A 72,089-nucleotide genomic window follows, 5' to 3' on the forward strand; every position below is an offset into this window, starting at 1 on the left:
CACAAACAAAATGCACCAGTTTGGGGCGATTTGGACGGCATGGGGTGGAGAGTGACGTCACTTTCCCGAATCCAAAGGGTTATTTCTAAGGAAGAGGACAATAAAATGGGGAAGTCGTGGCCTAATGGTTAGAGAGTTGGACTGGCAATTGAAGGGTTGTGAGTTCGATTCTCGAGCCGGCAGGAGTGCATGTACAGTTCTCTCTCCACCTTCAATACCATGACTTAGGTGCCCTTGAGCAAGGCATTGAACCCCCAACTGCTCCCCGGGCGCTGCAGCATAAATGGCTGCCCACTGCTCTGTGTGTGTGTGTGTGTGTGTGTGTGTGCGCGCGCGCACTTTGGATGGGTTAAATCCAGAGCACGAATTCTGAGTATGGGTCACCATACCCACTGACATTCACCACTGAATGTCACGTCACTCACTCACATATACAATGTTTATTGTAACAGCACAAACCTGCACAAATGAGCTGCACAGTTTTGCGACCATTTTGGGGAGGACAGTTATGTAAGTGAACTTAAAAAGTTTTTTTTTTTTATGTTTAAGAGGGGATCGTAGTTGCAGTGTTTCTTTCAACGGAACAAACTGGGACAAATCGAGCACAAACGAAAGACACCGGTTTGGTGCAATATAGATGAGGTTGGGTGGAGAGTGACGTCACAGCTCCTGAATTAAAAGCTTTGAGCAAATTGAACAACATGGGGTGGAGAGTGACATACCATGGCCAAAAAAATAAGGTTCAATATCTCAACAACAAAAACAGCACAAACGTAGCAAAAACGAATGGCATAGTTTTGGAGATTATTTCCTTTTATGGGGTGCCAACTTCACAGTGGTATATATTATGCCCCTGAACTGTCCACTTATTTTCTTGAATTTTTATGTGCTTATATTTTTGCTTTTGTCTTAAGTTTTAGTAGCATTTTTTGTGATGTTCAGAAATTAATTGTTCATTTATTTTGTGATTCATACACTGATTCTTGATGTGTCTGTCTAAATTACAACAAAGGTTTTTTTTTAGTTTTTTTTTAAGAGTGATATTGTCTTAACAGTCTTTCATAACGTATGGCTCAGCAGTGTTCCTCATTTTGCTCTAGTATCAATATTCAACAAGAGAAGGGACACAGGATTGGATAAGAAATAAGAGAAAGTTTGTTCTTAGCAGTCTATTAATAACAATACCAGATTTTTTTTCGGCTGACTTTTTTTTTTTGCTATAACAAGGTCCAAAGATGCATTGTTACAGTATGCAAAAAAATAAATAAAATAAAAACCTTTAGTGATGAAAAGTCACGGTTCAAGAGGCCAACTAAAGTAAAAAATGATCCCCATCATGGTAGTGAAAAAAAAAAAAACACCTAAACCTCTTTAACTCTGAATAAGATCATCTGTAGACATCTGACAGAAATAAAGTCAGTCTGGTTAGTAATTTGAATCTGTTGAAGCTGTTTTAGGAGTTGTTTATAATCAGATCTTGAGAGATTTGATTAATTATTTTATTTCAGTTGATTTAATCTAAGGCTGTGTCTGAAGTCAGTTGTAGTAGTTCTTGTGTTTCTCTTTCCTTCAGTGATTCTGTTTGTTAATAGCAGGTGTTCATCACTAATGCTCAATCAATTAATCAGAATTATAACATTAACTTCACTGATTCAGTGTTACTCTAACACTCTGTAGTGTGCACACATTATAAGTGTTCATTTAAAACAGTATTTTGTTGTGAAAGTGAAGAACAAACTGATCTCTGCTTCATTACAGTTTGAACATATTTTTTCATCGCGAATGTTGATATTCCTTCAAATCAGCCGACACGGCATTAGATCTGGCTTTTGTTCACACAGCGCTCATCCTGGGTTGAACCCGGCAATGTTACTAGGTCCCCGACCCGGGTTCAATGCCGGAATCAATCCCGGGACGTGTTTTCTTTCACACAGAAGGCGACCCAGCAATGGTCCGGCAAAATGCCGGATCCGACGTGCAGTGTGAAAGGGGCTTTAGACCAACATACAAAACTTGCCATTGAATGAAACCCACCGCCCCCCAGAACCACAAACAAACAAAAAAGAAATAAAATAATAATAATAATAATAATACAAATAAAACAATTTACTCTGTAAAGTTTGGCCAGAAATAAATTACTTTCTAGCTTGATTTTTAAAAAAAAGTTTTAAAGACAAAGATAGTTTTAACCGCAGTTATGTATATATAACTCCACATCTGTTCACACTCAATACACAATCCATATTTTCACTGCTAAAGACAGTTAATTGAAAACATAAATAAAACAGTTCAAGCTTTCAGTTTAGATCTGCATTCATTACATACTTAACTAATGTCTTAGTCACTGCGGTTCTCCTATGTTCTTATGAAAACCCAACAGAAGTTACAATATGCAGTGATAATGTAATTTTTACTTTTATGTTAGAGTTTACAAACAAACAATAATACAAATATTTACATTAAAGAAAGTTCTGAACTACTGTAGGTGTTTAATAAAAAACCACTATGCCTTTTGAAGTTAAACCTTAGAGTGAGTTATCTCCTCTTTAACACAAACACACAAAATATATGTGATGATAATGCATCTGAAGAAAGATGATAAAAGAAGCTCTTACCTGTTTCACCAAGTAATAGCATTACAAATGATCAGGATGAAAGCAGCACAGTGGTTTTCACACTCTCATGTGATGCGTGTACATTATCTTTTTACTATGTGGTTATGACACTTCACTTTCTGCAGATAGTGGCAATAATTGGCCATCATCACAGTGATGTCATTAGACTGAAGACATAAAACAGAAGTAAAATCTTACATCAGTCCTTAAAATGAAAAACCTTGCATCAGGCCAAATAATGTTTTCCAACCTATGAATATGTTCCCAATGAACCAAGAAAATTATTAATTGATTTTGCATTTGATCATTTTTCCCTAATAGCAATTTGGTAATTAAATAAAAAGGAACAGCTTTATAACATACTGATGGATCAGAAGCACTAAAACATTACAGCTCCTTCTTTATATATATATATTTATATTTCATATTTCATACGTATATTTACTTGCATGACATATTTCCTGTTTTTGGCCCAAGTATTCAAGTGGGTGTGAAGACCACAAGTGTGTGGGTGTGGGTGTAGGTGTGTGTGTGTGTGTGTGTCAGATATAATAGTCAGAGATGGAAGTACTTGGGTGGATGGAGAAAGAGGAAATGAAGCTTCAGAAAGAGGGCACGTTGTCACACGTTGCAAAGGTTGACATAAGGGACTTGTCCAAGACTGTGTCATTGCTGGAGACTGAAAGATGGATGTAACTGGAGATGAAGATATTTGAATAGCCATGGGCCAAGAGAGGGGAGGGTCCTGTGTAATGACATGAGAAGTCTGTACTGATATAGTAGAAAGTGGAGCAGTGGTTGCTGGGCTATGCAGGAATGGAGATTGAGCTTCCTGGCCAGGAATTATACTCACCATCATGATGTACTGCCAATTTTAGATGATTTTCTATATGGTTATCAATGCATAGTTCTGATGTGGTTTTGTATGTCTCACAAAAAGGGCAGTGGTACTGGTTACAGCACCTTTTGGACCTTGAAATAACTGGACAACTGCCCTTTTTAAAGACATTCATCTAATGAACAAAGCAAAAGCAAATAAGTATTCATTAGATTAAAATGAGAATTGCTGTGAGCATTATACAAGTCATGTCAATGACTTGATTCCTCCTCTGGTGAAATCAGCTGCTGAGTTCATGGGTGGAATAAACATATGGAAGGACTTTTATTTTTTGACCACTGGACTATCCACTTCTGCACTGAAAAAAATAATTAATACATTTACTTAATTTTTATCTGGCAAGTTTTTGCACAAGCATTTTTCAAGTAAATTTAACACATTTGGAAATTAAGTAAATTTACTTAACTAAGTTAAGTAAAAATAAAAAAAAACTAATAAGTACATGTAACTTGACCTGTTAAATTTTATTGAGTAAATTTAAATTAAATCATTTAGTAGACACTTTTATCTAAAGCGTCTTACAGTGCATTCAGGCTTACAATTTTCACCTATCATGTGTTCCCGGGGAATCAAGCCCCCAACCTTGCGTTTGCTAATGCAATGTTCTGCCACTGAGCTACAGGAACACTTCAAGATCTTGTGAAAATTAAGTGAAAATTTCACTTACTTTTTTATTTTGGAAAAAGGAATTTGGAAAAGTTTTTACACTAATAAAAAAACAGAGATTCTAGAAATTTCTAAATGTAAAATGATTTTTTTCAACAATTTTATCAAATGAGGGTAAATAAGTCTCTCACTTCTGTCCCTTTTAACCAATTTACAGCAAAGACAGCATGAAGGACTGGATGCACATGATAAATATTCTGCAATTAAGAAAACAGATAAAAGAAATTGCACTGTATAACCCGGCAAGTAAACTTAACGCAAACCGTTTGAGTAAACAGATTGCCTTGATTTAAACCATGTAATTTTTAAAACTTTGCATTCAAGTAATTAAGTGATTAACTAAGTGCTGATTGTGAATTAGTGATGAACAGCTGCTGTTAACAAACAGAATTACTGAAGAAAAGAGAAACACAAGAACTACTACAACTGACTTCAGACACTGAAGTCAGTTGTAGTAGATGAAATCAACTGAAATAAAATACATGAAATCTCTCAAGATCTGATTAAACAACCCCACAAACAGCATCACCAGCTCCACTTATTAATAACCAGACTGACTTTATTTCTGTCAGACGTCTACAGAAGATCTTATTGAGAATGAACTAAGGTTAGGATGTTGATTTATTGTTTCATTTGAAGTAACCATGTTAGAGATCAGTGTTTGCTTTAGTTGTGCTCTTGACCCTTGATTTCTATCTTAGTCTTTTCTCTGGCTCTTATAATCATGTGTTTCTAAAACACATTTGTTGTAACTCAGAAACCCAGAAGAAATATCATCAGGTGTTACCTAAGTGTACCTAAGTGTAGTTTTTTATATTTTATATCAGTGATGAGAATCATCAATTATTGATCCGTATGAAGTCTAATCTCTGATGAAATATGTGTTATGTAATTTGATTGATTATAGTAAAAGTGATTCTAAGACCCAGTGGTTCTGTGATAATCAGTTAATCTGAATGACTTTTCAAACATTTTGGTCTTCTACCTTGTCAAAGAGTCACACACAGAGATCAGTAATCAGCATATGAACCTCAACAATGGTGACCATAAAAAAATGCTGCAGAGCATGCTGGGATCCATGGATGAGTTTTTCTACTACAATAGTACCCATCATGCATTGCAGCATGTTTTTTTCGTCACCATTGTAGAGGTTCATATTCTGATTATTGATGTCTGTGTTTGACCAACTACTGGCATAGAAGAAAAATGTATGAGTACAAAATGTTTAGAAAGTCATTTTTATATTAACTGATTATCATAGAACAACTGGCTTTTAGTGTCATTTTTACTAGAACCACTTCAACTAATTACACTACTTCATCAGAGATTAGACTCCGTATGGATCAATAATTGATGATTATCAACAATATAAAGTATAACATCCTAAATCTAGGTACACGTTAACACCTGATGGCATTTCTTCTGAAACAAGACACAGCCAAGAACTACAGCTGACTTCAGCCACAGGTTTGAAGATTTAAACAATCAACAAACAGCTTTACCAGCTTCACTCATTACTAACTAGACTGACTTTATTTCTGTCAGATCAGAGATCAAAAGTTCTTATTGAGAGTTACAGAGATTTAGATCATGATGTTTTATTGTTTTGTTTGACGTTACCATTGTGAGTGAATTTTTTTAACAGTCTTTCATAAGTCATGGCTCAGCAGAGTTATTTTGCTGTAGTATCATAATTCAATAAGAGAAGGAACACGGGATTGGATCAGAAATAAGAGAATGTTTGTTCTTCTAAATTATCTCATTATAAGTGTTCATTTAAAACTGAGGATTTTGTTGTGGGGTTTAAAGGGTTAAAGATTTAAGATGAAGAAAAAAACAGCATGAAACATAATTTAACAGTAATAAACTGTAATTAATTTACAGGAAACAAACTGTAGAAAAACAGTTATTTACTGGCACCCCTGCTGCCAGTAAATAACTTTTTTCTACAGTTTGTAGCCGTAAATTAATGTTTGCCAGCAAAAAAAGTGTTATTCTACAGTTTGTTGCTAAGTCAAGGAAAAAACTTTAATATACTGTAAAATGTAAAAGTCAGATTTTCTCAATTACAAAAAAAAAGTTAATTAGACTAAAATATTTGTGAACATCCATAGAAAGTTATGCAAAGTCATACACCGATAAAGAGAGTAAATACTGAACTCAACTGTATTAATGTGTGTTTGCACAAGAGAAAACTGTTAGTTTAATGTAGTTGTGTGGTTCACCATTGTGCTGGAGAGTAGAGCCTGTGCTTCAGTCAATGATGAGCCACAAAAGCTGATCTTCTGCTGCTTTGTATAAAGACAGTATATGTGGAGTTGCTGATACAGTGTTGATCTCTGTGTTGAGCATTTCAGCACATACATGTGTGCTATAGCTGACAGTGAACTGTAGTGATTTGAGTAAAAGTTAGGCATTTAGTTACTTTACTATTACACATTAAGTGTTTGCAGTTTTATATTAAGAAATATTCCTTCTCAGTGGACTCAAATGAAATAAGTTCATAATACTAACATCGTATGAATGCTAGTTTTTAAACTCAAACTGTTTGATGCAGAGTGAGTGGAATTAATTTCCATGGTAGAATTTACGAAAAAAAGAGCAGTAAATTAATGGATGAGAGCTTTAAATTAACAGTACTTTACTGGCACCCCTGCTGTCAGTAAATTACTGTTATTTAACAGCACAATTTTTACAGTGTACACTGTTAAAAATCACTGTAAAAAAACGGCCAAATTTCAACAGTAACATACTGTTTTTCATTAAAATAGTGCATTCTGGGTAATATTCATCATTTTTGAGAAGGTAGCCTGCTGCTATATATCGTAAATTAACAACATTCAAAGTTGACACTCAGAGGCGGTGTTTCAAATCACACCCTACACCCTCATTCACTATTCCCTACATGAGTTTACTAATATATTCCACCTGATAGAGAGAATGAACACTAATGAGTGAATTCAGACACTGATCAACAGCTGCTGTTAATGAGAAGAATCACTGAAGAAAAAAGAAACAAGACAAACACATGAACTACAACTGACTTCAGCCACATCCTTAGATGAAAACAATGGAATATTTAAACAATCAACAAACAGCTTTACCAACTTCACTCATTACTAACCAGACTGACTTTATTTCTATCAGATCAGAGATGAAAATATCTTATTGAGAATTACAGAGATTTAGATTTAGATGACAGTTTGAGTTTTAAATATTTTGGGCAGCAGTGTCTGCAACACTCAAATAGAGACATGAACAATCAGCATATGAATCTCAACAATGGTGACAACCAAAAGGTTCATGATGCAATGCATGCTGGGTACCAGCACAGGATAAATTATGCCCCTGAATTGTTCACTTAATTCTGAATTCTTATGTGCTTATTATTTTGCTTCTGTCTTAGTCTTAGTAGCATGTTGTGTGATGTTCAGAACTGATCTGTTTAGTTAATTTGTGGATTGTCACCATTGTTGTGATTCATACGCTGATTCTTGATGTTTCTGTCTAAATTTCAGCAAAGGTTTTTTTTTATGAGTGAAATTTTCTCAACAGTCTTTCATAACTTAAGGCTCAGCAGGGTTTCTTATTTTGATGAAGTATCAATATTCAATAAGAAAAGGGACACAGGATTGGATCAGAAATAATGAGTGTTTGTTCTTGTCAATCTATAAACAATAAAACCAGATTTTCTTTCTTTAGTTGTTGAAAAGTCACGTTCAAGAGCCCAACTAAATTAAACACTGATCTCCATCATGGTAGTGAAAAAAACACCTAAACCTATTTAACTCTCAATAAGATCTTCTGTAGACATCTGACAGAAATATAGTCAGTCTGGTTAGTAATGTGAATCTGGTGAAGCTGTTTTAGGAGTTGTTTAATCAGATCTTGAGAGCTTTGATGAATTCTTCTATTTCAGTTGATTTAATCTAAGGCTGTGACTGAAGTCAGTTGTAGATCTTGTGTTTCTCTTTCCTTCAGTGCCGTTAAATTTAAGAAAAACAAATTGTGCAATTCACTCACATATTTCAACTAAATGAAACACTGATCTCCACAATGGTGACGTCAAAGGAAACAATAACATTATCATCTAAATCTCTGTAATTCTCAATAAGATCTTTTGATCTCTGATCTCTGATCTAATAGAAATAAAGGCAGTCTGGTTAGTAATGAGTGAAGCTGGTAAAGGTGTTTGTTGATTGTTTAAATCTGTAATTCTCAATAAGATCTTTTGATCTCTGATCTCTGATCTGCAGAGGTGTAAAGTCCAGGGGTCAGAAAGTAAAAGTCCTGCCATTTTTTTTGTTCCACCCATGAACTCAGCAGCTGATTTCACCAGAGGAGGAACCAAGTCATTCCTTCCAAGTCACAAACTAGTCTCAAGTCAAATCCCAAGTCCTCAAAGAGTTAAATTCAATGAGATAATTAAGAGACTTATTGTGCATTAGTGATGAACACCTGCTGATATTGTGCGTTACAGAGGATCAAATGCTGATGTTTTATTGGTTAAAATGATGCCACCATAATGGAGTTTTTGCTTCAGTTGGGCTCTTGACCTTTGGCTTCTTGCATTATGATAAAGTAATTGTTACGCATCAGCCTTTTTTTTTCCAAAACAACTTTATTTCATTAAGCATATGTTCTGCTTTTTAATAATATAACTTGTGGAACTGCCACATGCTAATGAACTGTTGGTTTAATAGTTATAATAACTTAATTTGAAATCTAATGTATGTAAAGAATATTTATTTTTGAACCCTTCTTCTAATAAGACGCACAGACATCATGAACCAGCATATGAATCTGAACAATGGTGACAATCAACAAAATGCTTCATGCTGAAGTGCATGCTGGGTAACACCATAGTAAAAACTCCCATCATGCAGCATGAATAATTATTTTCACCACTGTTGAGGATCATATGATAAGTACTCATGTCTAGAATCCTGACCCTGTAAAATTTTCCCCCCAATATTTAAGCATTATGGTAATATCTGTTTAATGGCACTTTTATTGTAGTTCAGGAATAACTGAACATCACTTAAGAAACCAAAGAGAGACACCTTCATGATGTTTATTTCAATGTTTTAGAAGAAATAAAGAGCAATTTAAATTGCTTTCAAGTTTTTAATTCTGCAATGTGTTAATGTTTACTATGTAACACAACCGCAAGTGCTTAAAAGCAAATTACTTTAAATTATTAAAAGGGTCAAGACCCCAACTAAAGCAAACACTGATCTCCATGATGGTGGCATCATTTTAACCAATAAATCATCCAATCCTCTGTAATTCTCAATAACAGCAGGTGTTTATCACTAATGCATAATCATCATTTAATTAGTCACTTAATTATCTCACTAAATTTAATTATTTTAGGACTTGGGATTTATCTTGAGACTCATTTGTGACTTGGAAGGAAAGACTTGGTTTTTCCTCTGGTGAAATCAGCTGCTGAGTTCATGACTGGAACAAAAATATGGCAGGAATTTTACTTTCTGACCTCTGGACTTTACACCTCTGATGCCCATGCAGACTGGAATTTTTCTTCCTCTTTCTTGGGTGCTGCCCACACAAGAAAATATAGACATCATACCATGATCCAATGGAATTTATTTATAATAAACCCAAAATGCTTAAAAAAAAGATTGATCAGTGATTCATGGATTTTTTACATTAAGTCTAGTAGGGCATTTTTACAGTTTCACTTGTTTTTGCATAGAAGAGATGTTCAGGTATAAATTTAACAAAAATACAATAGTTTTTTTGTTGTTGTTGTTGTTGTTGATGTTTTACATTGTCCATCATTTCTTCCTGGAAACATTTTCAGAAGAATTTGAAACATGTATTGAGTAAGACTATATTTCATCACTTTGACCACAGACGGACATCTTATTCTTAAACACCCTTGAGATATTTTCTTTTCAACTTCAGTTTACTGGCAAAAGAGAACTGACAGGATCTAGTGGGCAGTAGAGGTGGGTGGCACAGGAAATAACCCCATCCAGAATCCCAACCTATGCAATGAATCAGTGCCCACTGGCAGTGTCTCAACATACGTCACTAATCAAAATCTTCAAAACTATGCCTGGGTTTGTAATGACAGTCAGAGAGTATTATAGTATTTATGGTAATGCATGAACTGTGAAATCCCTGTCAGTGTTGTGTGTAACTAATACAGTTAATACAGGATGTTTTGGTTGCTGCTGCGTACCTGTTAAATAAACGAACAAGAGTCAGAACAAGGAACTGCATGTATCATCTTTTGAGTTAATATCATCTTAACATTACAGTGTTTTCCTAAGCTCTACAGCACCACACGTTTATCAAATGTGATTCCAATGATTTCCCAACACTGAAAAAAACAATTTAAATAAATAAAAATTGCTTTCTCACGTCTGGTGTTGACAGCCTCAGACTATGTCTACATTGATCCAGATAAATGTATAAACACCATTTTTGTTTCAAAACCTCCAAAATAGTGTTTTCAAGAGATTTCTAAAAGTTTTTCTTGCACACTGGAAGTAAGTAAAGGAACTAGCTACTGGCAATATATACACTGATACTCTGCTGTAAGTATTTAAGACATACTGCAGCTGCACAAATAGCAATAACTCATATAATCCATAATAGAACAGAAGGAAAATACTTTTTAATACTCATTGACTACTGAGGATATACTGAGAAGACCTCTGGATCTTCTACTTACTGTCTGATTCTGATATTCAGAAGAGCACGACTGATGAACAGCAGCTCTGGGATGGACAGACTATGTGAAAGACAAATTGATTATTTAATAGATGAAATCACTTTTTAATGCACAAATTCTTTTGCACATGCATGATTGTGCTGTAGTTTTTGAGATTTCACTTACTGCGAGTGTGTTGTACACATCAGAAGAACTGGACTTGAGATCTAGAGTCATATATGTGCTTATACTGGGATCATTGTTCTACAGGTAAAGAGATATAATGCACACACACATCTTTATACAAATAAAGAAATATATATATATATATATATATATATATATATATATATATATATATATATATATATATATATATATATATATATATATATATATATATATATTAGTGTGTGTGTGTGTGTGTGTGTGTGTGGTGCATTAATCATCTCACCACATACTCGTGTACAGCAAATATTCTGTTCATCCTTTTCCTCTGACTGTCAATAAAGGAACAGTTAATCGTTTCATATATATAATTAGTAATCAAATATGCTTCTGCATTAGTTTGAAAGTAAATAATGTTTATACACTCCTCATTATTTTATTTATATTATAAATAGTATAATGATGATGATAAATACTCCTCCAGATGTCACTGTGATCACAAACACTAGATTCCCAGCAGCACCATAATGAACTGAAAGAGGAAGATCATCATAATTAACAAACTGATGAATGATGTGAAGATACCGGAGTGTGTTAAAGAAAACATATGATGCGATTTTAAGTTAACATTTCTCTTGAGAGTGTTAGAAGCTGTTTGTAAATACATAAGATCCCTAAAGTTGCAAAGACTAAAGTCTCAAACCCAAAGAGATATTCTTTATAAAAGTTAAGACTCGTCCACACCCTCCTAAAACACCTCGTTTAAACACCCCCCCCCCCCACATCACTATGTGGGTAGATTTGCATAACGCTGCTTAAATATTAATGTAAAGAAGGAGTAACTTTGATTCTCTGTAGTATTGTTGTCGTGGAGATGCTGTGTTTTGTTGTGAAAGCAAAACTACTTTGTTCGGGCTTCCAAAAGAGGACACAACTAGAAATCAGTGGTTAAGTTGGTATTTACAACACTGTTCCAGATCAGTTCAAACCAAATATTCATACCAAATATTCATGTGTGTGCAACACATTTTACAGAGGACTGTTTCCTGAACCTGGAGAGTAGACTACAATTCCGGCTGTTCTGACTCACAGTCTGTAAGTATGTTTTCATATTTAAATAATTTGTGACTGATGATTCAAATGTGAGTTTTGAGCAGTGTAGGGTAGCGCTTGTTTATTGCTTCTTAGATCACAAATGCAGACAGAGTTTTACATTTACACAGCATGATAAACAACGCAATGCATAAAAAGACAGTATAAGTCATTATAATCAGTAATTATGTCACCACTTAGTGCAACAAATGGCTTGTTTATAATGGGTATCATTGGTTTTGTCTCCTCGCACTGGGACACAGCATCACAGTATGGTAAGGGGTGTAACATTTCCATCACACGCTTGAGGCATTCAGCCAATCACAATGCACTGGATAGCTGCTCAATTGGAGCACACCTCGCTTTTCAGAACGATGAGTCTTGTGAAAATCAAGTTTCAGAAAGGTGGGGCATTAAGGAGCAACAATGATGTACAGTATGTGGAAAATAATTTGTTTTGGAACCTTAAATGGCATAAACACATTGCATTACACCAAACACACAAAATAATGTTATTTTTAGCAACGACTTATGACCGCTTTAATTAGGGCTGGGCGATATATCGAACGATATGATCATGCGCATCTAATCAATAAAGCTGCTTCCGTGATCACCGCTAAAATCGCCATCACCTGCTTATAATTGGAGTGGCATTTAATAGACAGCAGAGGTGGGACTTTCAAGTCACAAGCAAGTCTTCAAGTCATATCCAAGTCCTCAAAGGGTTAAAGTTAATAAGATAATTAAGTGACTAATTAAATGATGATTGTACATTAGTGATGAACTTCTGCTGTTAACAATCAACATCACTGAAGTAAAGCGAAACACAAGAACTACAACTGAATTTAGCCACAGCCTTCAACTGAAAAAAAAAAAAAACACTATGCCACCATAATTGTGGTCAGGGTTTGCTTTAGGTAGTGTCTTGACCCTTTTACTAATTCAAAGCAATTTGATTCAAAACAATTTCAATATTGTTTTCGCAACAAACATGTATGCATTGCTGAGTCGAACCTTGTAGTAACAGATGATCTTTTGCTTTTTCTGTTTATAACTCATGTTGACTTGGACATCGTGAGATAGTCTTTGGATTGTTGACTGACATTCAGCTTTTACCAGAGTTGGGACTTTCAAGTCACAAGCAAGTCTTCAAGTCATATCCCAAGTCCTCAAAGGGTTAAAGTTAATGAGATAATTAAGTGACTAATTAAATGAAGATTGTGCATTAATGATGAACACCTGCTGTTCTTGAGAATTACAGAGCATCAGATGTTGATGTTTTATTGGTTAAAATGATGCAACCATAATGGAGATCAGTGTTTGCTTTAGTGGGGCTCTTGACCCTTGACTGTCGTGTTAGATCTCTTTATGTAGCATTGCATGAGGTGCTGTAAAGCAGAGAGAAGACATTAATCTGTATGTGATAGGTGGTCAGATTACAATCAAATTAACATTAGCTCTATTTAAGTTTGGCATAATGAACCCAGTAAAACTACACTATGGAAAAAAAATTAAGTGAATTTTAAATCTACTAAGTGCATACAAAATTTGAAAAAAACTACACTCTGTAGACACACACAGAAATCAAGAACCAGCATATGACTCTCAACAGTGGTGACAATCAACAAAATGTTGCATGCTGGGTAAAACCTTAGTAAAAACTCCCGTCATGCACTGCAGTATGAAAAATTGTCACCACTGTTGAGGATCGTGTGATAAGTGTGTTTGTCTAAAAACCTGAACTGATTGTCTCCTTTTGTGTCTTTAAACATTGAAGCATTGTGATCTTTTTTTACTTCAGTTCAGTAATAGCTGAGTGTCAGTCTACTATCCAAAGATAAACACAATTTCATGATGTTCAGTCATCATGAGTTATAAGCAGAAAAAGCATAAGGTCAATCTGTTACTGCAAGGTTCGACTCAGCAATGCATACATGTTTGTTGGGAAAACAATATTGCAATTGTTTTGAATCAAATTGGTTTGAATTAGTAAAACGGTCAAGACACTACTTAAAGCAAACCTTGACCACAATTATGGTGGCATAGTGTTTTTTTTTTTCTTTTACTTTTTTTTCATTTGAAGGCTGTGGCTAAATTCAGTTGTAGTTCTTGTGTTTCTCTTTACTTCGGTGATGTTGATTGTTAACAGCAGATGTTCATCACTAATGCACAATCATCATTTAATTAGACACTTAATTATCTCTTTAGCTTTAACCCTTTGAGGACTTGAATATGACTTGAAGACTTGCTTGTGACTTGAAAGTCCCACCTCTTATAGACAGAGCCGTAGATCGCTGACAAGCCACGCCATATCGCGTTCATTATCGAAGGCGATTCATCTGCGATAATGAACGCGATATGGCGTGGCTTGTCAGCGATCTACGGCTCTGTCTATTAAATGCCACTCCAAGTATAAGCAGGTGATGGAGATTTTAGCGGTGATCACGGAAGCAGCTTTACTGATTAGATGCGCATGATCATATCGTTCGATATATCGCCCAGCCCTACCTTTAATTAAACCTTCACCTGTAACAGTAACAGCGTCTGATCTCTGAGATCCATGTTGGTTGTGAGCTTCACAGTAGAAGCGTCCACTCTGTAGTGCACTGAAACTCTGTCCAGATCCAACAGAGGAGCTTTGATTCTCCTTAAACCAGATGAAATTCAGAGCAGGAGGGTTTGAATCACTGCTGCAGATAAGAGTCACTGAATCTCCTTCCAAAATCTGACCAAACTGAATGATGGACACTGAGGCGCTCTTTGGAGGGTCTAATGCAGATAAATACAGACACAGTATCATTATCAGTAACAACAGATTTGGGATGACAATTTTTAGAGGATTAAATACATATTTATTGAAGCATCATTAACTCACACATGACGTTTAAAGTCACAGCTTCAGAGTATTTCTCTCCATGTTCATTACTGGACTTGCACTTGTATTCTCCACTGTGATCAGAGCTGATCTTTGAGATGCTGTAGATTTTTCCAGATCCTACAAATGTTCTTCCTTTAAACCAGCTCATTTCTGCAGGAGGGTTTGAATCACTGCTACAGATCAGAGTCACTGAATCTCCCTCCACTATTACACCAGATGAACTGATGGACACTGAGACACTCTTTGGAGGATCGTAAACAGACAAAATTGAAGTTTAGTTACAGACACAAACTCTGCAAATTAAAAAGAAAGAAAGAAAGAAAGAAAGAAAGACAAAGTGACTGAATCTGTACTCACGTGTGACACTGAGTTGAACAGCAGGAGAGATGTAAGTGTGTCCCTGTAGAGCACAGCTGTATCTGTCTGCATCCTCTCTTCTGACTGACTGCAGCAGGAGTTGATTGTTTCTGTCTCTTCTCTCAGTTAATGGCTGTGAGTTTCTGTACCAGATGAATGTTGCTCTGTCAGTCAGATCACAGCTGCTTTTACATGTCAGACGGACTGGATCTCCCTCTGTCACTCTTTTAGGAGACTCCACCTGAAGATCTGAACACAACACACACATTATGTCTAGTGCTGCTGTCATACACTGATTGTTATTCAACATAATGCACAGAAGAAGAGTAAAACATCATCAAAGTCACCTGTGACAGTAAGAGTCACTTCTGGTTTACCAAACAATTTCCCACCATGTTTATTAGTGATGAATCTGAAATAGTAATTTTGTAAATCCTTCTGTGTCACATTACTCAGTCTGATGGTGCAGTTCTGCTGTTTATCTCCCAGATACTGAAACCTCTGTCTGTAATCGGGGTCCTCAGACAGATCTGGATACTCAGCTTCACATGAGTCTTCATATTCATTTGTTTTGGTCCAGAACACTTTCCTGATCCGATATCCAGTAGGGTATGTATAATTGCAGTAGACTGTCACTGTTGATCCCTTTAGTGCACAGATGTGTGAAGAGCGGTAACCAACACCACAATACTGGCCAGAAACTCCTGAAACACACATTAAAGGGACTTCACCCAAAATGATTCTGTAATACGTCCTCATGTTGTCTCAAAACTTTATGCAGTCATAAACTACAATTTTTTTAGGCCAACTTCAGGCTTTTTTGTTTTGTTTCAGTTTGCATGATATTGCATTTTTGATTAATTCCAAAAAAAAAAATAAAAACATTAAATAAAAAACACTCATATGATTTGCAGACCCCCAATTAAAGAAAGTCACAAATAAATGTTTTTTCATTAGCAACATTAAACTGTTTATTAATTCTCCAACAGGAGCAACTCACTGTGAATCACAAGCAGAAACACCAGACGAAGAGGAGAAGCCATTCTGACTAACGTCACTACAAAATAACACACACATCGTGATTAACACACAATTTTTAGCCTCAAAAACATAAAGATTATAATATTTATAATTGTTCTCCAAAACAGCATTCATCAGACTATATTCACATATTAAGCAGACTGACTCTTACTGTGTTGTGATGTGTCTGATCTCCAGCAGGCATTCAACTGATATATTTCTCGTGCTTTACATTGTTTATTTTAAAATGATTAGTCAAATGTTTGACTAATGGAAGTAATGGAAGATTTGAAGTAGGCCTATAATTTGCCAGTACACTAGGATCTAGTTTTGGTTTCTTAATAAGAGGCTTGATAACCGCCAGCTTGAATGGTTTTGGGACGTGACCTAAAGATAACGACGAGTTAATGATATTGAGAAGCGGTTCTTCGGCTACAGGTAACAGCTCTTTCAGTAATTTAGTGGGTACAGGATCTAATAAACATGTTGTTGGTGTAGATACAGTGATAAGTTTATTTAGCTCTTCCTGTCCTATATTTGTAAAGCACTGCAGTTTATCTTTGGGTGCGATGGATGAAACTGAAGTGGTAGACGCTGTAGAATCTACATTCGCTATTGTATTTCTAATGTTATCTATTTTATCAGAGAAGAAATTCATAAAGTCATTACTATTTAACTTTGGTGGAATATTTGAATCAGGTGGCGTCTGGTAACTTAGCCACTGTGCTAAATAAAAACCTTGGATTGTTTTGGTTATTTTCAATGAGTTTGTGTATATGCTCTGCCCTAGCAGTTTTTAGAGCCTGTCTATAGCTGGACATACTGTTTTTCCATGCAATTCTAAAAACTTCCAAGTTTTTCTCCATTTGCGTTCAAGACTACGAGTTTCTTTCTTGAGAGAGTGAGTATTACTGTTATACCATGGCACAGTACATTTTTCTCTAACCTTTTTCAATTTGATGGGGGCAACAGCTTCTAATGTACTAGAGAAAATAGTGCCCATGTTGTCAGTAATTTCGTCTAATTCATGTGTATTTTTGGGTACAAATAGCAGTTGAGATAGATCAGGCAGGTTATTTGCGAATCTGTCTTTGGTGGCTGGAACAATAGTTCTGCCCAGACGGTAACGATGAGACATATAGTTAATACCAGTGATATGCAGCATGCACGATACAAAGAAATGGTCTGTAACATCATCACTTTGAGGTACAATATCTATAGCAGTAAGATCGATTCCATGCGATATAATTAAATCTAGTGTATGATTAAAACGATGAGTGGGCCTGGTGACATTTTGCTTGACTCCAAAGGAGTTTATTAGGTCAGTAAACGCAAGTCCTAATGTATCATTTGTATTATCAACGTGAATATTGAAATCTCCCATGATTAGCGCCTTATCAACTGTAACTAGAAGGTCTGAGAGGAAATCTGCAAATTCTTTTAGGAATTCTGTACACGGCCCTGGTGGTCTATACACTCAGATTTTTTCTAGATCCTACATTATATTTTGACCTCACTATTCGGGGAACAGACACAGTCTTAATAGTTTTTATAGCGCAAGTACTTTTATCATTTAAGCGGGTGGAACAAAACTCATCATAATAGTTATCTGAGAATTGTCTTACTAGTCACAAGGAGCGAAGTGTCCTGGAGATGTTGTCAGAGAGCAGCTCCGCTCCGATTCTGCTGGGGTGTAATCCATCAGCGCGAAACAGCCTAGGACGCTCCCAGAAAAGATTCCAGTTATTAACAAATAGCAGTTTCTGTTCTTTACACCATGACAACAACCATTCATTTAAAGCAAAAAGTCTACTGAACCTTTCGTGTCCTCGTCGATACGTGGGAAGTGGTCCTGACACGACGATCGAAACATCGAGAACACGAGCACCAGGCAAACAATGAGTGTGCACTTTACCTTCGGCTAACGTAGCACTTACGTGTCGGACGATGGAGTCTCCGATGATCACAGCGTCGCGTCCTGTCTCGTGGAGGGGATCGAAGCGGTTCCGGATGGAGATCTCAAAGGCAGGAGGGGGAGAAGTCGTCGCCCGGGACCTGGCTCGCGTCCTCCGTTGTGGATGCACCCAGGGTCCGTGGTGTCCCGGCGTCGCAGTGAAGGACATCTGGGAAGATCGCGTCCTGGGTGCACCGGGCCTGTGCAGAGAAACACACGGAGTAGACGTGGTGGGACTGTTAGCAGCACGCTGTATACTTACCCCGGACTTAAGAGCGTCAGCCCGGGATGATTCCAGCGTGGCTCTCCGCTCTCTCAGCTGGGCCTGCCTTACCTCCAGGTCGCGAATCTGCTTCCCCACGGCCTCGAGCTCGAGCTGCACAGAGTGGAGACATTCATCCGCCATTAAAGCAAGTAAAAGTGAGTACAGCAGTGGTAATGTGTGTGAATAGAGTATTAGCAATGTAAGCACAGTTAGCAGCAACCACGCTTGCTGATGCTAACAGGGTAAAAGCTAATAGCGGACCCGGGAGATCAAAATAAAACTAGTGATAGCGAGGCGCTCTGATTGTTTTTGTTGTAGAATACAATAGAGGATATATTCACACGTTATATAAACGGAAACGATGATGTATAAACTTAATTTTTAAGTTAAAAATAGTCAATGAGAAGAATTTAGTGACAGAGCTCAAACGCAGTACAGCCGCCAACAACAAACACTCTGACTGTGGACTCATATAAACACTGAAGCAGAGTTGACATTAATGAGATAATTAAGAAGTTAATTGAGTTATGATTGACCATTACTGAAGACACCTGCTGTTAACAAGCAGAATCACCAAACTAGAAAATCACAATTTGTGTGTCACCATTATAGTGGTCAGTGTTTGCTTTAGTTGGGATCTTGAACCTTCAGTTACTTACTTTAGACTTTGTGGGGCTGTGGTAACAGAATTATAACATACAGACCAGGGCAAAGGCAATCATGTGTGCTATTGATTGTGGTTTGAACTAATTGTCATGGAATGACCTGAATGCGTGAGTTCAGATTTCTTTAATGTGTACATAAATTAAGTGGGAAAAAAAAGATATCAATCCAGCAATTTTGGCATAATATGACATGTTTTTAAAAGTTAGTTCTACATAAAGAAAAAATTATTTAGTTTAGACACACAGACATCAAGAATCAGCGTGAGCATCACAACAATGGTGACCATCAAAAAAGCATGTTGTAGCCAATAAAAACACATCCATGGCTCCCATCATGCATTGCGGCATGAATAAATTATGAGCTGAACTGTCTTTTTAACTTTTTATTCTAACTATATTTTATTTTTGCTGTTTTTATGTAAATTTTTAGTATCTAGTTTTGTGATGTTCAGAGTAGATCGGTTTATCTGAATATGCTGTTTGTCACCGTTGTTGAGATTCATACGCTGATTCTTGTTATCTGTGTGTGCCTAAAATTAAAAATCTTTAATTTAAAAAAAAAAAAAAAATCTGAATCACTTGCAAGAGACGGCTACAAAATGTATAGAAAATGCAAACTTTTTCATTGTGGAATCAAAGCTGTTACAATCAATAATGGAAGTTTTATTTAGAGAAAACACTGTAAATGAGTTCAGTAACTCAGGTCAAACAACAATTAGATTAAAACATAATCATCACCACCCGATGACTTTTGCTCTTGGCTTGCCAAACACATTTTAAAAGTAAAAAGTCACAAGCCAAGATTCCAACTAAAGCAAACACTGACCACTATAATGGTGACACACACATTGTGATTTTCTTGTTTGGTGAGTCTGCTTGTTAACATCAGGTGTCTTCAATAATGGTCAATCATAACCCAATTAACTTCTTAGTTATCTCAATAGTCTTAGTTATCTCACTTTTAACACTGCTTCAGTGTTTATATGAGTCCACACTCAGAGTGTTAAATTAACACTGGGGATTTTGCTGTGTGTCATTATAAATCTCCCCTTTTACTCAGCATATGTGAAGTGGAACAGGACCACATCCACCAGTCCTCGTTTAAGTCTCTCATCAACAGACGTCTAGTTTTGAGTGCGGGAAGAGGCAATTTTACTACTTTTTTTTTTGCTAAAGTAAAGTTAAGCAGCACAACAGTTGAACTGTTCACAACATGAACTGTTGTGCTGGTTGTCTCCTAATTAGGACCCAAAGTAGATAAATATAACGTGTGCTTTTTAAAACAGCAGCGGAAACTCTGTATATTCATGCAGTGTGCGCATGTCAAAAGAGTAAATCCGATTAGAAGCTTGTGACATGTAAATGCACACATCAACCCGCTCACTTTATTTAGCGTTCATGTAAACACTACGTTCGGATTCATTCTGATGGAAGCAAAAAGTGTCCATGTAAACGCACTTAGTGAGTGAAGGTGCTTCTGCGATGGTGCGATTCAGGCAGGGAGAGATGGGGGATGGGTATTGCTGAATAAAATCTCGCGAGATTCATCCTGCCAAAGTTTAGTAAACTCTTGTTTTTTATAGCATGTTTTCTCTGTATGCAAGCACTTGATCCTTTAAAATTCAAAGTCAAAGTTTATTTATAAAGCCCTTTTTTAAAAACAGCAAGTGTTTATCAAAGTGCTGTACACACAAAAATAATAAACATATCAATGATACAACAGTCAACAACTTGTAGGGAGACAATAAGACACAGTGTTGGGAAGGTTACTTTGGAAATGTAATAGGTTACAGATTACAAGTTACCCTGTTTAAAATGTAATAGTAGTGTAACTTTTTCAATTACTTTATTAAAGTAATGTAACTAATTACTTTTGAGTACTTTTTGATTACTTTTCTAAATTTGTGAACATTAAAGAATAATAAATAAAAGCATATACATCAACTTAAATACAGTTATCTAATAAGCATGTGACGTATTCTGTGTACTAAACTCCTGAAACATTGGTGTTTTTTTGAAACTGCTGTCTCTTTGTATATGGTGATAGTTTTCTCAAAATAAGTAAGATGCACATTAAGTGACACAAAGCAGTTCTAGAAATTATATTTATGTGCTCGTGTACTCGTGTATTGAGGCGGCACAGGTTGAAAACACTGCGAGCTTCAGTAGGCCTATGTGTAGTAAATGAAACCATGTCTTTGCCATTAATTTACAGGAGGGACGGACTGGGAAAAAAATTCAGACTGGAAAATTCAAACTCATACAAACAAATTCATGGACAAAACTATTTTTTTGTATGGACCTATGGAAGTAAAATAATGACTTATGTCTTTGAAACAAAAAAGCATGCCGAATAGCACTGAAAAATCTGAAAAAATAATGCATTGAATTAACAGTTCTTGCATTTTAATGCCTTGTATTTCCAGGGCTTGCATCTTTAGGTCCTGAAATGTAATATAGTTGTTCGTTTAAGCTGTGAATATTTCAATTAAAAATATTTCACACACTTTTCATAATAAAAAAATCAATAATTCATATTCACGTTTCAGAATTCACTTCCAAAATATTAAATCGGTTAAAAAATACGATGTATAATATTCAACAGGCAAATTTCGGTCCATTTTATTTCACTTTCCAAATTCGCTTCCACAAATTCAGTGGTTAAAATTCGGCAGATAATTCGCCCTTTCACATCCGGGAGCTGCAGGAATAGCAGTAGAGCACAGAGGCATGATCTCTATCTACTGTCAGTCGCTCACCAACAGGTGGTGCAAGCGGCTGTTAAATAAGGCCAAAGCAACAGGTGGTTAAGTAATACAGTTACAAAAACTGATCTGCAGAAATTAAGCAAGCGCTAAGTAGAAGTTTTGATTATCGGGGCATGTGGAAAAGCTGATTGTGCGTATGTTTATTTCAACCTCTTTTCTGTTACCAAGTAAGCAGCATTCAAAGGAGATTATTATGGTGTTTTACCCAACGCTGAATTACAGAACTAACATTACATCTAAGGAAGACATATATTGCTTTCGGTTGTTTAGTTTGCCTAACTTTGTGTCATGGCTTGTGAGTCGCTGTGCTGTAATACTGGGGATCCCCTCACGTCACACTCCAGGATTCCCCAATGACGAGTAATGCTTCTCAGTCAAATAATACTGTGATATAAGACCTCAGATCTCAGAATACATTTTATTGATGATTATGCAAACTATATAGACAGTTAAGCAGATGTAAAATATGAACGAACGCTCAAGGTTTCACGCGGTTTCCCTCAGAAATCTGTTAAAGAAAAGAAAACACGTGGCTCAGCGCACTAACAGTGACAGCGATTTAAAGACAAACTCACATCTTACTGATGATGCAAACTATATACAGACAGATGTGGATATGAACGCAAGTTACGGAACAAGAAAAAGTGCATGTTATATATATAAAATAATTTATTTAATTTATTTAAAAAATAATTAATGAATGAATAAGGGGCCATTCACATATCGCGCCTAATAACGTGTGGAAAAGGCTATGTGCGCCGCTTTCTCCTTTTTTCCAAAGTGCTCGGGCAGAAGCGCTCCTGAGGCTAAGCAACAATGACGCGCTCTCTCCATGAAGACGCGGAAATTTCAGCAAAGGATAAATGGATTTGCAGCACAAAAAAAAATCGCTTTCAGTAGCTCTTTTACTAAATTTATTTCAAAATGGCAATCCATTCAAAGGAGATTATAATGGTGTTTTACCCAACGCTGAATTACAGAACTAACATTACATCTAAGGAAGACACATATTGCTTTCGGTTGTTTAGTTTGCCTAACTTTGTGTCATGGCTTGTGTGCGCTGTGCTGTAATACTGGGGATCCCCTCACGTCACACTCCAGGATTCCCCAATGACGAGTAACGCTTCTCAGTCAATTAATACTGTGATATAAGACCTCAGATCTCAGAATAGATTTTATTGAGGATTATGCAAACTATATACAGGCAAGCAAATGGGATCAAAAAGAATCCAATGCGCTGCATTTTCTTTATAATTGATTTCCATTACCACTGGTCTATAAAGTCGACAGTCACACAAAGATATCAATACCATGATTAGTTTTAACAATATGCAACCAATTTATATTAACATAAAAAAATGAGTTAAAAACAATCTAGGTATATTCTGAAAATGTAAACTGAAGAAATTATTGACATGCTACCGCACCCAAGGGACCGTCTGACAATTCCACTGACTGGGTTAAAAGGTCCAATGTGTTTTAATTAAAATTCTAAATAACACAGTCAAATTCTTAATCTTGTATTTCTCATAGTGATTTTCTACAGGTGAGATTTTGCCAATACCTCCCTTCATATATTTACAGTATACAATCATTTACATATTAAAGATCCCTGGAAAGGGTTTTCATGTTCCAACAGTTGTAGTACATTGCTAGATACAAGACTGACTTACTAGGGATGGGCGTTTTCCACAAATATCACATTCGACTATTTGAGCTCACAAAAAAAAGAATATTCCAATATTCGTTTATTTAAATTAAGTTTAATGAGTCAGACATTTTTCAGCAACATTTGTTTTCGTCATTTTGAACAAGCTTACACACAATAAGCTTGAACATTACACATCGTGTTTTGTAGCTGAAAACCTTTAACAATGCGTGCAAACAAATAAAAGTACAGATTAAAAGCAAAAAAATAATTATAAGTGAACAAAGAAAAAACGTTAAGCAGCCTGCAGCAATTAGGCTATTGTACACTTAACTTTTAAACTGTCAGCAAATCTTTTTTTCTTTTTTTCTATTCTTTCAAATGTTCTTGTTAAGAAATACGGGCATGTAAACATGATTGGGGGAAAGTCGGCTCCTTAGTCTGTTAACAATAAGGCCAGCCGCGGAGAAAACGCGCTCTGACGGCACAGACGTTGTCGGGACTCACAAATAACGGTGTGCTAAGCGAATAAGTTTTGTGAAGCGCTTCGTGTTTTCGTTTACCACTGAATGGGATCCTCATCTGGTGGAATACATGGAATACATGGCTCCAGCAAGAACTGTTCCCACTCGTCTCGGCTGGACTCTCTGTAATCATCGCTGAAGTACTGGCTCAGCCTTTTCCAGCCTTTTCCTACGAGTTGTTATTGCATCCTCTTCATCGTTGGTGACGGCGGCTGCATCCGCACCACTTGCATCAAGGAAAATGTTCTGATAATGTTCAAATAAAGTTTTTTTTCTTAATTCTCTCATGTTTTCATCGGGAAACCTGAGATGTTTGTGCCGAGGGTCTAGGGCAGACGCGAGAAGAGGAGTTTTAGGGGGCGTTCACTTATCGCGTCTTTTGCATGCTCAAGTTCGTTATTTCCAATGTAGGCGCGCGGTATGCGCGCTCATAATGGAAGCGACGCGGTCGCGATGCGCACGCGGTGCGACGCGCCCGTTTTTTCCAGGCGCGTCCGAACAGCATCGAGTTAAAAACATCTCAACTCTCAGAATGCCGCAAGCGCACCGCAGGTCATGTGACAAGAACTAAACATTCAGCTTCATCCTTTCCCGTAACAACGTTGAAAGCTCAGCCAAGATGAAGGAACTGCTGAACATAGCTGCTTACTTGGTAACAGCAAAGAGGTTGAAATAAACATACGCACAATCAGCTTTTCCACATGCCCCGATAATCAAAACTTCTACTTAGCGCTTGCTTAATTTCTGCAGATCAGTTTTTGTAACTGTATTACTTAATCCACCTGTTGCTTTGGCCTTATTTAACAGCCGCTTGCACCACCTGCTGGTGATCAACTGACAGCAGTTGGAGATCATGCCTCTGTGCTCTACTGTTATTCCTGCAGCTCCCGGATGTGAGAGGGCGAATTATCTGCCGAATTTTAACCACTGAATTTGTGGAAGCGAATTTGGAAAGTGAAATAAAACGGACCGAAATTTGCCTGTTGAATATTATACATCGTATTTTTAACCGATTTAATATTTTGGAAGTGAATTCTGGAACGTGAATATGAATTATTGATTTTTTAATTATGAAAAGGTGTGTGAAATATTTTTAATTGAAATATTCACAGCTTAAATGAACAACTATATACAATTTCAGGACCTAACAATGCAAGCCCTGGAAATTCAAGGCATTAAAATGCAAGAACTGTTAATTCAATGCATTATTTTTCAGTTAGTGCTATTCAGCATGCTTTTTTGTTTCAAAGACATAAGTCATTATTTTGCTTCCATATGGACCAGACATAAAAAAAGGTTTAAATCTTTAATTTGGGGACATGCAAAATAATTAAAAGTTCTCTCCTGAACTTCACCTTCACTTCCATTTTTCTCTTCAGTCTCTTTATTTTGCCCTGTTATCCATCTCTCTCGTGACTTTAATACTCAAGATTGAACAAAACTATACTTTACAAAACAATACTACAATATCTTTATAGAAAAATCCTAATACTGTACACGAGTCATGTTTTCCCTTACAAAAATTAACCTTGCTTTTATTAGCCTATATAAAAGTAAAATAACCTTGTTTTGTTTTTGTTTTTTTGCAAATGGATTTGTATTTATTTTTAAATAAATACATTTGTAAAATAATTTTACATTTTTGGTTACCACATTTAAACAATAGTAATCATTTTCTCTGGATTTATAGTTAAATATTAAAATGTAAATTTTCGTAAGGGTTGTGTTGTTGTCTGTCATAGCTCTCCCTAAACCTATAAAAAAATCTGAATTTTATTCAGATAAATTCCTACTGTAACATTACAACAGATAATAATGATGTCCTTTATATAGTATTTTGAGTGATGACTGATGAGCAACGTGCTACTGCTTGATTAAAAAAAAAAAAAAAAAACAAAGACAAAAAAGCATCTTTACAGATGAAACTGACCTAAAACCCTGAACAGTAGGTCTGCTTCTCTGCTCCAGCTGTGCGCTTCCACACTCCACTCGATTCTCTCTCTCTCGCATTGATTACTCCGAGTCTGATCCAAACCGTTTGGCGGAGGCGCGGAGAGCGCGCGAGTCAGGACTAACACTTCATGACTTATTAGAGATTTAATTATCAAATGGCGGATTCGCAAATGATCGCTTTAGTACATTCGGCAGGCAATTATACAATAATGATATTAAATAGTGGGGCAAAATCGGCTGCCAGGCCACCAGGAATTGTCCCGGTTCTCCCGGTGTCCAGTCCGCGCCTGATTTCGACAGACAGGCAGAATGTGCAAGTCATATAGGCTATTGCATTTTTGGCGCTTAATATTCACAGACACTAGTCCATGTCATGTTTTGATTCAAGTGTACTGACCTACTTTTGATTTAGTCATCCAAAATGTGGGATACTCCGTCCGCGTTAGGCATTCCGTTTTTATGACTGGATTCTACGAACCAAACTGTATTTCCGCATCCCGGAAATTATTAGGGCGGCATGTCTCAGAATAGTCAGTGCAATTTGGGAAAGAAATCAGTTATGTGGATGTGTGTAAATATTCAAATGTAATCCCCTTTGTAATCGTTAAAAATTTCATAAGTAACTGTAATTTAATTACTCATTTTTTCATAGTAACTGTAACTAATTACAGTTACAATAATTTTGTAATTAAATTACGTAACGCCGTTACATGTAACTAGTTACTCCCCAACACTGATAAGACACCAATAAGGACAATAAAAGGAAGCAGCTCTATAGCGTCAAATGCCAGGCTATATAAATGAGTCTTTAGGCTAGATTTAAAAACAGCAAGTGTTTTTAATTTAAAATTTTAAATTGCATAAATTTGGGTAAAATAGCAGTTTAGGCATTTGAAGATTTTGATTAATGTCACATTGTGTTAAACTGTCAAAATAACAATAAAAAAACTATTTTAAAGAAAAATATTTGTGTACTATCTACCCATGTAGATAGTACTTGTATTTGTAGATAGTACTTGTCTTCTCGCTAAACTGAATTAGTAGCCCATTTTCATTCCATGTACTCATTTACCATTATAATAATATAATTAAGAATTTAATTGAGTTATGATTAATTGAGTTATGATTAAGCATTATTAAAGACACCTGATGTTAACAAGCAGAATCAACAAACGAGAAAATCACTATTTGTGTGTCACCATTATAGTGGTCAGTGTTTGCTTTAGTTGGGATCTTGGCTTGTGACTTCTTAACTTTAAAATTTGTTTGGCAAGCCAAAAGCAAAAGTCATCAGGTGGTGATGATTATGTTTTAATGTAATCATTATTTGACCTGAATCACTGAACTCATTTGCAGTCATGTCTCCAAGTAAAACTTCCATTATTGATTGTAACAGCTTTTCTATACATTTTGTAGGCATATCTTGCAAGTGATTCAACATTTTTTTTTATTAAAGAGTCTTTATTTTAGGCACACACAAATAACAAGAATCAGTGTATGAATCTCAATAACGGTAAAAAACAGCATATTCAGATAAACAGATCTTCTCTGAACATCACAAAACTAGATGCTAAAAATTCACATAAAAACAGCAAAAATAAAATATAGTGAGAATAAAAAGTTACAACGACAATTCAGTTCATAATTTATTCATGCCGCAATGCATGATGGGAGCCATGGATACGTTTTTATTGGATACAACATGCATTTTTGATGGTCACCATTGTTGTAATGCTCACGGTAATTATTGATGTCTGTGTGTCTAAACTAAAGAATTCTTTCTTTATGTAGAACTACTACATTTAATTTTAAAAACGTCATATTATGGCAAAAATGCTGGATCACTTTTTTACCCACCTAATTTATGTACACAGTAAAGAAACCTGAGCTCAGGCATTCAGGTCACACCATGACAATTAGTCCAAAAAACAATCAAAACCATAATATTGCCTTTGCTGTGGCCTGTCTGTATGCTATAACTATAAGTTACCACAGCCACACAAAATCTAAAGCTAATAACTGAAGGGTCAAGATCCCAACTAAAGCAAACACTGACCACTATAATGGTGACACACAAATTGTGATTTTCTCGGTTGGTGATTCTGCTTGTTAACATCAGGTTTCTTCAATAATGCTCAATCATAACTCAATTAACTTCTTAATTATCTCATTAACTTCAACTCTGCTTCAGTGTTACTTTTAACACTGCTTCAGAGTTTATATGAGTCCACACTCAGGCCTGGTTTCACAGACAGGGCTTAGACTAAGCCAGGATTAGATCATAGTTCATTTAAGACATTTAAGCAATTTTTACAAATGTGCCTTAGACAAAAAAAAACATTACTGGTGTGCATCTTGACACAAAATAAAGGCACTGATATATTTTAAGATCAGTCAATGCAAGTTTCTTTCAGATGAAACAGCTCAGATTTACATTTTAGTCTAGGACTAGGTTTAAGACTTGTCTGTGAAACCGGGGGTCAGAGTGTTAAATTAACACTGGAGATTTTGCTGTGTGTAGCCCATTTGTAAACCCATATGTGCCCCACATATATGTGTTGGCATATAGCCCTCAAGAGAAACCGACAGCCAAGTGCTGACATCACAGACTTGTTGCTCTGACATCTGTAGTTATGAAGACAAATGTTGCTGATATTGTTGAATTGTGAATGTAATACCTTAAGAAAGCTATCCATTCATATCAAATGACATTAAATTGACTGGCTGATGAGTAATCCCAGAAGTACAAGGTTTTGAATCTCACGTGCAGCAAGGGTGTAATGCATGACAAAACATTTGTGTGAACTGAGAGAAATGTAGCTGAATATTCTTCTGTAGAGGGCACTGAACGCTGGGTAGTATCACTGATTCATTATAATAACACTAGTGACATGGAAAGGCAGTTTTCTGTATCTTTATGTAGCAGGGTGAAGTGCACCTGTGTTGATCATTAGCCATTGTCATGTGAAACATTGAACCTATCAGCAGTCTGGTGTCATGTTATAAAATGGAGAAGTTTTTGTCACTTGGGATGCATTGTCACCTGTAATGCCCCTTTATGGAAGTTGTCATTTATGAATGGGAGAGTATCTGGAGTGCCTTCTCTTCATTGTGCTGCATTGTGTCAACGCACAATCCACTGCATATCATGGTCAGCGATGGTGCATAGTACCGCATTATTAACATCTTCTGGTATGTATGAGAGCCATTTGCGTGCTTTGTTTCTGTTTATTGTTTTATTAGTAAATTTTCTGTTTCATGTTTGACAGGTTAAGTGACATGATCAAGGGTTTCAGCTCTATATTATGGGACGAGGTGCGCATCTGTTGATTTAACGCACTGCTGCCTTGCCTGGTCTTATTCCTGTCATCATTTTGTTCAAGTGAACCGTGTGTTTTATAACTGCAGGCACGGATGACTGCTCGCCGAAGAGTAAGAACAAAAGTGGAAGTGTTTTGGAAGCTGTTTTCTTGCTGGCTTGCTTCGAGTGTGTGGCAATCCTGGCCCTTTTGTTTCATACTTTTGATTCTGTTTTTCTTTGTTTTGCTGCAAATTGTAATTTATATTGAAAGTGAAAGTCATGACATTTGCCAAGTATGGTAACCCATATTTGGAATTGGTGCTCTGCATTTTACCCATCCAAGTGCACACACACATCAGTGAGAAGTGAACACAGAGTGAACACACACCAGGAGCACTGGGCAGCTATATATCCAGTGCCCGGGGAGCAACTGGGGGTTCAGTGCCTTGCTGAAGCCATGGGTATTGAGGGTGGAAGAAAGCACTGTACATTCACTCCCCTCCAACTACAACTCCTGCCAGCACCGAGACTCGAACTGACGACCTTTGGGTAACTAGTCCAAGTCCCTAACCATTAGGCCACAGCTGCCCCCATATTTGTATTTTTTTCCTTGTGCTTATTTTTGCGTGTATTGAATGTAATGTATTTTATTTAGGTTTCAATTTATTTTGAGTTACAAGGTGAGATTTGTTTGTGTATTCGGGGCTAGATAGTACCAGGTAATCGTTAGTGTTTATTGTTTGTTCTTTTTTTCTTTTTCCTCGTAAACAGCGTGAGGGGGGAAGTGTATACAGGAAGGTTTTAGCTGTTGTTTAAAGGTGTTCACGTTGAGTGTCGTGTTTCTTTGTGCTGACCTCCTAGAGTGGGTGTGTGTGGGTATTAAGTGTGGTGTGTGAATTGAGGTTTACAACAGGCCATCTCCCGCCCTTAATTTTGTATTCTTGTATTCTGTAGGTCTTTTTTTGTATTTTTTTTGTTTACTTTTTTAAGTTTCTTTGTGATCATGTGAAATTTGCGCAATTGCTATTAGTGTAATCATGGTTTACTTTTTTTTTTTTTTGTATTTGAATAAAACTACCTCATCTTTGGTACTCCCTAGCCTATGTCTCTCTGCTCACCCATTTTTGGTAACGAACCTGTGCGTCCCCTGTTCTGGGGCTGGTAGTTCCTGGTATATACCGGGTGGCATAATCGAATGTTAGTATAATTGTTAATGTTTCACACAATTGCCTCCAGTGCCTGACGCCTCTCGCCGCATTTAAATCAACTGAATCATTTGCTTTGTAAAATGATTCACTGTTCTGATCACAGCCTGCAGAGGACATCTGCTGGTCAAACACTTGTAAATAAAAAGTAAAGACACAACCTGCGTTATGACAATACACTTTAATAAAAATGTAATATACAATATCTTTAAAAACACAGAATAGGCAAATTTAACATAAAATGTTAGTTGTTAAATTTAACATTCAATGAGATCTTACATGATTATATTAGTTTTTATATGTAGTTTTTGTGTGTTGTAATTTAAGATGGTTTTCATTCTAATTCGTATAATAGGTTTATGCTTAAAATACAGTCAAATGAAATTTCAGCACGTAAGGCTTATCATTTGTAAGTCACTCTGTGATAGAACCAGTTTCTAAATTAATTTCTGTAAATCAAGACACTGTCAGTCATTCAGGCTGCTCCCACAGAGAAACAGAAAAAGGCTGTAAAATGTTTTGCCACACGTCCCAAACACTATGGCCTGTCTTGCTAAAAGGAAGAAAGTGATTTTGTGAATAACTTCATGACTAAATTATACACTTCAAATTTCTGGTCAGTATAAAAGGACTTGAATAACTTGATCTTAAACAGTGAATTGTATGCTGTGCACCATATACTTAGTCAGTAGACATTTGATATCAAGAGTGAAATCACTTACCATTACATTCTCATACACAGGTTCAGTTGACTCAAAATCATAATCATTAAGTCTGTCATCATGAGCTCTGGAATAATTCATCTTTGCCATTAAAGATGAAAAATAGAGAGAATAGAGAAAATATTGACAAATAGTTGATAACTAAAATATCATCTACAACAATAACCATATTTGTATCCACACCAATGAACTGACTATAATGATAACTTACTCTTACATTCTCATACAAACGTTCAGTCGTATCAACATCAGGTGCTTTGTATCTGTCATCCTCAGGTCTGGAATGATTCATCTTTGACATTGAAGAAGCAGAGATATTAGTAAAGATTAAATATGTAACCATTGCTAATAAACAACTCACAACTGCATTAGGACTTTCAGTGTTGTAGATAATATACTGCTCAAAAATGAAGGGAACACGTGATGTTTTCTTAACAAGGTTTGGGAGGAGCGTGTCAGCCTAATCAAAACCGGTGAAGCACAATCAAGTTAATCAACACCATAGTATAAATACAGCTGACTTATCCATTGATGGTTTAGCAACATCCCTTCTACTGCGTTAAGTGAGCGCCGTGGGAAAAACAGGGTATGGTTTCAAGTGCAGGAAAATAACTGTTTAATAAACTGAAAAGGCCAACAAGGCAAAACAAAACAAATTAAGGAACGATTCCAGCCCGACTAGATCACAAGCATAAACCAAGCAATACAAGTAGGGCTGCTCCGATCACGATCGGCCGATCGTTATGCGCATCACGTCAGTAAAGCTGGTTCTCTAATCAGCGGTAAATTCCCTCAGGTGCGTGATTTCACATAGAGCAGCTGTGAAGATGCGCAAATCCACTTCATTTTCAGCGTTTATTTGCTCATCTTCTCAGTTAACAACGGCTCTGTGTAGTAACAGCTGCTCTATGTGAAATCACGCACCTGAGGGTATTTACTGCTGATTAGAGAACCGGCTTTACTGACGAGATGCGCATTAACGATCGGCCGATCGTGATCGCAGCAGCCCTAAATACAAGTAACACTCAAAATACAAATACACAATTAATACAGCCAGGCACAATTGTGAGTGAGACGAGAATATATGGTCTGTGACAATGGGGAACAGCTGTGTGTGTGTGAGTAGGTGACGAGCTTTGTAGAGTTTTGGGAATGGAGTCAGGGAGATGTCGACAACTGGTGGAGAGAGGACAAAATGCAGGGCCCAGACTCATGACACCTACACCCCATCTCCTCTCTTCGAGTTAATTTTGGGGTTCTCTAGGTTCTGGCTATTACCGAGCTTTGAGCCCTTCCCCGGACAGCACACCAAATACACATTATCATACTTCAGCTAATTATACTGTATGTAAGCGTGAATTCGTGAAACCACAGTATAACACCAAGTCAGTAAAACTTCAGGGATGTCAATCTGTCTAATTACGCTGGGCACGCACTAGATGATATTCAAATCTTAACCCATTTTAAAGCCATGGGAGACTACAGACATGAAGACAGTTTCAACCAATTTTTAGCCTTAGTAAGGTGTGACGAGTCAACTGTCTCACCCCTAATTATCATCGGCACCCCATCCTAAATCGCCGCCCTTCACCAGGCTCCTGACAGGAGTGGGTGTGTGAGAGACAAGGGGGGCTGGGTGAGCCAGGGCTGGCGGAGTGTGATGGGGCACACCTGATGGAAATGGAGCCTCATGACCTCCGCTGTTGAAAAGCCCAACGTGCCTCTCCTCAGGAGACCGGTCTCTTCCCCATCCATGCACACTGGTGTCCTTGTGGGTCCAGGAAGGGTGCGCTGAGGGACTCCCGTGCCACCCGAGAGAAGTGAGCCGCTGGACCCGCGGTCTGGATGAGGAGGTCATGCCGTCTATCCCCTGCAAGCCTCGCGGCCAGTGAGGAGGATGAAGCCGCTAAAAGAAGCTGCCGCCCCTTGCGCCCCGAACAGACAAGGGGAGCGCGTGTGGCCACCGGATTCCGCCACTTACCTGGACCCTTCCTCCATGAACACTGCCCTACCTACACGAACCCCGCAGCACAACATGGACACCAGATTCCCTGTTGTTTTGTATACTCTCCTCCTTTGGACACTTTTATTCCCTCTTTTGGTTTATTTTCTGTTAATAAAAGCCACTCTGAGGCCTGACGTCAGACCCACTGTGTCTGTCGTTTGCTCATCCCACCACAAAGGCCAAGTAATCTTCTGAATGCGCACACTAGACAAATTGACCAGACTGAAAAAATCACACATTTGCTGATTGTAGGAACGATTTCACAGTGACATAAGATCTCATGGAGACTCACAAGATCAAATATGACTAGAAAAGAAAAACAAATGGAGAATCCGGAATCTCGGTCTCAATCAAGCAGTTAAATAAGCATAATGTTTTTATTACGCCCTCACTGGGCAAACAGGCAAAACAAAATGAAGGATCACACCAAGAGCACATCAGCGGGAACCCGTGATGCAGCGTCAAAGTCACACCAATCAGAGCGTCATTGGGGATGCAGTATAAAAATGTCACAACAACCGGAATGTCATTGGGAACACAACGTCGAAGGCCCATTGAACTCCTGAAAGAGAACATTTAGCGTGCAGAGAGGAGCTGGAGTAAAGTATCGGGGTCCCAACAGAAATGAGATGCCAGGGCTGGAAGCAGAACCAGTAAAGTCTGTCAGGATGAGATGGAACAGTTCTAGATAGAAACAAAAAATTTAAACAATCCTTGGAGCCTATTACAACATAAGCTGGTGGAATGACCTACCAATCTCAGTTCGTACAGCTGAGTCTTTACTCATTTTCAAGAAACATCTAAAGACACATCTTTTTTGCCTGCACTTAACCAACTAATACTAGCACTTTGCCTTTTCTTGTCTTTTCATTTATAGAAAAAAATCCTGGCTATGCGTTCTATACTAGATTAACTGAGTCTTGTCATGGCACTTGTATACTGTTGTTGTCTTGTTGACCTAACTGCTTCTATTGTTCTCATTTGTAAGTCGCTTTGGATAAAAGTGTCTGCTAAATGATTAAATGTAATGTAAATGTATAACACGGCAGGGCTAGGCAAATAAGACAAGACGGTCACCAAGCAAAGCATTGCATGACATACAACGGTCTGACAAAAGACGGAGCACTAGAGGAACTTAAATAGGGGAGAGATAATGAGGAAAGAGTGGCTACAGGTGTGACAGAACACAGAGAATTAAGGATAACGAGTGGGAGGGGGGAAGACACCACATTGAGAGCAGGACACAAGAGCTGCCAAAACATAACCCATGTGCTCAGAGACAAGGCTCACAGACACCAATTCAAAAACACTGCAACTCAGACCTAAGTCATGACATAATTTGGAAAAAAGTAAAATAAAAATTGACAAGCCTCGAATTCGGCCACACACCCTGATCATTCGGGGACACAAATCTGGCTTAGAATCAGCCTTAAAATCGTCTAGTGTACTCCTCATGAATATACTTAAAATTAGATTTAAGTATACTTGTATGAAAGCATATGGGTAGCAATATTCAATTTGGAATGTAATATGCAAAATGACAATGCAATATGTAAAAGGGCAATGGATTTCTGTATTTACATTTACATTTTCCAATACATTTGTGCAATGTTTGGTGCAAAATGAAAATGAAAATTAAATTACATAATTTTCATTTGCCATTTCACACACTAGTTTTAATATGTAAAATGAATAGTAATTTTAACGCTTTTATAAGTTGCAAAATTAAAATGAAAATATATTACAGAAATGATTAGATATGTATAACATGTTCAAGCAAAAACTGTGGCAAAATTATCATTCAAATGCTATTTTTCTTAATTGCATTAACACTCACAGTCAGACACTTACGATTGCATTTTCATTCAATGTCCTGCAATGAATGTAGCAAAATTCAATGTGCACATTGAAAATGCATTCCGAGCCGATCACGTGTCCGCCCCCTCCCGCCATGTCAATCACTGCGTGAACAAGGCAGGGCTTGCAGAAGGTCAAGAGACTCAAATCTCAAGAAGAGGATTCAAGTGAGAGAACATGGACAAGACAGTTGGTCCGTGTACGTTTTGATCATTTCGATTTATGGCTTCAATATTTCATTCGCACTTGTGGGTGGACCTGAAACGCTGCTTTCATCTGATTGGTTGAATCGCTCCACCTTCAGCTTCAGTCTTTTAATTCTTTCAGGCAGAATAAGAGTCAGTGCGAGTGAAGCACTGTAATGTCTGAAACCACCGCTCAATGTTAATTAGAATAAAATTTGAATCAGATGTAGCTGGGCACATAATTCGTGCTGCTGCTGGTAAAAACTATGACTTTATTCAGCATTGTCTTCTCTTCCGTGTCTGTTGTGAGAGATTTCAAAACAAAGCAGTTTGTGATATCCGGTTCACGAACAAATCATTCGATGTAACCAGATCTTTTTGAACCAGTTCACCAAATCGAACTGAATTGGTTTAAACGGTTCGCGTCTCCAATACGCATTAATCCACAAATGACATAAGCTGTTAACTTTTTTAATGTGGCTGACACTTCCTTTGAGTTCAAACAAACCAATATCCTGGAGTAATTCCTGTACTCAAACAGTAAACTGACTGAACTGATGTGAAGAGAGAGCTGAAGATGAACACCGAGCCGAGCCAGACAGAGCTGGGACTGAGAGTTCTCGGACTAAATCTAAAATATCTTAAACAGTGTTCCAAAGATAAACAGAGGTCTCACGGGTTTGGAACGACATGAGGGTGAGTTATTAATAATATAATTTTGATTTTTTTCGATGAACTAACCCTTTAAGATGTCCTAAAATATGGCTGAGCTCAACTGGTTTCTAGGTCATAGAATGGAGGAGCGAGAAAATGAGGAGGTATACTGAAAAGCACCCCTGGTGTCTTTTATAACAACAGTGATCTGAGGGTACCTGCATAGTTTCATGACAGAACCATCTAGTGGTCAGGAGATATGAACAACTGCTAGTTTTTTCTTAAAATCCAGTCACGGTGACATCACACCAATCTCATACTTTGATACTCACAGTGTGAGTACTATGTGAGCTTATAGTGAATTCAAAATGTTGAGCAGGTTGAGAGACAGTTCAAATATAGGTCACCAGGGGAACATACTATATCCTGTTCCTCAGCACTATCACAGTGACATGGTCACGTGATGAGCTCACAATATGAGTACACACCAGCTATATTATATATATATATATATATATATATATATATATATATATATACACTAACAAACACACACACACACACACACACACACACAGGTGTTTTTTTTTTTAGCAGTGCAGTTCATTTAGTAATTAGACTATTGACAATTAAAGTAAATTTGCTCACCTGAGTTTCGAGATTGTCTTTTATCCTTTTCCCCCTGCTTCTCCTTAAAGGCAACAAATGTGTTAGATAAAAGAGTATAAAATTACTGTATTGTATTATAACAATATTGGACTCACAATATTGGAAATGCATTTCTATGATGGGATTATATTTCTTTGGTCAACTTTGTGGAGCATTATTCACATTTTATTTCAAAGAGAAAAAAGTCCAACAAGTTCAATATTTGTAGAAAGCTAAACTAGCCACTACATTTTTCTTTTACTGAGGGTTATAAATTAGGTTAAGTACCGTCAATCAAATACTGCACACATCTTACAAAATAAGCAGCACTGTGATGATAACTGAAGCTCCAGAAACCACTCCAATGGATATGTACAATATCACCAGACGTCCTACAACAGAGACAAGAGTAAAACACCTGAACAGATCCATTTGCTTCACTTTAGAAAGAGTAAATGAGCTCTACCTTTAACAGTGACAGAAACAGCATCTGATCTCTGAGATCCGTGTTGATTGTGAGCTTCACAGTAGAAGCGTCCACTCTGTTGTGCACTGAAACTCTGTCCAGATCCAACAGAGGAGCTTTGATTCTCCTTAAACCAGCTGAAGTTCAGAGCAGGAGGGTTTGAATCACTGCTGCAGATCAGAGTCACTGAATCTCCTTCCACTATTTCAGCAGGTCCATTTATTAACACTGAGACATTCCTGGGAGGATCTAGAACATTCATAAAATTAGCAATTAAAAATAAATAAATAAATAAATAAATGTCTGTTACTGTACCGTCATTAACTCACACATGACATTTAAAGTCACAGTTTCAGAGTATTTCTCTCCATGTTTGTTTTTGGACTTGCACTTGTATTCTCCACTGTGATCAGAGCTTATGTTTGAGATGCTGTAGATTCTTCCAGATCCTACAATCATTCCTCCTTTAAACCAGCTGATTTCTGCAGGTGGGTTTGAATCACTGCTGCAGATCAGAGTCACTGAATCTCCCTCCACTATTTCACCAGATGGACTGATGGACACTGAGACATTCTTTGGTGGATCTAAAGAGAACAAACATGACATGTTTCAAACATAAACATAAGTTAATAAATAAAACTAATGAATCTGTACTCACAGGTGACATTGAGCTGAGCAGCAGGAGAGATGTAAGTGTGTTCCTGTAGAGCACAGCTGTATCTGCCTGCATCCTCTCTTCTGACTGACTGCAGCAGGAGTTGATTGTTTCTGTCTCTTCTCTCAGTTAATGGCTGTGAGTTTCTGTACCAGATGAATGTTGCTCTGTCAGTCAGAGCGCAGCTGCTTTTACATGTCAGACGGACTGAATCTCCCTCTGTTACTGTCTCAGAAGACTCCACCTGAAGATCTGAACACAACACACACATATATCTAGTGCTGCTGTCATACACTGATTATTATTCAACATAATGCACAGAAGAAGAGTGAAACCTCATCATAGTTCGAATTACAGGGACAGAGATATCAGTTGTTGTTTTTTTGTTTTGGGGTGGGGGGTCCATCCCACTGGGCAGTTATGTCCAGTTGACGTCTTGTGGACGTCTTTTTATGTCTTTGCAGACGTCCGATTTAGACGTTCACAGAACCTCCTTACAAGGTTAAAAACTAGTTCAAAAGTGGTCAGTGGAAATATTTTCAACATCATTTAAGGTTCATTTAGGCATAATTTATACTGTTTCGGGACCAAATCAACAGTCTCAGGATGCATTTTATTTAGACTCATGTTATTTCAATGTAATATCCAGACACTGTGTTTGTCCTAAAATCAAGAAAATAAAAAAATCTTTATGAAAAAATGAAATAACTGATGATTGAGCATGTGGTAAAATCATCTGCAAATCAAAGACATTAAATCTCTGAAGATCTCAGCAGAGTAGGATCAAACATCTACACAAACGGCTTCACTCATTAGATTGACTTTATTTCTGTCAGACATCTAGAGAAGCTCTTATTGAGAATTAACAGAGGTTTAAATGTTGATATTTGATTCATTTGAAGTCACCATTGTGGTGGACAGTGTTTGGTTTAGTTGGGATCTTGGTCCTCATTCTTCTTGTGTTAGCTTGTCTCTGGCTGTTATAACTGTGTGTTTGTGAAACACTGTTGTTGTAGCAAAGAAAGACAAATTTAAGAGAGCTCAGGTGTTATCAGCTCTTTGTTGGTGATGATAAAGTCATCACATTACTAGTATCTGAAGTCATTAAATAAGTTTTGTTTGTATATAACTCCTAAACCGTTTGACTCTACAGAACAGGCACCAAGAGCAAAATATTTATTTTGAAGTTGGACAAAATGCATGCGTTTGAAATATTTTAATCAAAAGCATCATGTACTCACACACAGACATCAAGATTTAGCATATGCATCACAACAATGGTGACAATCAAAACGGCTTCATAGCACAAACTCATCCTTATTTTCCAGACTTTTTAGTTTTAATTGTCACCATTGATGTGATGCATATCCACAATCTTGATGTCTGTGTGTGACTACATGATGCTTTTAAAAAAAAAAAAAAAAGTACATTCTTTCTTACTACAAGGTGTCTGTCCATGAAAATAAATACATAATTGCAACAAAACATTAAAAACTTATTGTGCTATAGTTTAATTGCCATTAAAAGCAAGATGATAACTGCTTGATCTTAATGCTCTCTGCCACATTTTGTTTTATAACAACAAAAAAAGACGTCATAAAAACTTTCATTCTGGCTTATCAGTGGACGTCTTTTCAACGTCTGCAAAGATATAAAAAGACGTCCACTGGAAAACCCCCGAAAACTAGGTGGGAAAAATATTGTCGTTAAAAAGTGGTATAACAAATATTTTACATTCTGAATATAATTTTGTCAGTGTGTTCATGTCGACCCGAGAAGCAATTGAGCCTTCTTTAGAAAGTTAACTACTCGTAAGTTTGAGGTAAAATGCACTTTTTGATTGTGGTTGTCGATGTCAAAACAATATATAAGCTGTGATTCAAATATTAAATAATGGCATGTCATTTTTACTTTTACACTGAATGTTTGCTGCTTCAATCCAGATCGAGTAGGCTATTGACTGCATAGGGTAAATTTAGTATAGGGTGTGAAAATTGTACAGCTGTGGCATTTGTATAGGGTGTGAATTCTGTATAGAAGATGTAACTAAAACTAACACTAAAACTAAGCATTTTCAAAAATCCCACTTTAAAAACTAATTAAAACTAAACTGATATTTAAAAAACAAACATAACATAAGTGAAACCTGTGGAAACATAAAAAGAGCCAAGAAGCCTAGGCTAAATAGTACATGCTAGTATTGGAATTTGTTTTTAATTGGTTAGTATTGTTTTTACATTCTATTATTTCATATTTTTAGTTCGATAAATGTAGTTTCATCTGAGAACCCTAATACTTTCTTAATGAAACTAAGATTTTATTTTATTCACAGAGACACTATGAGGAAAAGGAAAGGGCATACAAACAAAAGAGTAAGCAGGTCTTATGGAGGTAAGACCCGACCCTCTCATATACTGTATAATAATTGCCTACTGTCGCATGTTTATTAATTGCCTTCTGTCACATGTTTAGACCTTGTATGTGTGTTGCACAACACATGTTGCACTTGGCGATCACGGTGGGGATTGATATGGTAGTGGACCATGATGGTCATAGAATAATTGAAGGAGCAGTACCCCCCAATTATGGTGGGGTAATTCGCACTCTGAACCTCATCAAAGTCACCTGTGACAGTAAGAGTCACTCCTGGATAACCTTTCCATTTTCCATCTGTTACATTAGTTGTGAATCTGAAACAGTACATGTGTGAATCCTTCTGTGTCACATGACTCAGTCTGATGGTGCAGTTCTTCTGTTCATCTCCCAGATACTGAAGCCTCTGACTGTATTCAGGGTCCTCAGACAGATCTGGAGGCTCTTCACCATGTACAGGGTTTTTGGTCCAGAACACTTTCCTGATCTCATATCCAGTAGGGTATGTATAAGTGCAGCTCATTATCACTGATGAGTCCTTTAGTGCACAGATGTGTGAAAGTCTGTAACTCACACCCCATTCAGCACTAGAAACCCCTGAAACACAGAATTCATAAAGTGAATAAAATATCAGCAGCTGAAAGATGGTGGGGAAATGCTTCAGTGTTTCTAAAATGTTGCAGAGACTCACCGTGAATCAAGATCAGAAACATCAGAGGAAGAGGAGGAGCCATTCTGACTGACATCAGCATAGCAACACCTACAACAACAAAAATCAACAGTGGCATATTTAAGCTGTAATGAACCAGTTTCATTCATGATTTATATATTCGAAGACCATTTTAAAGTTATCTTTATTTGTAATTTTTATAGAACAATATAATTATCATTGTCAGTCTAGATGCTGATGTCTGTTGAGGTTTAGTCAGACTCAGTGTGACTGGTTTAGAAACACGCTGTGGTTAAACTGTTAAGCTTGCAGGAACTCACCTTCTTCTTTCTGTCCAGTGCAAATCAACAGACAAACGCTGGCATTTTATTCTCTCTCTGTCTTTATTTTACTACTATTCTCAACACTATAAAACAAAGACAGAGAGAGAATAAAATGCCAGCATTTCTTTTCCTTATACATGAGGCAAAAACATTTATTTTTGTTTTGTTTTCTATTCACTGGTCAGTTCTCTTAGACCAACATGCGAAACATGCCATTGCATGCAATCTCCCGCACCCCACCCCCCAAAAAATAAAATAAAATAAAATAAACATAAAATAATTCACTCTATAAAGTTTGACCAAAATTAAATGTCTTTCCAGCTGAAGACCACACTGTAAAAAATTGCTGTATTTTCTGCTGTATAAACATTTTACAAGATGCAGCTGTAATTCGCAATGCATTATGGGTCAAATAAGGTTTTACAGTTGTTAACAGTATATTTCCACATCAACTGTAATTCATTTACAAGAAGCAGGTGTTGTCACTGTAGTTCCTGCTTTTTACACTAACTTACTGTAGTGTGGCATTATGGGATTGCGCGCGCATCATTCAAATCAGAAACCCAGCCGACTGGAGCAGCCCGAGAACGATTGAAGATAAGAGGCTTTATTCATAATTCCTGGTAAGTTCACTTAATTATACTTGAGAAATATATCCTTTTTATATTTATTTGAGTATAAACTTATAATGTATAAGCAATATCATGTCACAATAGCCTCCTATCCTGACATTTAGACAAGTGGCCTTGGTAGCTGGACTTCAGTCTGGCATCCCAAGAGCAGGCATCTTTTGCACACTTGAATTTTTTTAAAGGTAACAAGTTTTACTTAAGTAATTTCATTTGTGAAAAAGGTTACTTATTTAGTTTAAAGGGTTACTCCACCCCATAATGACAATTTAGTCAATCACTGTCAACGTGATTAACAGTGATTCATGTCATTTCAAACCCGTAAAAGCTTTGTTTGTTTTCAGAACACAATTTAAGATATTTTGAATGAGAACCAGGAGGCTTGTGTCTGTCCCATTGACAGCCAAGCAATTAACAATGTCTAAGCCCAGAAAAGTATGAAAAGCATCGTCAGAATAGTCCATCTGCCATCAGTGGTTCAACTGTAATTTTACGAAGCTACGAGAATACTTTTTGTATTCAAAGAAAACAAAAAGAACAACTTCATTCAACAAAGATGTTTTTTTTTTTTTTTCGTTCAAATCAAAGCGTAAATGAACATAGAAAGTGTGTCCATGTGACCCAGCTGACACAGAACAGCGGCAGTTCAACAGATACTCGCCAAAATGGCGCTACACTGATGCGTAGAGGAGGCGAATTGTTGAATAAATCGTTATTTTTGTTTTCTTTGCATACAAAAAGTATTGTCTTTGCTTCATAACGTTACGGTTGAACCACTGATGGACTATTCTGATGATGTCTTTCATACTTTTCTGGGCCTTGACAGTTGTATATACTTGGCAGTCAGTGGGACAGTCACAATCCTCCCAGTTGCATCCAAAATATCTTAAATTGTGTTCCGAAGACGAACGAAACTTTTACGGGTTTGGAACGACATGGAGGTAAGTGATTAATGGCAAGATTTTCATTTTGGGGTGGAGTAACCTTTTAAGTACTGGTAAATGCTGATTGTATTGTATAAGTGGCATTTTGACATTTATTTTATTGAGTTAGTTTCATTTGATACTTAACTTTATCCTGATGTTTTTGCTTGTTTTTATGTGTAGATGTTTTCTTGGAATCACAACACTCACTGGATACAAGACGGACACATAGAGGCAAAACAAGTGGAAAAGTCTCAGAGAAGAGGGACAACCCTCATGTGTGTGCTCATCTCAGAAAGTTGATGGACTTTCAGTATGTATTTATTAAATTGTCTTTTGCAGGAATATTCTTAATTTAATAGAAAATAAGCTCAAACAACATAATTTGTGACTAAATGTTGATTCCAGCATTTTATTTTAATAATTTTCTTTAAAACATTTTTTTTTTTACAAAAGTTATACAAATTCTGTTGATTGATCTTCATTTTTATAGAAAGTTAATGTTCTACTCTGAGCATGGCTTATTTTTTTAACATGTATTTGTAGTTATTTGTGATGCTATGTTATTTTTATGATAAGATTTTAACTGTTGAAAGACTGACATTTTTATTTTACCAGTAAAAGCCTTGCAATGTCTTTCTGCCAGTTTTAATAAATACTTATTTGCAACATCACTGACTTTATTCATTTTTATTCATTTGTAAATGTATTAAGATAGAGCTCATGATAATGCATTTATATACATATTTTGTAGTTTACTGTTAAAATTATTCTTTAAAGCAGTTTCATTGTTAAATTATTACAACATCATATTGTATTTAGGGGTATTTGCAGGATTTTATTGGCAATTTTTTTTGCCAGGTAAATACTGTACTTTAGTGAAACTACAAAATATTGCTGTAAAATAAACTACAAGTTAAATTCAATGTTACTGTAAAAAAATACAGTCATGGTATTGCCGGCCCGAGTTTCAAACCCACAACCCTAGGGGTCAAACTCTCTAACCACTAGGCCACGACATTATATTATTCAAATAGTCTAAATAAATAAAAGACCATAACACGGGTCAAAGAACTTTTTTTATCATTGAAAGTTTGTGTCCAAAGCACAAGCACATGTGTCTTGTATATTAACTTCTTTACTCAATGCATTTTAGACTGAACTCAACACATGGTACATAATGCATGTTAAATAAATCCAGTGTTAATTATACCTTAATCCGTGAGCAGTCTTGTGGAATGTAGTCACATGTATTTAACATTTTTGTTTGTTTTTAAAGGAACTATTATGTGAAAATTACTATATTGCGTATTTTAACATCAACCTAATCTTTATGTCTTTGTAGACATTGAAAAGACGTCCTCCGAGGAGACAGGATGTTTTTATGATGTCTTTTTTAAAATGTTTTTATGTCTTCTGTACGTCCGATATAGACGTTCACAGATCCTCCTTACAAGGTTCTATGACTTTATTTCTGTCAGACATCTAAAGAAGCTCTTATTGAGAATTAACAGAGGTTTAAATGTTGATACTTGATTCATTTGAAGTCACCATTGTGGTGGAAAGTGTTTGGTTTAGTTGGGATCTTGGTCCAGTTACTTCTTGTGTTAGCTTGTCTCTTGCTGCTGTAACGGTGTATTTTAAAACGACAAAATTAAAAGAGCTCACGGGTTATCAGCTCTTTGTTGGTGATGAGAAAGTCATCACATAATAAGTATTTGAGATTTTAAAATAACTTATGTTTGATATTTCTAACAGGCACCAAGAGCAAAATACTTATATTGAAGATGGACAAAATGAATGCGTTTGAAATAATTTAAGTAAAAGGATAAAGTACTCGCACACACAGACTTCAAGATTAAGCATATGCATCACAACAACGGTGACAAACAGAAGAGCTCCATAGCACAGACTCTTAAACCTTATTTTCCAGCCTTTTTTGTTCTGATTGTCACCATTGATGTGATGCATATCCAAAATCTTGATGTCTGTTTGTGATGACATGATCTGTTTTCTAAAAGTCAGTAAATTATTATTTCTACAAGGTTTCTATCCATAAAAATAAATCCATAGTCACAACCATAAATGAGCATCTTATTTGGCTTATTTATAACACACAGTTTCAACAGCAAGAGACAAGCTGACACAAGATATAACTGGACCAAGATCCCAACTAAACCAAACACTTTCCACCACAATGGTGACTTCAAATGAATCAAGTAAAGTGAAAGTGAAAGTAACGTGACATTCAGCCAAGTATGGTGACCCATACTCAGAATTTGTGCTCTGCATTTAACCCATCCGAAATGCACACACACAGAGCAGTGAACACACACACACACTGTGAACACACACCCGGAGCAGTGGGCAGCCATTTATGCTGCGGCGCCCGGGGAGCAGTTGGGGGTTTGATGCCTTGCTCAAGGACACCTAAGTCGTGGTATTGAAGGTGGAGAGAGAACTGTACATGCACTCCCCCCACCCACAATTCCTGCCGGCAACATTTAAACCTCTGTTAATTCTCAATAAGAGCTTCTCTAGATGTCTGACAGAAATAAAGTCACAGAACCTTATAAGGAGGATCTGTGAACGTCTATATCGGACGTACAGAAGACATAAAAAACATAAAAAAAAGACGTCATAAAAAAATTCTGTCTCCTCAGTGGACATCTTTTCAACTTCTGCAAAGACATAAAAAGACGTCCACTGGACGTAACTTTGACCAGTGGATTAGGTTGATGTTAAAATACGCAGTATAGTAATTTTCACGTAATAGTTCCTTTAAAAATAAACAATAATGTTAAATACATGTGACTTCATGCCACAAGACTGCTAACGTATGAAGGTATAATTATAACACTGGATTTATTTAACATGCATTATGTACCATGTGTTGAGTTCAGTCTAAAATGCATTCAGTAAAGAAGTTAATATACAAGACTTGGTATGTCCTTGTGCTTTGGACACAAACTTTCAATAATAAAAAAAGTTATTTGACCCGTGTTATGTTCTTTTATTTATTTAGACTATATATAATACAAAGTTGTGGCCTAGTGGTTAGAGAGTTTGACTCCTAACCCTAGGGTTGTGGGTTCGAAACTCAGACCGGCAATAACATGACTTAATAAACTAATAATTTATAACCTTGAGCAAGGCACCGAACCCCCAGCTGGTCCCTGGGCGCAGCATAAATGATGAACACTGCTCTTTGTTTTACTACTATTTTTTTTTTACAGTGTACAGCAATTAACTGTAATTTACTTTGTAGTAATTTCCTGTAATCCATTTTACAGCAATTAACATCATTTTTACAGGATTTTATTGGCAACTTTTTTTGCCAGTAAAATCCTGTAAATTCTACAATACATTTTTTACAGTGCAGCTTGATTTTTAAACAAATTAAGTTTTAAAGACAAATAAAAGTCCTGGGCTGGCAGGAATTGTAGGTGGGGGGAGTGCATGTACAGTGCTCTCTCCACCTTCAATACCATGACATAGGTGCCCTTTAGCAAGGCACTGAACCCCCAACAGCTCCCCAGGCGCCGCCGCATAAATGGCTGCTGTGTGCGTGCAAGCAGACCACGAATTCTGAGTATGGGTCACCATACTTGGCTGTATGTCACTTTCTCTTCAGATTAATCTACAGGTCCTTCTAAAAAATTTGCATATTGTGATAAAGTATATTATTTTCCATAATGTAATGATAAAAATTAAACTTTCATATATTTTAGATTCATTGCACACCAACTGAAATATTTCAGGTCTTTTATTGTTTTAATACTGATGATTTTGGCATACAGCTCATGAAAACCCAAAATTCCTATCTCGTTCTCTAAACGAGCTATTAACCTAATCATCTGAATCAACTTATTAACTCTAAACACCTGCAAAAAATTACTGAGGCTTTTAAAAACACCCAGCCTGGTTCATTACTCAAAACCGCAATCATGGGTAAGACTGCTGACCTGACTGCTGTCCAGAAGGCCATCATTGACACCCTCAAGCGAGAGGGTAAGACACAGAAAGAAATTTCTGAACGAATAGGCTGTTTCCAGAGTGCTGTATCAAGGCACCTCAGTGGGAAGTCTGTGGGAAGGAAAAAGTGTGGCAAAAAACGCTGCACAACGAGAAGAGGTGACCGGACCCTGAGGAAGATTGTGGAGAAGGACCGATTCCAGACCTTGGGGGACCTGCGGAAGCAGTGGACTGAGTCTGGAGTAGAAACATCCAGAGCCACCGTGCACAGCGTGTGCAGGAAATGGGCTACAGGTGCCGCATTCCCCAGGTCAAGCCACATTTGAACCAGAAACAGCAGCAGAAGCGCCTGACCTGGGCTACAGAGAAGCAGCACTGGACTGTTGCTCAGTGGTCCAAAGTACTTTTTTTGGATGAAAGAAAATTTTGCATGTCATTCGGAAATCAAGGTGCCATAGTCTTGTGGAAGACTGGGGAGAAGGAAATGCCAAAATACCTGAAGTCCAGTGTCAAGTACCCACAGTCAGTGATGGTCTGGGGTGCCATGTCAGCGGCTGGTGTTGGTCCACTGTGTTTTATCAAGGGCCGGGTCAATGCAGCTAGCTATCAGGAGATTTTGGAGCACTTCATGCTTCTATCTGCTGAAAAACTTTATGGAGATGAAGATTTCGTTTTTCAGCACGACCTGGCACCTGCTCACAGTGCCAAAACCACTGGTAAATGGTTTACTGACCATGGTATTACTGTGCTCAATTGGCCTGCCAACTCTCCTGACCTGAACCCCATAGAGAATCTGTGGGATATTGTGAAGAGAAAGTTGAGAGATGCAAGACCCAACACTCTGGATGAGCTTAAGGCCGCTATCGAAGCATCCTGGGCCTCCATAACACCTCAGCAGTGCTTAATTTTTTGAGATAGGAATTTTGGGTTTTCATGAGCTGTATGCCAAAATCATCAGTATTAAAACAATAAAAGACCTGAAATATTTCAGTTGGTGTGCAATGAATCTAAAATATATGAAAGTTAATTTTTATCATTACATTATGGAAAATAATGAACTTTATCACAATATGCTAATTTTTTGAGAAGGACCTGTATATTGAAGTTAATCTATGCCCACCACAAAATATATATACACACACATGCATTGTGTCCATATCACCAAACTCCATATCTGTGACAGCTTCACCTTTTTCTTTTTTTAAATATTTTTTTTTTTACAGTTAAAAACATATTAAGAGTTCTCACTGTCATAAAATCACAGTTCAAGCTTTCAGTTTAGATCTAGATTCATTACATACTTAACAGATGTCTTAATGGAAGTCACTACGGTTCTCCCGTGTTCTTATGAAACCCAACAGAAGTTACAACACAGTGATAATGGAAGTTTTACTTTGATGTCAGAGTTTACAAACAAACAAACAAACAAACAAAACAAATAAACAACAGCAAAAACATTTACATTTAAGAAAGTTCTAAACTATTGTAGGTGTAATACAAAATCACGTTTTTACGTTAAACCTTAGAGTGAGTTATCTCCTCTTTAACACAAACACACAAAAGATGTGTGATGATAATGAATCTGAAGAAAGATAATGAAAGAAGCTCTTACCTGTTTCACCAACACTCATGACCAGTGATAGCACTACAAATGATCAGGATGAAAGCAGCACTGTGGTTTTCACATTCTCATGTGATGCACACACATTATATTTTAATATGTGGTTATGACACTTCACCTTCTGCAGATAGTGGCAACGATTGGCCATCATCACAGTGATGCTTTTCGACTAAAGGCTTAAAACAGAAGTTAAATCTTACATCAGTCCTTAAAATGAAAAACCTTGCATCAGACCATGTAATGTTTTCAAACCTATGCATATGTTTCCAATGAACCAAGAAAATAATTACTTGATTTTGCATTTGATCATTTTTGCCTAATTAATAGTAATTTGGTAGTTAAATAAAAAGAAACAGCTTTAAAACATGCTGAAGAATCAGAAGAACTAAAACATTACAGCTCCTTCCTATTTATTTATTTATTCATTTATTTATAATAAGTCCTTTATGTCAGTTTAGTTGCTCTAAAGATACCCACAGGGCGTGTACAAATACTCACACTTATACTTACTTGCATGACATGTTTCCTGTATGTGGCCCAAGTGTCCAAGCGGGTGTGAAGACCACAAGTGTGTGTGTGTGTAACTTCTGACTACTTGATGGAACACACTTATAATGTTGTAAAAATGCAAGTGTTGACAGAGCTTTATTTCGATTAACAATATGTCACATTTTAAAATAAACATAGAAATGTCTTTTCAGGAGTTCTATGTATCAGATGACAAAATTTAGTAATTGTGGTGCTTGTTATTAAGTCTTAAAAAAAAGTTGGTTAAATTGTACAAAACACACATCTTTGAACCAATATCAAATATCTCAGGAAGGTCTATATAATAGCTGTTTTATTGATTGATTATAATAAGACTATTGTCATGATAGAGGAGCTTCTGAATTTTATAATCAACTGAGAAAATCATTAACATCATTTTATTTTGTAACATTTTGTAACCCATGCAATTCCTTAGCAGTACAATCACCTGGGAGAAGAAAGGACTCAGACTGCATGTGATCTGACACTCTCAGTTTACTTGAGCCTCAGCAAACATGCATACCATAGCGCTATAGACGGTTTCAATGGTAACAACATAAACAAACGTTACTGCGCATGTGCACTTTTGTGGCCCTAACTTAACTTCCAGTAGACTTCCAAATAGAATCAATAACAACAGTCAAGTCCCTCTAGAGTATATATATATATTTTTTTATTACAAACAAAATATGTTTGCTGTGTAAATCAGACAGACTTAATGAAAATGCAAATTCATTCTTTGCCAGCAGGAGATGCTTTAAAGCTTGAGTAATACAGGTTTCCCCAGTAACAGCTGTAAACAAAGCAGAGCTACGCTCACAAACGCTGCGTTATCAGGCATTTGACATGCAAGTTTTCCTTCAGAACTACAGTGATATAAAAACACCTGTGCCTCGTTTTGATATTTAAACATATAAATTTAAGGAATTATTATTATTATTATTAAACATGCAGTACGTGCTCACGTTTATTCAATGAAGCCTTTTGGAAAATCGATCAGTTTTAAAATCATGGCGAGTCTCCACAAATAAATAAATGTATGTGAAACACATCCCACATCACAACCACCTGAGCCCAGCTTCAGTCTACTCATCACTTTAACTTTAACTGCGTTTGTAGAAGGCACTGCAGCCAGACCGATATACAAAACACAGACAGGAAGTTAACTTTGGGCCAGGTGCATGCGCCTGATGAAACTGTTTATAAAGGAACTGAGAAAAAAATGTGGCCTCACACCTTCGCTGTCATACACATCAGGGCCTCAACCTAAAGCAGTTCTCAGAATATGTTGAAGGAAGTTCAAGTGTGTCACTTAAGCATGCAAACATTGTGTGTCTATAAAAATAATAATAATAATAAAAAAACATCTTTAATGATAGTTGAGGACAATGGAATAGTACAACGTCATAATTTAACCATAACTCTAATTACCTAAATTTGACCAAGATGTTCTTCACACAAAGCAGTCACAGTTATTTCAGAAGACTTAATCACTCACCAATCATTTGTGCTGCTTTTTGTGGCACTTTGATGACATTTAAATTAAAATCACAGACACAGTTTCATTTACCAAAGATAAAGTAAAAGTGTTGGAACATGGTCACCAGCAACGGTGAAAATACCACAAAAGGTATGGTATCATCACTGGAACAAACCAGATTAGTACCAATCATATCGTAGCCTAAGGTTTAAATCATTGCCTTTTAAATATATACAAATAATATAATGTATATGATGTATTATTATAGGTGAAATTACTCTTGCAAAGCTCTGATTTCTGAGAGACGCACGGAGAGGCTGACAAATGCTTAGTTAGTATAGTTAACTTACACAAGAGTTCTAGTAACTAAAAAAGAACTGTAGGGGGTACTTGATCCTTTCGATTAGGTTTACTCATGACTTAGTATAGCTACTCGCTGACTCCCAGAATGCATTGCGCAGAATAAATTATGCAGTTGCTTTGTTTTAAAGTTGTTGTTTTTATTTGCCAATTTTATTTGCTGTCTTGTGTCAGCAGTAGCACAACAAAAAGAGCAAATAAAATGGCTATTGTTACAATTAATGAAAATAAATAAAATGTAATTGTTACCATTGTCGTGATTCACGTGATAAATGTTTAAGTCTGTGTGTGACTTCAGCATATTACCACTCACTATTTAAGGATTATATAAAAAAGCATATCCAGGTATTTATGAAAAATAAAATCTCAAAAAGGTCATTATTAAACACGCACATAAAAATGCTTTAATTAAAAAATAGGTCATTTTATAAAAGCACCCTATTTATTACTTTTCTTTGAAATCAAATAACTCTGATTTCATAATGCATTTCTCCATTAATAGCGAGAAAATTATAATAACATACATGAAGTTTCAAGTGCCCAACCAAAGGGAATGCTAATCACTATAATGGTTAGCTAAAAAAAAGAAAACGGCAATTAGCAACATATTAGTGCACTGCTGCCTCTCACTGGTTTATTAATGTCATTGGTTCCTTTGTGGCTACTTGAATATTTTAAGTAAGTGTCACTCAAAACAGTAAGTAAATTGTTTTATTTGCCTTGAAAGTAGCTGAAACTTAATAAAACCTAATAAGTATAACGACTAAGTAAAGATAACTAATTAAATCTAAGTAAGGTAAACTATTGGATTTTACAGTGTAACGGTCAAGCTTTGCCTGTGTGTGCGCTGCGCCAAGGCATCCGTCATTTTAATTTTTGACCACAGACATAATGTCAAAATGAAGGAATAGGATCCTATTTTTTCTGTCATTTGGACTTGGTCTTGAATTGGACTCAAAACCTTTGGATTTGGACTTGACTTGGACTCGAATCGAATCAGACATAGTGAACATAAACAACTGTGCATTATAGTGAAGGCTTTGTAAAACTGCAAAGTGTTTAGATTTTTACACAACATACTTCGTTCTACACCAACGCACACATTTCCATGAACCGTTTCTGTCGGACGCGTCCGATTTGAGAACCAAGGAGCTGATGATACTGCGCATGTGTGATTCAGCATGAAGCAGAATGACACACAGCGTGTCTGAACCGAACTGGTTCTTTTGTTGATTGATTCTGTGCCAATGTTATGAGCGCAGGAAAACTGAAGGCTTGAATGAAGGGCAATCATCGCCAATGACGTCAATACGTCGAGCACAAAAGAACTGGTGAAAGATTTTTTTTTTCAACCGGTTTATTGAATCGAACTGTCTGAAAGTATGAGGTTGTCTATGCTATGTGTCATCTCAACTTACTCCTGTCATCTGTCCTTGTCGTTTGACTGTGACTGTGGATGGTTTCTTCCATCATATATACTGCTGTCACTTGTCAAGAGTGTTGGGAAACAGGTAAGAACATGATTTTATAATCATTCTGTAGATTGATTATTATCAAATATCTTGTGGTTGTGTGTGTGCATCCTTGACTGGGGCTAACACCTTATATTTTAGCAGAGGGATATGACACTTACAGCAGAGAGACATCAGACTAACATCAAGAAGTAAAACTTCAGCTGAAAAAAAAAATCTGTAGATATGTTCCTCATAATGTTTTCAGTTTGAATATTTATCTGTTCCTGGGGAACTAAGAAAAAAATGGCTTGATTTTGCATTTGATAAACTTTGGCTAACCAATAGTAATTCATAAATAAATTAAACATTAAGTAGAGCTAATGGAATATATAAGTTGCTTCTATTGAAACATTCTCATCTTTAGAGATCTTGTACTCTTACTCTGGCCTTGTATCACTTCTCTGTCACTGGTTACCTTGTGAAACTCTAAATAAGACGATAAATATTTTTTTTCTCTGTGATGAGAGGCGAGAAAACGAGACGTGTCCAGACAGCAGCAGCATCTCACTAGTGCTGACAGTGTGACCATGTGACCCCAATGAGAGACGGTATCTGTAGTTAAAGGTAAAGTTCACCCAAAATGTATATGACATTCTTAGTTCAGACGAATATATTCAGAGTTGTATTGAATATTTTTCAGGCTAAGCCATGCTTTACAATGGAAGTGGAATGGGAGTAGCCTAAAATATGAAGTCCTGGCTCTAGGGGGTTAATAAAGCCCTACTGAAGTGACGCAATGCTTTTGTGTAAGAAAATTATCCATATTTACAACATTATGTGTACACACAGCCAAATTCCACGCACAGAAAAGCTCCTCTCAAACAGTGCACGACAACATTTACATTTACATGTATTCATTTAGCAGACGCTTTTATCCAAAACGACTTACAAATGAGGACAGTGTAAGCAATCAAAAACAACAAAAAGAGCAATGATATATAAGTGCTATAACAAGTCTCAGTTAGGTTAACAGTACACGTAGCATGGGCTTTTAAATAATATAATATAATAAAAAGAAAACCGATAGAATAAAAAAAGAATAGAGCAAGCTAGTGTTAGAGGTCTTTACACACACACACACACACACTTACACACACACATATATATATACACACACACACAGACACACACAAACACACAATTGCATAATAAATTAAAAGAAAATAGAATACAAAATATTAGAAAGGTTAGATTTTTTTTTAAGAATAGAATTAGAATAGTGAGTGTTAAAGTTAGAGGGTCAAATAAAGATTTAAAAGATGGGTTTTAAGCCGATTCTTGAAGATGGCTAAGGACTCAGCTGCTCAGATTGAGTTGGGGAGGTCATTCCACCAGGAGGGAACATTTAATTTAAAAAGTGACTTTGTGCTTCTTTGGGATTGGGATTCTTTGGGAACGCAAGCTTCTAGAGGGCACATAAGTCTGAAGTAACAAATTTAGGTAAATGGGTGCAGAGCCTTGGTGGTTTTGTAGGCAAACATCAATGCCTTGAATTTTATGCGAGCAGCTACTGGTAGCCAGTGCAAATTGATAAACAGATGTGTGACGTGTATTCTTTTTGGCTAATTAAAAATTTATCTTGCTGCCACATTCAGGATGAATTGTAAAGGTTTGATAGAACTGGCTGGAAGACCGGCCAAGAGGGCATTGCAATGGACCACCCTGGACAGAACTAGAGATTGAACAAGGAATTGTGCAACATGTTCTAAAAGAATGGGCTTGATTTTCTTGATGTTGAATAAAGCAAATTTACATGATCGGACAGATTTAGCAATGTGGTCTGAGAAAGTCAGCTGATCATCAACAGTGTTGGTCATCTTACTTTAAAAAAGTAATTTGTTAGTTACAAATTACTTCTCCCAAAATGTAATTGAGTTAGTAACTCAGTTACCACATTGTAAAAGTAATTAGTTACTCAGCAAAGTATCTGTGACGTTGTTATTTTTTTTATGTTCTATAACGCTATTACTCCCTATAACATCTTTAATATATATGATGTTTATATTAACTGATTGAAGAATAAAAACACTATAAGTATTTTAGAAAATGTTGTAGGCCTATTTATTTAAACTCAATAGATTGCAGCCTGCCATATGATATGCAGAGAAATAAAAACATATAAAAAATATAAATTGAAAAAAAAATTAAAGTGCAAAATTAAGACAAACAAATTTTAACTTGGGTAAAAAGAAACAAAGGGAAACCTGGCCATTAGTGCATATCTCTAAAACTGTATATTAGGGCCTAACGTTACTGCACAATAAACAGAACACTATCCAACTCTTTATGGTGCGTTCGCGCAAGACACTCGTGATTTCAATGTTAAGTCGATGCAAAGACGCGAATAGACAACCTCCGAAAATCGGCGAAACACATTTTTAAATAGACACTGTCTTTATAAATAAACCGCATATTTGAGTTTAAAACAACTATATTATCGCATGATATACTTTTAAAACTACATTTCATGACATGATAACAGTATTAAATAAAAATAAATGGTTGAATAAAAATGGTGGTTGAAAATGCTGCGTGAAATCAACTGGCAGAAGCCCCCCCCCATGACGCGAATTTGTGTCTGTTGTGAAGTTAATTTCACGCGCGAAGGAAGTGTATGAACTCAAAATGTTCAAGGGTCCAACTACGCGTGAATAACGTGATTTATTCACGCAAGTCGCATCTGATGTGAACACAGCATTAACTATTCAGTACAGTAACATTTTAGCATGTGTTGATATGAGGTGATTCATAAGATTTGAGTTGCTTGAGGCAGACGTGGAAAAATTATTTTTTCCTGGGCATAGTGTGCATGTTACAAAAACATTCTTGCCTTTAATTTCAATTTATGAAAAGTGTAGTGCCGGTGACCGGTACTTCCAGTTCGAGAACGCCATTATCGCTGATGCCATCATGTGTTTAGTGATTGTCAAAACATGCAATGACAGTGAGACAGCGTGAGCAGGGCACCGGCCACCCAGCCAATCATCATCGGATTTGCAACGGTGTCAGGCAGTTGATGTGTAGCCAGTAGCCAAAGCATGACACCTCGCGTTTTATTCAACCAAATTGTAGTAACGCGGCACTATACATTCTCAGTAAAGATAAAGTCGTTGCAACGATGGGAAAAGTAATTAATTAGATTACTCCGCTACTGAAAATTAAACTCCGTTAGTAACGCCGTTATACTTAAACGCCGTTACTCCCAACACTGATTATCAATCATAACTCCAAGGCTTCTAGCTGTTTTTGAAGGAGTTATGGTTGATGTGCCTAACTTGATGGTGAAACTGTGATGAAACGATGGGTTTGCTGGAATCACAAGCAGTTCTGTCTCGGCAAGGTTGAGTTGAAGTTGATGGTCCATCATCCAGCAAGAAATGTCTGTTAGATGAGCTAAGATGCGAATAGCTATCATCAGATCATCAGGATGGAATGAGAGGTAGAGTTGAGTGTCATCAGCATAGCAGTGGTATGAAAAGCCATGTTTCTGAATGACAGAACCTAATGATGCCATGTAGACAAAGAAGAGAAGTGTTCCAAGAACTGAGCCCTGAGGCACCCCAGTAGTTAGATGTTGTGACTTGGACACCTTTCCTCTCCAAGATACTTTGAAGAACTTATCTGATAGGTAAGACTTAAACCATTGAAGTGTGGTTCCTGAGATGCCCTCTGGTGGTTAACCGTGTCAAAAGCAGCGGACAGATCAAGCAGGATAAGTACTGAAGATTTGGATTCTGCTCTTGCCAATCTTAGACCTTCAACAACTGAGAGCAAGGCAGTCTCAGTTGAATGTCCACTTCTGAAGCCAGATTGGTTGCTCTCAAGGAGGTTGTTGTGTGTGAGAAATGTAGCCACTTGGTTGAACACAGCTCGTTCAAGTGTTTTTGCAATGACAGGAAGAAGGGAAACTGGTCTGTAGTTCTCTAAAAGAGATGGGTTGAAGGTGGGTTTCTTAAGTAGTGGAGTTATACGAGCCTGTCTAAATGATGAGGGAAAAACACCAGTGTGGAGGGATGTGTTGATGATGTGAGTGCAGTTGCAATTGCAGGACAAATTGCTTGAAGGAGATGAGATGGAATAGGATGCTAACAGTTTAGGGGAAGGAAGTGAAGATGAAACCATTGCAGATCGCCGGGAGGGTGAAAGTGTGCATAGGTTACGTCGAAAGATGACATGTGAAGGATTAAGTGACGTGTCAGGGACCATGTTGAGGTTATTAAGAGTGAGGAGGAAGTGATCCGACGTAGGTGGAAGTTGAAATCTCCAAGCATAACTAGGGGAGTACCATCCTCAGGAAAGGTTGAGAGCAACACATCTACTTCCTCCAAAAAGTTACCTTGTGGTCCTGGGGGTCGATAGACAACTACAAAATGTATTTTAAGAGGGTAGGTAATAGTAACTGAATGAGATTCAAAGGAGCTGTTGATACCCAAAGATGGTAAAGGATTTCCAATCATTAGAGATGAGCAGACCAGTACCTCCACCTCTTCCAGTCAAACGGGGGGAGTGGGAAAAGGAGAAATTATTTTAGAGTGCTGCAGGTGTAGCAGTGTCTTCTGGCTTGATTCAGGTCTCTGTTAGAACCATGAGATTAAGCTTTGAATGACTAATAATAGAGGTAATGAAATCGGCTTTGTTTACAGCAGACTGGCAATTCCAGAGACCAATAGAAAAAGAAAGTAGTGTATTAGCAGATATAGGCAAAGTGCGCAGGTTGTTAAGATTGCGCTGCCTACATTGTGTGTTGTGTGGTTTGCAAGTGGTAGTGATAGTAGGGATCTGGAAACACATAGTAAGAATGGGTTATAAACAAAAAAAACAACTGAAAAAGAAAAGAAACAAGGAGAAGGAAAAAGAGATTAATCAAAACAATACTTATATTCCCTGCCAGTGTCCCTGCCTGGTGGAGTCGCACGGTAGAGTCGATGTTCTTTACACTCTTCGGTCTTCACACGGGGAGGGCTTAACTGGAGGGCTACCACGACCGCTGCCGCGGAATACTAATCTTTTTTATACCCGACAAAACGGAAATTGAATTCAGCTGAACACACTTTACTGTTTATCACAACAAAGGTCTAAGCAAGCGCACAACACTGACAAAGTATGCGATAAGAGTACGAGACCAAACACAGCACATCTCAACAAAGTAAACAAACGACTATTCAGTTCTCTTTCACATTTTAACAGAGAAACACACACAACATCTTTAGGCCAACCTAAAAAGATACTCAGGACAGTTGACGGGCTACTGCTGTGTATTGTCACGAAATCTTATTATTTGCACATGTTTTTAAGCCTTGCCTATTGAAACATACAATAGAGTTTAAAGCATTCAAACACAAGATGCAGAAAAACTTGACTGACTTGTTGCAGGCCGTATTCTGTGCACACGCAGAGCCACGTCTCACAGATAGCAACACCGAAACGAGCTCTCCTTCTTGAATTAATCCACAGTCAAATCAAAAATTATTCAGACACCAGATATATATATATATATATATATATATAATTTTTATAGTGGGTGCAGAACACTATAGATCAATTGTGTAAGTGAGTATAGTGTAAAATAAAGTAAACTGTGAAATATTATACCCTAAAATTCTTCAGTGTACTTCCAGTAAAACTGCTAAAATAATTGGGACCAAAAATTATTCAGACACTTTGACCTGACCATGTTATGCTTAAATGTTTATTTATTTAATTGCTAATGCAAACTTTTCACACAACAGACTGAACAAAATTAAAAATTGCCTGATAATTGGTGGACAACGTATTGATAGTTAATATAAGATGTGTAAATATTGTCAGTTTTCTGTAGTTGTACTAACAGTTGTCTGAATTTTAGTTTGAATGTAATCCATTACATACATTTCTATCAAAGCTATCTGACAATATCAAGATGAATTTGTTCTGACAAAGTTTAACTCTGTGTTATTGTCATATGTTATTTCCATTTTTTAAACTATAGCAAAGAAACTGTGATAATGTGAGAAATGTTGAAGGTGTCTGAATAAATGTAGTTTTCACTGTATATTTAATTTTTACAGTGATTACTATACAGTGCTATTTTAAGTTTGATTATTCTGTTTCTGTACCTGGACACCTACAAACTTGAAAGATACTTAAACATTGTATAAATAGCACAAATAAATATGTGTCCTGCAGAGTTTAGCTCCAACTTGCTATTTAGCCGACTATAACTAGACTAAAACTTAAAAAAAGTCATATGACTAAAATATGACTTAAACTAAATGATATTTTGGTCCAAAGACTACAAACAAACAAACAACAACAAAAACAGTGTTTTAGTTAATTTTATATTATGATTTCGGCAGCACTTGTTTAGTTTTAAAGTAGACATATCAAGTTTCTATAGATATATCTCTGATGTCTCTTCATTGAGTATTCACTGAATTATAGTTAATTTTAATGACGCGCTTGTAAATGAAGATCAGCGCAGACAAAGGCTGTTTGTTATCTTTATTTTATACATGCTCAAAGTTTTGTTGTTATTATGTCTGTACACAAAAAAGTAGACCCTTTAAAGATTTGATTAATGTATTGCTCTTATGTGTACGATCAAAACTGAAAGTGTTATTTAAGTTCTTTTCGGGGTTATCAGCAGAAAATGACTCGTAACGCATTTACACAATACATAACGCGTTAATCGACTCGAAAGGATTAAGCCATTGTGTTATTCAGATGGAACCAAAATATTGAGCTTGCATTTTCATGTATTTAGTGAATCTCCCTCTCTCTCTCTCTCTCTCTCTCTCTCTGTCTCTGTATATAAGGTCCTCTAGTCCTCTAGTCCTCTAATCCTCTAGGGGCCGCTATGGGGAACACCTTGTCGTGACCCGTTTCTGAAGCATACATTGAAAAAACAGCAATTAGTTGGCCGGCTACCGCCTTTGACGTCACTACCGGCGCGACCATAAACAGGCACCAGTAGAACACGTCATTCTCTTCTTCGTCTTCACTGACTGTTCTGTTTGAACCGTGCATCTAAAAGAACTGGTAAGAGCGATCTTTCTCTGTATATCATGGCGATTACTAGCAAGCGTTTAGACAATTTGTGCATCCGTGTCGACGTTATTTGACACCCGATGACACACTCGATCTTTGCATCATTTGTTTGGGTGAAGAGCACGATGTTTTTGAGGAGGCAATCTGCTTGCATTGTGAGTGTTATTTCAAGGAAAAAAGCTCCGCTCTCATTCGTCTCTCTTCCGAAAAAAAAACACCTGCTTCCTGCGCTTCAGAACCTGCCGGGGCATGGAGGAGAATGAGCTCGTGAGAATACAGGTGGATCTGTTTAGATGTTTTAAAGAGTGATTTTCCCTTTTACGCTTGTAATGGCGGCGGACGAGAGAGAACCTCAGGAGGATGAAGTTATATCTTTAACACTATCTGATAATGAGGTTAGTGCTCTGCTGAGATATTTGAGGATGGTGAAGAAGCTGAGGCTAAGCCTGTAGAGCTGTTAGAGGTTATGGATCTCGCCACTGCAAAGTTGGACTTGTAATGAAAATGCGCTAACAAGGTGACGCTGTAAGGCCACACACAAAAAAAAAAAACCTTCGGGAAGTGGAGGTGGCTGTTACAGAAGTCTTCTTGTATATGCGGCCTCAGGTGATGCTGCCCTTGCCCGAGGTTTCTGAAATTGAACTTGCCTTTCCCGTGCAATTCAGCGCTTCTGCGATGCTTAGGAACCTTTAGGTACACACGCTTAGCTTTATGTACTTTCTCAAAACCACATGGTGGTCAGTGTGCACGTGAACACTTTGCACACTTCCTAAAATCCACATAAGTTGTAAATGTGCACGCACTTTCTGAAATCCTGTACAGTAAGGGTTACACGCTCCACCTCATTCCCTTTCTTGACATGATTAGAACTTGGTTCCTTGGGCAGCCAGCGTGTATTTATTTATACACTTCAAGCATCACTTCCCTCAACATGAGGGGCTATTTGGGTGATTCTCGTGGTAATTTAGCAGCGCTCCTCTTTTTCCAAAAAGGGTCGCCTATGAGCGTGCTACTCTGAGCTCTGAGTTCTCCTCTCATATGAGGCTGAGCTTTCTGATTTTTCCCCAGAACGCTCCAGTATTTTTTCAATATATCGAGTTGATGACTCTCAAACATACTGTTTTGAGATGCACCATTCCATCTATGAGCTGCTCTCTCAGAGTGCCACGAGAGCCCCTCCTTAGAACAGTATTTGAAAATCCATGCTATGGTAAGTGTGCACGTGAAGTCTTTGCACACTTTCTGAAATCCACACTGTGGTAAGTTTGCAAGCTAGTATTCTGCATTCTTTCTAAAATCCTATATGGTGTGGGCTAACAATATAGTTGGGAATGTAGCTTAGGCCTTTGGCTGTAAGGGGTACTGTCACAGACAGCTGTCTAAATGTCCCAGGGGCAACTCCCATGGTAGAGTTGGTACTTAGTGCTCAGCATGATTCTGGCCTGCACTCCCTACAGCATGGCGGCGTGGGTATACTGTTACCCATAGCGGTCCCTAGAGGACGCAGTTTGAAGTTCCCTTGAAAGGGAACGTCTCAGGTTACGAATGTAACCATGGTTCCCTGAGTAGAGAACACGACACTGCATCCTCTAGCTTCAGACGAAGAAGTGAATGACGTGTTCTCCCGGTGCCTTTTTATGGTCGCGCCGGTAGTGATGTCAGAGGCTGTAGCCAGCCAACTAGTTGGTGTTTTTTGAATGTATGCTTCAGACACGGGTCACGACGAGGTGTTCCCCATAGCGGCCCCTAGAGGACGCAGTGTCTCGTTTCCTACTCAGGGAACCATGGTTACATTTGTAACCTGAGACGTTCCTTATTCAAAAAGTTGAGAAAGTTGTCCACTTTCTTTCTTTACTAAATTAAACTGGTTTCATGTTTCTGTCTCCCTAAAGAAAAAAAGGCTATTACAAAAATAAAGTTAATTTTGGAAATTCAATTCTCTTTTCTGTAAGTAAGTGTAAAAAGAGAGGTTGTAAAACATGCCACAGTCATCATTACGAATGTTGCTGGTTACAGACCTCCTTGAAGAAAAAAAAAATCTATTACAAACGGAAAAGTACATTTGGACATGCATTTTCCCCTTCGACCAATAGGGGTCGAAAGAGAGGCTATGAAAATAAAATCGCATTAGATTTTTTTGCACAGCCCTACCATCTACAGTAGTTAACAAAGCTAAACAGCATTGCCCTTTGTGTAATAAGTTACAGAAACTGTTAAACGCACCAACTTAAATAATAAAATACACTTACCGGTTGTGGTCCATAAAAAACGCCTTCTCCAGACAAAGAGGGTACTGTTCCATCTTTCAAGAATAATCTTTGTGCGAATCCGGCATTAAACTGATTTTGATTGAGGAAGCTGTCCTCAGCAAAATGTGCTGCACATAGTTTTACATGTGGATTATAATTTTCGGAAACCGAGTAAAACATAAATTTTAACCATTGATCTCTAAGTACAGTGTCCCTGGGAAGGCCAAACAAAGGTGATTGGACTCAGAGATGTAAATAACAGCGTTTTGACGACAAACACACTCTTCAAATGCAAGTTTTCCTCCTTCTCCGTGCGAGCGCAACAAGACTACACCCCTTTTTTGTGTATTACTGTGGGCGGAGGTTAGTCAAAAAACGGTTTCAGTGACGTCATTCCTGCAGGAAGTAGAGGAATGTAGTCCAAACTGGTCGTTCGATGTAGGTGAATTCTGTTAAACACTGTAAAAAAAAAAAAGTTGCGTCAACTTAATCGAAAAAAAAGGCAACATATCGCAAGCGCTTTTTGAGTAAACTTAACAAACGGGGACTAAAGTCCACCCAACTTAAAATAATAACTTCATATCACAAGTTGTCACAACATAAATAGTCATGTTAAACTAAAAAATTCAGAACAAAATATTTTTGTTTACTGTCTTACCAAATCAGCAACACTGTGATGATAACTGCAGCTCCACAAATCACTACAACGGATATGTAAAATATCATCAGACTTCCTACAACAGAGACAAAAGAATAATACGTGAACAGATTAATTTGCTTCACTTGAGTGATAGAGTGATGCAACTAAATGAGCTGCTTTACTTTTAACAGTGACAGTAACAGCTTCTGATCTCTGAGATCCGTGTTGATTGTGAGCTTCACAGAAGCGTCCACTCTGTAGTGCACTGAAACTCTGTCCAGATCCAACAGAGGAGCTTTGATTCTCCTTAAACCAGCTGAAGTTCAGAGCAGGAGGGTTTGAATCACTGCTGCAGATCAGAGTCACTGAATCTCCTTCCACTATTTCAGCGGATCCATTTATGAACACTGAAACATTCCTCAGTGCATCTAAATCAGACATATGAAGAGTCACATTCATGTTTTAAAATTGTTAACCCACTAATCTGTTTGATACCAGTCAATGAAGCGTCATTAACTTACACATGATGTTTAAAGTCACTGCATCAGAGTATTTCTCTCCATGTTTATTTCTGGACTTGCACTTGTATTCTCCACTGTGATCAGAGCTGATCTTTGAGATGTTGTAGATTCTTCCAGATCCTAGAAACTTTCTTCCTTTAAACCAGCTGATTTCTGCAGGAGGGTTTGAATCACTGCTGCAGATCAGAGTCACTGAATCTCCCTCCACTATTTCACCAGATGGACTGATGGACACTGAGACATTCTTTGGTGGATCTAAAGAGAACAAACATGACGTTTCAAATATAAACATAAGTTACATACAATACATAAAACTAATGAATCTGTACTCACAGGTGACAGTGAGCTGAACAGCAGGAGAGATGTGTGTTCCTGTAGAGCACAACTGTATCTGCCTGCATCCTCTCTTCTGACTGACTGCAGCAGGAGTTGATTGTTCCTGTCTCTTCTCTCAGTTAATGGCTGTGAGTTTCTGTACCAGATGAATGTTGCTCTGTCAGTCAGATCACAGCTGCTTTTACATGTAAGACTGACATTATGACCCTCTGTCACTGTCTCAGGAGACTCCACCTGAAGATCTGAACATGACACACACATTGTATCTAGTGCTGCTCTCATACACTGATTATTATTCAACATAATGCACAGAAGAAGAGTGAAACCTCATCAAAGTCACCTGTGAAAGTAAGATTTACTCCCTGTTTACCAAACCATGTGCCATCAGGTTTATCAGTGATGAATCTGAAATAGTACATGTGTGAATCCTTCTGTGTCACATGACTCAGTCTGATGGTGCAATTCTTCTGTTTATCTCCCAGATACTGAAGCCTCTGACTGTATTCAGGGTCCTCAGACAGATCTTGAAGCTTTTCAACCTTCAAAGGGTTTTTGGTCCAGAACACTTTCCTGATCTCATATCCAGCAGGGTATGTATAAGTGCAGCTCATTATCACTGATGAGTTCTTTAGTGCACAGATGTGTGAATGTCTGTAATTCACACCCCAACCAGCACTAGAAACACCTGAAACACAGAATTCATATAGCGAACAAAATAGCAGCATATTTTGTATAAAAAATAAATAAAAATAATAATAACAAATAAAATAAATAAAAACATCATGCTAAATAGCTTTAAATGTTTCTGAAGTGTTGCAGAGACTCACTGTGAATCATGAGCTGAAAGATCAGAGCAAGGGGAGGAGCCATTCTGACTGACATCAGCATAGCAACACCTACAACAAATAAACAGTGTAGTGTCTTATTTCAGCTGTCATGAACCAGTTTAATTCACTGAAATTTTATTTATTTGAAGGCCATTTTAAAGTTGTCTTTATTTGTAATTTGTAATTTTATTTGTAATCACTCTCATCTAGATGCTGATGTTTGTCGAGGTTTAGTCAGACTCAGTGTGACTGGTTTAGGAACACTGTGGTCCAGCTATGTTAAGCTTGCATGATCTCACCTTCCTCTTCCTGTCCAGTGAAAAGAGATAGTAAAATAAAGACTGAGAGAAAATAAAATGTGATCATATATCTTTGCCTTAAACACAAGATAAAACATGCACATATTCATTTTTCTTTGTTCACTGGTCATTATCAACATTTGCAATCATTTTTTTTAGACCAACAAATAAAACATGCCACTGCATGCAAACATACCAAAAAAAAAAAAAAAAAAAAAAACACGAAGAAGAAAGAACAAGAAGACGCAATATTAATAATAATAATAATAATAATACACTGTAAAACCCGACAAGTTAACTTAACTCAAACCGTTTGAGTAAACAGATTGCCTTGATTTAAACCCTGTAAGTTTTAAAACTTTGCATTCAAGTAATTAAGTGATTAACTAAGTGCTGATTGTTAATTAGTGATGAACAGCTGCTGTTAACAAACAGAATCACTGAAGAAAAGAGAAACACAAGAACTACTACAACTGAAATCAACTGAAATACATTAAATCTCTCAAGATCTGATTAAACAACCCCACAAACAGCATCACCAGCTCCACTTATTAATAACCAGACTGACTTTATTACTGTCAGAAGCCTACAGAAGATCTTATTGAGAATGAACTAAGGTTTAGATGTTGATTTATTGTTTCATTTGAAGTAACCATGTTAGAGATCAGTGTTTGTATTAGTTGGGCTCTTAACCCTTTACTTCTGTCTTTGCGTTTTCTCTGTCTGTTATAACCGTGTGTTTCTAAAACACATTTGTTGTAATTCAAAAGCCCAGAAGAAATGCCATCAGGTGTTAACCTGTACCTAAGTGTAGGTTGTTATACTTCATGATAATCATCAATTATTGAACTGTGTAGTCTGAGTCTAATGACTGATGAAATAGGCATTGAGTAATTTGATTGATTATGGTAAAAGTGATTCTAAGAGCAAGTGGTTCTGTGATAATCAGTTAATCTGAATAACTTTTCAAACAGTGTGGTCTTCTATGGAGTCAAACAGTCACACAAAGACATCAATAATCAGAATATGAACCTCAACAATGGTGACCATAAAAAAAAAAAAAAATGTTGCAGAGCATGCTGGGAGCCATAGATGAGTTTTGTACTTCAATAGTACCCAGCATGCATTGCAGCATGTTTTTTTCGTCACCATTGTGGCATAGAAGAAAAAATTATGTGTAGAAAATGTTTAAAAAGTCATCACATAACCACTGGCTCTTCGTGTCATTTTTACTAGGTCCACTTCTACTAATTACACAACGCCTACTTCATCAGAGATTAGACTCCGTGTGGATTAATAATTGTGAAGAATAATGAATAATCATCATCACCAATATAAAGTATACCAACCTACACCTAGGTACAGGTTAACACCTGATGGCATTTCTTCTGGGCTTTTGAATTACAACAAATGTGTTTTAGAAACACACGGTTATAACAGCCAGAGAAAAGACTAAGACAGATGTCAAGGGTCAAGAGCCCAACTAAAGCAAACACTGATCTCTAACATGGTTACTTCAAATGAAACAATAAATCAACATCTAAACCTTAGTTCATTCTCAATAAGATCTTCTGTAGACGTCTGACAGAAATAAAGTCAGTCTGGTTATTAATAAGTGGATGCTGTTTGTGGGGTTGTTTAATCAGATCTTGAGAGATTTCATGTATTTTATTTCAGTTGATTTCATGAGCCTGTCCTCCAACAAAAAACGACCATATAGGTCGTTTATGCAAGCACCTTATTACGACCTATATTTACGTTTGAGTAAACCGATTGCCTTGACTGTAACACCCGACAAGTAAACTTAACTCAAACGGTTTGAGTAAACAGATATCCTTAAGTTATGTTATGTTAACTCAAACCATTTGAGGCAACCGATTGCCTTAAACCGTTTAAGTTGAAAAAACTAACAGTTATGAGTACTCTGAACTTAATTCAGTTGAGTTCACTGAAAGAAGATATACATTGCAATTATGTAATTAAGTGATTAACTGAGTGATAATTGTGAATTAGTGATGAACAGCTGCTGTTACAACCTGTCCTCCAACCAATACGCCCATATAGGTCGTTTGTCCAAATCCCTGAAATACGACCCATCAGAGCGTATACTACAATTGCGCCCCTATTGGCAAAAGGTCGTTTTCATATTAATATTTTGTACTCTTTTATTTGCACTCTGATTTGCGTTTCGTGTAGCTCAGTTGGTAGATTATTGCGCTATACATTGATAGGTAATCATGCTATCATGGGTTCGATCCCAGGGAAACGGATGTGCACGAAAATGTATATGCTCAATAAATCATAATTTAGCATGATTTCTGTGAGGGTTAGGTTTAGGGGTGGGGTTAGGTGTGGTCATTCGAACAAATAAGCCACCTAGTAAAATATGTAGGAAATACTGTGAGATCGGTGTAAAAAGCCCACACATTGCATTTAAATAAACGTGCATTTTGATTGGTAATGACGACAGACGCAATGCGATACTGTCATTATTTTTACGCCCGCTAGAGGGCGCTTAACTTTAAAACATAAATATAGGTCGTAATAAGGTGCTTGCACAAACGACCTATATGGTCGTTTTTTGTTGGAGGACAGGCTCGCTCTGATGGGTCGTATTTCAGGGATTTGGACAAACGACCTATATGGGCGTATTGGTTGGAGGACAGGTTGTAACAGCAGCTGTTCATCACTAATTCACAATTATCACTCAGTTAATCACTTAATTACATAATTGCAATGTATATCTTCTTTCAGTGAACTCAACTGAATTAAGTTCAGAGTACTCATAACTGTTAGTTTTTTCAACTTAAACGGTTTAAGGCAATCGGTTTCTTCAAACGGTTTGAGTTAACATAACTTAAGGATATCTGTTTACTCAAACCGTTTGAGTTAAGTTTACTTGTCGGGTGTTACAGTCAAGGCAATCGGTTTACTCAAACGGTTTGAGTTAAGTTAACTTGTCGGGTTTTACAGTGAATAATAAACCTAAAATAAAATAAAAATTCTTGCTGAAGACCAGCTTCAATTTTAAACACTGGTTTATGGTGTTTATGGTAAATGTCTTAAAGACAAAGAGAGTTTTAAATGCAGCTAAATTTACTCCCTGGTCTCCTGGAGAATCATATATTATTCAGCAGCATGTTGTCTTAAAAAAAAATACCTTTAAAGTCAAATTTACTTAAAGAAACATTTTCATTGTTAAAAAGACACAGTTAATTGAAAACATATTAAGAGAACACACATTAACACACAGTTCAAGCTTTGAGTTTAAATTTACATAGATTACATACATAACTGATGTCTTCATTTAAGTCACTGTGGTTTTCCTTTGTTTATTTGACACTCAACTGAAGCACACAGTGATACTAGAATTTTCACTTTGATATCAGAATTCAAACAGATATTTAAATTTAAGATAGTTCTGAGCTAAGTGTTTGTAACCAACATACAAGACCACCTGGACTTTTGACCTTAAACCTTAGAGTTTGTGAGAAAATCCCTGTAAGACATCTAGCCTAATCTCCTCTATACCACAAATACACTAAATATATGTGATGATAATTAATCTGAAGAAAGATAATAAAGCTACTTACCTGTTTCACCAACACTCATGACCAGTGATAGCACTACAAATGATCAGGATGAAAGAGCAGCACTGTGGTTTTCACACTAAGAACATAGAACACCTTCTGCAGATAGTGGAAACAAGGCCATCATCACAGTAATGCCATTAGACTAAAGGCATAAAACTGAAGTTAAACTGTGAGAAACCTTACTTCAATCAGGACCACTTGCGTCAAGTATATTAAATGACAATTATAATTGCATACAGTTAGTGTTGGCGGTAAGGTTATGTTCTGGGCAACACTCCACACGCCTGTCCATGCAGCCATGCTTGGACAGAGCGGGGAGAGCAGCAAGACAAACCCCCCTGGGGTACAGAACAGAACCATTATAAGCATACATAATTACAATTCACAATTACATGAGTTGTAAACAAAATGCCATAGAGACTGCTTCCAATGAAGACACTGTAAAGAAAGAACAAGTTAGATCAGATTACAGGTTCAGTTGGTGGAGTTGGGGTTGGAGGAGGGAGTTAATTGCAAGCAGCAATGCGATGGAGAGACACTGAATAATGGGAATTTAAATAGACTGCAGGTGATAGGTGTCAAGACTGGATTGGTACACGTCAGGAACAGCTGACTGTCAGCTGATGCAAGCATGACTAACATGACCTGACTGAACTAACGCGATGCTCGATTTCAATCAGGACCACTTCCGTCAAGTATATTTAATGACAATTATAATTGCATACAGTTAGTGTTGGCGGTATCGTTATGTTCTGGGCAACACTCCACACGCCTGTCCATGCAGCCATGCTTGGACAGAGCGGGGAGAGCAGCAAGACAAACCCCAAAACAAGCTAACTGATGCAATTTGAATGGCCAGCAATGAGAAATGTTGCTTGATACTATATTTATGGGGGAAGCATCACATAACATTCATAACATATATTCACTTATGTGCTGATTTCCAACAAAAGACAGAATCTGATGCAGTTGTACTTACCTGACTGGGGTTTTCCACCATGTTTTAAAAGCAAACGTTGTGCAAATCCAGCGTCAACCTGGTCTTGTTTATTAAACATTCATCACTGAAATGACGAAAACAACACTTGCTACACTCCATTACTGCCCCAGAAAAGCAACTGCATCCGCGGTCCATGTAACGCTAGGTTTTTTGAGAAGCTGAACGTGGTAAACTTTCCCCTCACATCCAAAACACACTTATTTGGAGACATTCTCAAATAAATCCTATGCAGCGCTGCCAACGATTTCCTGATGAAGCGTGTTTACGGGCGAGGTCTCGCTCTCCTCTGGTCAAGATGTGCATGGGCGTGCTTTCCCAAGACAAATGCTCATGGGAGTTCCACCATCGTCTACGTCATAGATCCATCATCGAAAAACTACCGAAACTTGTACCACCCAGTAATAAGATTTCTCCACTCATCCGAATTGGCCATGTTTAGCATGAAAATCAATCTTTTTAACACTGAACAACTCTGAATCCATGAAACAGCATTGTAGGCCCCCTTTAAGCAAACGTGTGATACATACGACCCCTTGCTGCAGCATGAGGAACACGTAATATGCATTAATGCTGTAGATTGCATAATGGAGGGTGGTAGTCCAGCAGGGAAGCATGCACCCTTCGGAAACTTAGAATTGCTTCCAGTATGAATGAAAATGCTCCATAGAAACACCTCCGTCAGAATACAAATGCCTAAACCGAAATGGTAATCTGTTGAGAGGTAGAATAACCTTCTATAACCGAACTAAATTAAAATCCTGCCATGTAAACATGTTAAACTGATTACTTGTACCCATGTAATCGCATCAATAGTCGGTCATCAGAATGGGAACGTGATGTCGGCAACGCTGTGCATTCAGTGATTAATAGACACTGACATTACAGTAGAGACTGGGAAATCGTGGACAAAGATAATAAAACTCCAGTTATACAAGAACACACATTAGAATGGAATCTGGAATCTCATGACCAGAGCAGAAAGCTGATGTAATAATTGAAGCACAATTAACTGCTTTTCAGCTTAGAAACAACACTATGGCTGCATCTGAAAACTTAGGCAGATGACTTGCTGGCTTGCTGTCTAATCATTCAATGACTTTGCAGGCAGCGTTTTTTCCCAAAGGCACCTCATGCAACGGATTTCGGACAGGCTTTTGAGGCGGAGTAATGGTTTAATGATCTACATCAAAATATAGAGAGCTTTGGTTATAACTAAGTGGATATTTCATTACTGCAATATTAATTTCTCGCTAGAAATTACATACGTGGAAAACGTTGTTCAGAAACATACATTTACACACAAACTGACCACCCACCGCAACTTTCAGATGGCATCTTTATTTTTTGGCTTAACTGTCACAGAATGGAACGCACGGGATTGTGGAATATCAAAGGCAGCGAAGGATACATCTATGCTGCCTTCAAAACCGGCCAGATGAAGTCATCTCAGGAGACAGGAAATGAAGCTGACATTGATTTCAGACGTGCCTTGAAGCCTTCCTACCTTGGAATGCGACCTCCGAAGGCAGCATTTTTTAGTTTTCGTATGCAGCCTATTATAGTGAATAGCTCAATGAAAACACTTGACCAAAATTTGCCTGTTATTGTATGAATTATTACAGATTCATAAACCCATTTGTAAATGTTGTAAGATAGCTCATTGCAAGCACTCTGCATTCATAAGCTGCCCCCTCGTGATTCATGTTTTAAAAAAACTTGGTGCAACCCTGGTTTTCTTTTTTTTCTGCTTTCTCTCTCTGATAATTTGCATGTCATCGTAGCCACTTATGTCCCAAAATCGTAGCACGAGCACATGTAAACACCACATCGGATTAGATAACGTCTCATGTGGTCCACCGAATCTTTAAATCTGGATGAAGAAATAAAATACATGTAAACGTGGCTATTTTTGTCAGGTTCTTATAACCCTATGTATAGAAGCCATAGAGCGATAAATGCCTGCTTTTGAAGCTGCGTGCATCTGAAACACAGTTAATGTGACATCAACCTTAGAAATGAACACCAGTGACATTGATATTTCGCCGCTAAATACAGCGAACCCCCGTTGAAGCGCTTACACAAGAATGCTGGTCTCATTTAACCCTGTTCTCATGGCCTTATCGGTGTGTCCTCAGAGCGATTGCATGCTCTAGCTGCGTATTGCTCCAGGTGTATGAACACAGATGTATAAATGCTGCTGCAAATATGCTTAATATTCGTTCCTGCAACCGATGCAAAACCATGTTAACCACCAGGCAACATACACAGCGATATGGATTAAAAAAGCATTCACTTAGCATTCACATCTTAGATGCGGATTTCAGATGTTCTGAAACAAACTGCAACAGTTTGATTTGCAAGCAGCGATGCGATCAGTTAATTGCAAGCAGCAATGTGATGGAGAGACACTGAATAATGGGAATTTAAATAGACTGCAGGTGATAGGTGTCAAGACTGGATTGGTACACTACAGTCAGATGTAGTTCTTGTGTTTCTGCTCTTCTCTTTTTCTGTTCTCTTCTTTCCTTCATTGATTATGCTTGTTAACAGGCTTATTAAGGCTGAAATTACTTCATATTTAATATACACAGATTTTGTGGCTCAGATAAGGTCCAGTTCTGGTTAATTTCTTTACTCTGGCTGACATGTGGCATTGCTATGGCCTGCTTGTGGCTCAATTCTGGCAAACAGGAGCAGTCCGCCCAAGTGGCATCATTCCACGTTGCATGTGGGCCAGATCATCTTTCCACGGGTGCCAGATGTGGGCCGGATCTGGGCAGACACAATGTTGCTACGTGGGTTTTCATCTTTTTAATCTATTTTATTTGTATGATTATATTGCTATATTGGGAATTAGGGCATGCGGATGGATTTAATTCTGGGAGATTTTGGATTGATTTTGGTATGCTGGGTGGATGATAGGAACCAACTGAGGAAACCATATTCAAGTAATCGTTTCCCTTTTCTGCATACAATGGCACAACCTGGACATTTAAGTGATATTATTTTTTTTATTGTGTATCTCCTTTGGCTCCTTATATTAAGGACTTACTGCAGTTAAATGAGATTCTTCGACTCAGATCTCACCCAAGGGGTAAGAAAACTCTGAGAAACTAAATTTGTTCAATATGTACAATTGTTGGAAATCGCCCTACTTCTTGTGGAACTGCTGTGGATATTAAAAGACAGCCAACTGGGCAAAGAATATTTTTATCTGGCTGTTGTTATCAATCAAAGAACTAAATTCATATCACAATAAACCAACACAAATCAATACCATCAATGCCTGGTTTTCTCCTTTCTAATGTGCATTCTTTGAGTCACAAATGTGACAAGCTACACAGCACT

General features: G+C 37.2%; 2 protein-coding genes and 2 long non-coding RNA genes across 4 annotated transcripts; all 4 read right to left on the reverse strand.

Moving 5' to 3' along the window:
* Positions 1-9,965: 9,965 nt before the first annotated feature.
* On the reverse strand, positions 9,966-11,135 carry LOC132144140 (uncharacterized). Its single transcript, XR_009434330.1, has 3 exons — positions 11,051-11,135; positions 10,886-10,945; positions 9,966-10,390 (listed from the first exon to the last, which is right to left on the reverse strand). It is a non-coding gene; the product is annotated as an uncharacterized LOC132144140 (long non-coding RNA).
* Positions 11,136-12,314: 1,179 nt separating this feature from the next.
* LOC132144270 (B-cell receptor CD22-like) lies at positions 12,315-30,579 on the reverse strand. The gene is made up of 7 exons (XM_059555050.1): positions 30,576-30,579; positions 16,360-16,416; positions 15,707-16,063; positions 15,337-15,608; positions 15,000-15,243; positions 14,633-14,893; positions 12,315-12,376 (listed from the first exon to the last, which is right to left on the reverse strand). Exons 1-7 carry the CDS (start codon positions 30,577-30,579, stop codon positions 12,315-12,317), a joined length of 1,257 nt encoding a protein of 418 aa, XP_059411033.1.
* Positions 30,580-30,632: 53 nt separating this feature from the next.
* Positions 30,633-31,769, reverse strand: LOC132144138 (uncharacterized). The gene is made up of 3 exons (XR_009434328.1): positions 31,596-31,769; positions 31,385-31,465; positions 30,633-31,215 (listed from the first exon to the last, which is right to left on the reverse strand). It is a non-coding gene; the product is annotated as an uncharacterized LOC132144138 (long non-coding RNA).
* Positions 31,770-36,518: 4,749 nt separating this feature from the next.
* LOC132144271 (B-cell receptor CD22-like) lies at positions 36,519-48,411 on the reverse strand. Its single transcript, XM_059555051.1, has 9 exons — positions 48,360-48,411; positions 40,919-40,987; positions 40,480-40,824; positions 37,858-38,106; positions 37,529-37,783; positions 37,200-37,448; positions 37,050-37,125; positions 36,734-36,776; positions 36,519-36,524 (listed from the first exon to the last, which is right to left on the reverse strand). Exons 1-9 carry the CDS (start codon positions 48,376-48,378, stop codon positions 36,519-36,521), a joined length of 1,311 nt encoding a protein of 436 aa, XP_059411034.1. The 5' UTR covers positions 48,379-48,411.
* Positions 48,412-72,089: the final 23,678 nt, after the last annotated feature.

The sequence above is a fragment of the Carassius carassius genome, chromosome 7 (assembly GCF_963082965.1).
Source record: "Carassius carassius chromosome 7, fCarCar2.1, whole genome shotgun sequence".
Lineage (NCBI taxonomy): Eukaryota > Metazoa > Chordata > Actinopteri > Cypriniformes > Cyprinidae > Carassius > Carassius carassius.

Excerpts from the sequence above, each read along its gene's own strand:
- LOC132144270 (XM_059555050.1), bottom strand. Across the intron at positions 15,244-15,336 it reads AGTACAGATTCAGTCACTTT|AGTGTCTCAGTGTCCATCAG; the intron begins GTCTTTCTTTCT and ends GATCCTCCAAAG. Across the intron at positions 12,377-14,632 it reads AGGTGAAGGTTTAATTAAAG|TGCGAGGAGACAAAACCAAT; the intron begins GTAGGGCTGGGC and ends GCTGTGTCCCAG.
- LOC132144271 (XM_059555051.1), bottom strand. Across the intron at positions 38,107-40,479 it reads AGTGACTCTTACTGTCACAG|ATCTTCAGGTGGAGTCTTCT; the intron begins GTGACTTTGATG and ends TGTTGTGTTCAG. Across the intron at positions 37,449-37,528 it reads TGTGACTTTAAATGTCATGT|ATCCTCCCAGGAATGTCTCA; the intron begins GTGAGTTAATGA and ends TGAATGTTCTAG.